At 41.5% G+C, this 72,089-nt stretch overlaps 1 protein-coding gene across 1 annotated transcript; it reads left to right on the top strand.

The window, feature by feature from the left end:
• Positions 1-52,768: 52,768 nt before the first annotated feature.
• Positions 52,769-65,095, top strand: LOC125359623 (sphingolipid delta(4)-desaturase DES1-like). The gene is made up of 3 exons (XM_048357426.1): positions 52,769-52,850; positions 61,260-62,002; positions 64,935-65,095. The coding sequence occupies exons 1-3, from the start codon at positions 52,769-52,771 to the stop codon at positions 65,079-65,081; spliced, it is 972 nt and encodes a 323-aa protein (XP_048213383.1). The 3' UTR covers positions 65,082-65,095.
• The last annotated feature ends 6,994 nt before the right edge of the window (positions 65,096-72,089 follow it).

Here is a 72,089-nt window from a genome sequence, read left to right as displayed (position 1 = left end):
AGTCCTGGGTCTTGAACTCAGGGCCTGAGCAATGTCCCTGGCTTCTTTTTGCTCAAGGCTATCACTCTACCACTTGAGCCACAGAGCCACTCTTGGCCATTTTTCTATATATATGGTGCTGAGTAATCGAACCCAAGGCTTCATGTATAGGAGACAAGTACTCTTGCCACTGGGCCATATTCCCAGACCCCCAACGGAGCTCTCTGCCCAGCAGTAACTGGGCGTCAGAGGCCCTCACCAGCAAGGCCATCTTCAAATAACCCTGAAGTCCCAGTCTCATTAAAACCTCTCCAAGCCTGGCATTGGCTCTTTTTTTCTTCTTTTTTTGCCAGTCCTAGGGCTTGGACTCAGGGCCTGAGCACTGCCCCTGTCTTCTTTTTGCTCAAGGCTAGCACTCTACCACTTGAGCCACAGTACCTACTTCCAGCTTTCTCTGTTTATGTGGTGCTGAGGAATCGAACTCAGGGCTTCATGCATGCTAGGCAAACACTCTACCACTAAGCCACATTCCTAGCCTTGGCTCTTTTTTTTTTTTTTAATTGCTTTTTGGGCTGGGGATATAGCCTAGTGGCAAGAGAGCTTGCCTCGTATACATGAGGCCCTGGGTTTGATTCCCCAGCACCACATATACAGAAAACGGCCAGAAGTGGCGCTGTGGCTCAAGTGGCAGAGTGCTAGCCTTGAGCAAAAAGAAGCCAGGGACAGTGCTCAGGCCCTGAGTCCAAGGCCCAGGACTGGCAAAAAAAAAAAAAAAAAAAATTGCTTTTTATTGCCTTATTTCTCTGGATAAGGTTTCAAGCACTGTATTGATAAAAGTGGAGAGTAGATATCCTTGTTCCATTCTTGGTTTTAAAGAAAATGTTTTCTCCCATTTAACAATGTTGGCTATACGTTTGACATATATAACTTTACTATTTTGAAGTATAATCCTTCTATTCTTAGTTTATTCCAGTTTTTATCATGATCAGATGTTGAATTTTGTCAAAGGCTTTTTCTGAATCTATTGAGATGACTGTGTAAATTTTGGCCCTAATTCTATTCATGTGTTGTTTTATGTTTATTGATTTATATGTGTTGGATCATCCTTGCCTCCCTCCAGTGAAACCAATTTGATTGTGGTGCATGACTTTTTAATGTGTTCTATTTGCAAGTATGCTACTGAGATATGTTGAATTGAGACCCCCCCTTGTATAACTACTTAAAGATAAAATAGCTGGGTGCCAGTGGCTGGTGCCAGTAATCCTAGCTATTCAGGAGGCTGAGATCTGAGGATTGCCATTTGAAGCCAACCCCAGGCAGAAAAGACTGTGAGACTTTTATACCCAATTAAATAGCAGAAAAATCAGAAGTAGAGTTGTGGCTCAAGTGATAGTGTGCTAGCCTTGAGCAAAAAAACTCAAGGACAGTGCCCAGGCCCTGAGTTCAAGCTCCAGGACCAGCAAGCACACTTGTGCACGCAATAATAATAAAAAATAAAAATAAATAAAAATAAAATAAAAATAATGTTACTGAGGATTTTTTTTTTGGCCAGGGCTAGAACTCAGGGTGTGAGCACTGTCCCTGGCTTCTCTTTGCTCAAGGCTAGCACTCTACCAACTTGAGCCACAGCCCCACTTCTGGCCATTTTCTATATATGTGATGCTGAGGAATCAAACCTAGGGCTTCATGTATACGAGACAAGCACTCTTGCCACTAGAACATATTCCCAGCCCCTTACTGAGGATTTTTGTACCACTTGAGTGATTCCCCAACTTGCCATATTCCAGCTCAGTTTAGGTTGTTTATATTCTCTTTGCTCAGTTTTGAGAGGTCACCGGTGTCTAGAAATTTATCCTTTTTTTCTTCAGATTTTCCAATTCATTGGGATATATGTTTTAAAAATACTCCTTAATTATCTTCTAGGTTCAGTGATGCCTGTTGAAATATCCTTCTTTTTTCTCCAGTTTTATTTACTTATTTAAATACTTAATTAGCATGTACAAATTGTACAAGCAGGGGGGAGGCTCATTGAGATATTTCCATACATGTTTATAATGTATCCCAATCAATCAATCTCATCTCCTTACTCAACAGAATCTTTTTTTTTTTTTTGGCCAGTCCTGGGCCTTGAACTCAGGGCCTGAGCACTGTCCCTGGCTTCTTTTAGCTCAAGGCTAGCACTCTGCCACTTGAGCCACAGCGCCACTTCTGGCCATTTTCTATATATGTGGTGCTAGGGAATCGAACCCAGGGCTTCATGTATATGAGGTAAGCGCTCTTGCCACTAGGCCACATTCCCAGCCCTCAACAGAATCTTAACTGGCCTCATTGTTGTATTTACATACATGAAAACAAACTAACACTTAGGCTATACATAAGAAGTAATTTATTTTTTTTTATTTTGACAGTACTAGGGTTAGAACTGGAGGTCTTGTGCTTTGTTAGGCAAGTGCTCTTCCACTTGAGACACTCTTTCAACAAGAAATAATTCCATTCAAAGGAAAAGACTGTGATGATTAAATCTCTGAAAGACAACTTATAATCTTGGTCTCTGTTTCATCAGAATGAAAAGGATCAAAAATAGTAATTGTAACTAGTCAATGGGACACAAGGATGTTCTTATAAAATAGAAACAAAATGAAATAGAAACCTTAAAAAAAATTTTGAGCCAGGATCTTATTATGCTGTTCCAGCTATCTTCAAACACACAATCCTCTCATTTTAGTCTTCTGAGTGCTGGAATTAACAGGTGTGTTACCACCACACTACCTACGGGGCAAGGTACACTGTTGTTTGTCCAGACTTATGAAAGACTAAGTCAGGTAAGTCTGATGCTTACCTTACTCCATTAGAAAAAGTCTTGTGTCTAAACAATAGCACAGTTGCCTGCCTAAAACAAGGACATACTATTTATTTTTATTTACTTTTTTGTTTGCCACAGGCTGGGAAAATCTCTTGGCTTTTTCCACTCAAGACTGGTGCTGTACCACTTGAGCCACAGCTCTACTTTCAACTTTTTATTGCTAATTGGAATTGAGAGCCTTATGGACTTTTCTCTTTGGGATGGCTTCAAATACTATGATCCTCAGATCTCAGCCTCTTGAGTAGCTAGGATTACAGGCATGAGCCACCAGCATCTGGCTTTGACCTACTGTTTATGGCAGTTAAAAGTGCTAAGGTTATCTGAACTAGGGAAGGGAAAGAAAAATGAGGGAGGGTGTAACAAATAAGACAAGAAATGCACTCATTACCTTATTATGTAACTGTACCCCTTCTGTACATCACCTTGTCAATAAAATTTAATTTAAAAAAAGTGCTAAGGTGAAGCCAGACACCAATATCTCATACTTGTAAATCCTGTCCACTCAAGATACTGAGATCTGAAGATCATTGTTCAAAGATAGCACAGGTAGGAAAGTCCATGAGACTCCTATCTCCATTTAATTACCAAAAAGCCTGGATAGAGATATGGCTCAAATGGTAGAGCACTAGCCTTGGGCAACAAAACTAAGGGACAGCTTCTAGGCCATGAAAATTTAAGCCCCAGGACTGGCACGCACGCACACACACACACACACACACACACACACGCTAAAGTGTCATGTAACAGAACATGTAGAGAGGCCATGGTTTGATGTAACCTAACATCTCATTTCATGCAACTTTTCTGGACTTTGATATAAAATTTTCAATCAATAATCTTAATGAGAGTAATTGCTTAACCAGGGTAATAAATGGCTGGTAACAGTCAATAAACAGGTTTTCTTGGCTAAGACACATTTTGGGAACAGTGAAACCTAAGAGAACAAAATATATCACAATTGTACCAAATTCAGACATTCCTAAAGGAGTGCCTTATTAAAAATGACATACCTAACACAGTAAGAAATAAATACACCCTGTGTTGTAGCCTCTTCTGGATTTTTGCTATTTAGTTGGAGATAAGAGTCTCATGGGGCTGGGGATATGGCCTAGTGGCAAGAGTGCTTGCCTCATACACATGAAGCCCTGGGTTCAATTCCCCAGCACCACGTATACAGAAAATGGCCAGAAGTGGCGCTGTGGCTCAAGTGGCAGAGTGCGCCTTGAGCAGGAGAAAAAAAAAAAAAAAAAAAAAGCCAGGGACAGTGCTCAGGGCCTGAGTCCAAGCCCCAGGAGTGGCAAAAAAAAAAAGTCTCAGATTTGTCCATCCAGGCTGGCTTTAAACTGTGATCCTCAGATCTCAGCCTTCTGAGTAGCTAGGATTACAGATGTGAATCACTGGCACCTGGCAATGCTGTTGTACGATAGAATGATTTTAAACTTTTTTTTCCTGCTTTATAGTGAATATAGTTTCATGTCTGTGCAATGCATGGAAAAACCTCCTCAGCTTAGTTTGGGTATAGTGTCGCTCCCAGCAGGTAAGGAACCATTAGTCAAAATGGGTGGGGTTGTTCAAATAATACTGTAATAAGACTGAAATTCTGAAGCTGTGGCAATAGAATGATTAGTCATTCTCTCTCTGAGTAAGTAGTGGCTTGAGAACATAGTAAGAGAGACTGTGCTCCAGACAACCACGGCACATGCCAAAAAACACTCTCCAAAGATCACTTTCTTGCTTATTTTCAAGACAAAATATGGCATGCAATTTCTTTCAGGAAGTAGAAGTGAATGGTACAGAAGACATAGTCAGAAAGATAGCCTCATGATTCATGAGTTCCTGTCTACTGGAGTCACTCCTGATCTCTTCTTTCTAGAATGAATGTGCCTTACCTTTACTGATATAGATGGCCTCACTCTCCAGAAAGTTCTTCAAAGTACATTATGACTGATCCTGAGGTCACCTGTAGAAAAAACTCACATGTGGAAGCATACTCGGATCAGTGGTGTCCACGAACTATGAGCTATAACTTATTTTCTCTCTAAGGTAATGAGTTCTATTTTGGAAGAGTATTAGGGCCAGATGTTACCTGCCCATTAGATTCTAACCCAGTACCATACAAGGAGAGTTATCCTTCATAAATGGAAAACCTTTTGTAGATCCTCTTGTTATTCATGTTATTTATGAAACAGAAACAAAATGGTTCCCTTTTAAGTAATTCAAATAAATTTAGTTGAGAATAGAAAGTAGCAGTCCATAGTATTTAAATATCACCACGCTGATTTAGATGGAGGTTATAATTGTGTGTGTGTGTGTGTGTGTGTGTGTGTGTGTGTACTAAGGCTTGAACTCACAGCCTTAAAGATAAGAGTCTCAAGAACTTTTCAAACCATCATCTTCAGATCTTAATATCCTCCTGAATAGCTCAGATTACTGGCATGATTCACCTGGCTAAAAGTTATAATTTTTCATTAGGTTAGACTATTGCATTAGCAAGCCAAATAGAATCGCTAAATGTTAAATATAGCTTAGTTGAGAGTATTAATGTGACAATTCACATTAGGACATTTATACTTAAAATAGTAAACTTTCTGCAAATACATTACGACTATGCATTTATCTAAGAAGAAAATATACCATTGAATATATCACATTTTGAATGATGTTCTTGATTTCAGTTTCAGTGAGATGTTAGTGCAAAGTTCCGAAAGGCTAGCAGGCTAGCTGACATTCCTGATAGTCAAGCAGGTATGTCAGAGTTTTTTAATACATGTACAGAGGACAATATCCACACAAAATTATCAGTAGCAGCTTCAATACATGTATAGGAGCGTCCTTCTTCTTAATTACTACCCCACGAGAATGACCAGATTCCACCCAAGTTGGATTACTGATTTTTTTTTTAATAAAACATGACAACTTTGCCTATGTATATATACCTATTTCCAAAAGGAATTGAATGTAGCTTATATGTTCAGATAATTGAATCTTAAAATCAATCAGTAAATTTTCCCAAGGAATTTATAATGATGATATATAGGTGATACCAAATCTAACTATCTGCAGATGTAACTACACAAATAAAATTTAGCTCTAGGATCCATAAAAGCCAAAGAACAATTGGGAAAAAAGCAATACAAATACAAAAGGACATCTTCTGGAATCTACTGAGAAAAAGGAGATTGCTACATACCTGAAGTTCCCGTGAGAGTACACAGACGAAGATAAAGTTGTTCTTATGAAGAAAGATGTTTTGCACACTGTAGAGACACCCATAAACTACAATTGGGCCAGCAATTGCTCCAGGAGGTAGGTGGAGCAAAGTATTCTTCTGTACTTAGTATGGTTCTAATTCAGGTTTCAAAGATACCTTTCTCATTCTCACACACAGGAACAGAAAATTCAGACATTGTCAAATGGTTTAAGGCTGTGAAGGTGGCCCCAAATTATAACAGAATGGAATAGAAGATGTTTACTTTTATCAGTGCTGGGGATGGAACCCAGGGCCTCAAGCATGCTAAATAAACACTCTGCTACTTAGCTACACCCCAGCCAAATGTTTTGTGTGCATTTTTGTTGTTATTTAGGTATCAGGGCTTGAATTTTCAGGCCCTGGACCTTGCCTACCTTCTTGCCAGTGGCTGGCACTCTACCACTTAAAGCATGTTTCCAACCTGGCTTTTTTTGCTGGTTATTTTGGAGTTACACTTTTCTGCCTGAGCTGTCTTCAGATCACAGTTCTTCAGACCTTAGCCTGCGGAGTAACTAGGACTGTAGGAGTGAGCCATCAGTGCCCAGCTACATTTGCATTTTGGGGCGGGGGGGGGGGGGGGGCGGCGGGAAAGCCTGGCTGGTAGCTCACATGTATAATCCTAGCTACTCAGGAGGCAGAGACCTGATGATCAAGGTCCGAAGACAGCCCAGGCAAGAAAGTTCATGAGACTCTTTTCTTCAATTAATCACTAAAAAAGCCAGCGGTAGAGATGTGACTCAAGTGATAGAGGGCTAGCTTTGAGCAAGAAAACAAAACTCAGGAACAACAGCCTGGCCTTTAGACAAACATTGAGGACTATCATAGACTCCAGAGCCCAGGCCCTGAGTTCAAGCTCCAGGACCTGCAAGCAGACCTGCACACACACACACACACACACACACACACACACACACACACACACACACACACCCAGAATATATGGGAAGTTACTATCGTTTTCCATGTGTGTTTCTAACCTACGCAAATTAGGTTGCCTTTTAACAGGAAAGTAGGTATTACCTTAGCAAAACGAAGGATGGTTTTCAAAATTGCTAAGTAAACTAATCCCATGATTAAGATGAGAATAGATAAGCCTCAGTCTAATCACTATGTAAGATAATAAAAGTGCTGCTTATTAGAGACTCTAGATAACATTGCTATTTTATTTCTGGAAAGAGAGGTTACTAATTCTACAGAATAGCTTGGAAACTTTATGATCGCAGAAAATAGTATAAAAGTGTTGTTTTCCAGGGAAGCATTAAATATCCAGAATGGCAAATCAGAATTAAGAGATTTCTATTCCCACTCTTTGGTCTTACATTTCCTGTCTCAGAGCACAGAGAGAAGTTTCTTGTACTAAAGTAGGAAGGTCTGTGCCCAGTAAAAACAAATAAAATTCTTATTCTCAGATACTGTAAAGTCCCAGAAAGGCAGTCTCTTTTTCCCTTCCTCCCTCTTTCTTTCCTCCCTCCATCTGTCTCTCTCTCTGTCTCTGTCTCTCTGTCTCCATCTCTGTCTTTCTGTCTCTCTGTCTCTGTCTCCATCTCCGTCTGTCTGTCTGTCTGTCTCCCTCTCTGTCTCTGTCTCTCTGTCTCTGTCTCTCTCTGTCTCTGTCTCTGTCTCTGTCTCTCTCTCTTTCTCTCTCTCTCTCTCTCTCTCTCGGTAGTATTGGAGTGTGAACTCAGGACCTTGGACTTAGACTCTACCACTTGATCCACATCCAGAGCCATTTTTGGCTTTATTTTTACAGAGTCTCATGCTTTTGTCCAGGCCATTATCCTACTGCCACTTTCTTCTTAGTATTTGTGATTATGTATAAAACCACAATGTCCAGCATATTTTTTTGATAACCTTACTATCTTTTTTTTTTTTTGGCCAGTCCTGGGCCTTGAACTCAGGGCCTGAGCACTGTCCCTGGCTTCTTTTTGCTCAAGGCTAGCAGTGTACTACTTGAGCCACAGAGCTACTTCTGGCCATTTTCTGTATATGTGGTACTAAGGAATTGAACCCAGGGCTTCATGTATTTGAGGCAAGCACTCTTGCCACTAGGCCATATTCCCAGCCCCTTACTATCTTTTTATTTGTCCTTAATTTTTGATAGTCTTACTATTTTTTTTGTCCAGACTGACTTCTGACTAAGATTCTCCTATTTTTTTCCTCCTGTATAATCAGGAGGTAATTTTCTATTATTACATATTAAACAATCAGTAAACTGAGGGACACTTGTTCCAGCCTGTAATCCCAAAACTTGGGCGGTACAGGAGGATCAATGCCAAGCCTCCAGCTACTTTTTACGACCCTGTCTCCAAAAAAATCATGAAAGAGACTCACTAAACAAACTGATTAGTCAGTTAAAGAAAGCATTTATCTTTCACTTGATTTTTAACCTTTAGGAGTTACGAGAGGAAATGAGGCAGTGAAAAACAGACATTTCCTTCCACATTACTATAGACACTAATGCTAATATAAAACATTCAGTCAGCAGAAAGAAATACATATTATTATTATTATTATTATTATTATTGTTAGTATTATCATTTAATTTTGATGGTACTTGGTTTGAGCTCTGGGTCTGAAACTTGCTAGACAGGTGCCCTATCACTTTAGCCACACTGCCGGCACTAGTAGTAGGGGCAGGAGGTTAATGATTTGAAGACAGCCTGGGCAAAGTTAGCTGAAGACTATCTGAAAAAGGAAACTAAAAGCAAAAGGCTGGTGATGCTGTTCAGGTGGTAGCTTAGCACCTAGCTAAGCTCAAGGCCCTGAGGTCAACCCTCACTACTACAAAAAAGAAGAAAGAGAGTCATATTTATTCCTTTAATTAATGTTAGCTCTAACATTGGTGTAGTCATCATAATCCAATGCTGACAGGAAGTTGAAGAATGCAGTAGTACAATGCTCCTCAAAGTATATTAAAACAGTGATACTAAAACTCAGAGTATTAGCCAGGCGCTAGTGGTTCATGCCTGTAATTCTAACTACTCAGGAGGTTGAGGTCTAGGATCTCAGTTTGAAGTCAGTGGGGCAGCAATGTCCTGGAGACTCTTATTGCCAATTAACCATCAAAAAGCCAGAAGTGGAGGTATGTCTCAAGTAGTAGAGCACCAGCCTGGAGAGGAAAAAGCTAAGGAATAGTGCCTAGACCCTGAGTTAAGCCTCAGTATTGGCACGCACATGTGTATACACACACACACACACACACACACACACACACACACACACCCCAAAAGCTGACTCATCAACTTTAACACTGTAGCCCCACCCTCCTTAGAAATGGATACTCTACTGGACTTGAGCTACAAAACTTCACCTCCAGTAACTTCTGCCATCAAAGCTGCTGTCACTATCAGAAATCTTTTCAGTTCTGGGCCTGGAAAACTTTATTTATTTATTTTTTCTAGTCCTGGGGCTTGAACTCAAGGCCTGAGCATTGTCCCTGGCTTCTTTTGCTCAAGGCTAGCACTCTACCACTTGCGCCACAGCGCCACTTCCGGCTTTTTCTATATATGTGGTGCTGAAGAATCGAACCCAGGGCTTCATGTATACAAGGTGAGTACTTTACCACTAGGCCATATTCCCAGCCTGGGCCTGGAAAACTTTAAACTTCACACATATACTTTTGCCTTTAGAGAAGTAAGGCCATGTAATTAAGACTGGTAAGGGTCAGGAGAAATGAACCTTTCTTCAAGCCAAGTGGGAGATTCAAGAGTACTTGCTTGCTCTGATCATCAATAATATGTATGTTGTATATATCCTTCTTTTTGTAGCAGATATGTTATGTAATAACTACTTTAAGAAGAAACATTGAATAAACATATTAAGGTTACATTAGTGTGAAAAATAGCTCTGCAGGGTACTCCCAGTGTGGGAGTCTTCCGTCTATCAGCCAACTTTTCCCTCACACTATACCCACACATCTCAACCTCTTATGGCCTGTTGAAAGCTGCAGAAACCTCAGCTCTGTGAACCACTGCCATTGGGGAAAAAGTGAAGCTTCATCTCACACATCGTCAGAAAGAATTTAATTTCCCCTTCAATCTACATTCACCTGGGAAACAAATTCTCCCTGTGCCTGAGAATAATCCTTGTGGTCTCCCCACTTAAGTATCTCTTAGCGTCAATGATTTTCAGTATAGTCTGGACAATGGCTAATCCAGAGCTGGGAAGGGAGGATTCATGGATGCTAACAAACAAAAAGGTAGCTTTTTGAAGATCTGGTAATGTTCTTTCTTGTATAAGTGTTTGTATTACTAGGGTTTGCACTCAGAGGCCTTGTGCTTGCTAAGTAAGAGGTGCTCTACCACTTGAGCCATGCTTCTAATTCTTTTGTTATTTTCATTATTCTTCAAATAAGGCCTACCCTGGACAATAATCCCCCTATTTATGCTTCACATGTGTAGCAGCATATCCAGCTCTTTATTGCTTGAGTTGGGGGGGGGGGGTCTCTCAAACTTTTTGCCCAAGGTGACTTCAAACCTTGATTCTCCCTGTCTCTACCTCTCAAGTAGCTAGATTACAAGCATAGATTACAGGCATAAGCCACTGTGCCCTGCTTCCCATTTGTTCATGTAAACTGTTGTAAAATACACAAAACATAAAGTCTACCATTTAAACTACTTGATGGTTGGAAACTATCACTGTTCTCAATTTCCACAATGTTTTTTGACTTCCCAAAATGAAATTTTGTGCTCATTATATGATAGTCTCCTGCTCTCATCCCATCTCCGACTCCTAACAACCTCCATTTTCCTGTCAGTCTCCATGAATTTGGCAGTGACCTCTTTCTTTTTTTTTATTTATTAATTGACAAGGTATTGTGCAAAAAGGGTACAGTTACATAGTAGGGCAGTGTGTACATTTCTTATGATATCATATGCCCTGTTTTTCTAGCCCTTCTCTAGGTCAGGTAGACATATATACAATATACAATGTATCAAGAACATATACAGTAGCCACGTGGCCACGCCCAAGAAAGTTCGCCTAGGGCTTTAAATGTAATGTCGATATTAGACCATATGTCGACAGTAGTCTTATATGAGCGTACATACATAGCTTTTGAGCTATTGTATTCCCCTGAGAGGTCAATTTTTAACCTTTATATGTTGAGTAATTGTTTGGTTTTCGTTACATACTGTTGGGTCGCTGCCCCAATCCTGTGGGGAATACTATTTGACAAGCAGTTTTTGGTTTCACAGACTTGATCTCTACTGTCTCTCCGTCTCCCTTTGTTAACAGTCATATATCAGGGAGATCATGCCCCTTTGTTTTCTGTGTTCTAGGCTTGTCTCGCTCCACATTATTAATTCGAGTTCTAACCATTTCCCTGTGAATAATAATATTTTACCATTCCTAATCGCTATGTAGTATTCCATTGTGTATAAGTACCATATTTTTTGGATCCATTCGTCTGTGGAGGGGCATCTGGATTGTTTCCATATTTTGGCTATTGTGAATTGTGCCGCGATAAACATGGAAGTACAAATGTCTTTTTTATATCTTGGGGTTTGCTGTTTAGGATAGATGCCTAGGAGTGGTATGGCTGGGTCATAGGGTAGGTCTATATTGAGCTTTTTTGAGAAACCTCCATACTGTTCTCCAAAGTGGTTGTACTAATTTGCACTCCCACCAACAATGGAGAGGGGTTCCTCTTTCCCTGCCCCCCTCCAGCATTTGTTGTTGCCTGAGTTCAGAGTATAGGACATTCTAACTGGGGTGAGGTGGTATCTCAGGGTTGTTTTTATTTGCATTTCCTTTACTAGCAGGGATGTTGAGCATTTCCTCATGTGTTTCTTTGCCATTTTTATATCTTCTCTTGTGAAGTCTCTCTTTAGCTCCTTTGCCCATTTCCTAATAGGTTTATTGGGCTTGGAGGGGCTTAGTTTTTTGAGTTCTCTGTAGATGACAGATATCAGGCCTTTGTCTGTTGCTGTGCTGGTAAATATCCTTTCCCATATCGTTGGCTGTCTTTCTATTTTGGTGGCTATGTCCTTAGCTGTGCAGAAACTTTTTAATTTGTAGTAGTCCCATTTGTCGAGTCTTTCCCCTATTTGTTGTGCCCCTGGGACTATATTCAGGAAGTTCCTTCCTGTGCCTATAAGTTCTAGCATCTTTCCTACTCTGTCCTTCAGTAGTTTCAAGGATTCAGGTCTGATATTGAGGTTCTTGATCCATTTTGAGTTGATCTTGGTGCATGGTAATAGGCTTGGGTCTACTTTGAGTTTTCTGCATATGTCTGCCCAGTTCTCCCAGCACCAGTAGTTGAAGAGGCTAAGTTTATTCCATTGTATGTCTTTAGCTCCTTTGTCGAATATCAGCTGACTGTAAGAGTGCGGTTTTATTTCTGGATCTTCAATTCCAATCTATTGGTCTTCCGATCTGTTTTTATACCAATACCATGCTGTTTTTGTTATGATGGCCTTGTAGTAGAGCTTGAAGTCTGGTATTGTGATACCTCCTGCACTGCTTTTTTTGCCTAGATTTGCTTTGGCTATTCTAGGTTTTTTGCTGTTCCATATGAATTTATGGATTGGTTTCTCTATTTCAGTGAAGAATGTGGCTGGGATTTTGATAGGTATTGCATTGAATTTGTATAACAATTTGGGCAATATGGCCATTTTCACTATATTGATTCTGCCTACCCATGAGCATGGGAGGTCTTTCCATCTCCTTGTGTCTTCTTTGATTTCCCTTATTAGATTTTTATAGTTTTCATTAAATAGGTCTGTCACGTCCTTGGTTAAGTTGATCCCTAGGTACTTTATTCTTTTTTTGGCTACTGTAAATGGAATTGTTTCCATAATTTCCTTTTCTGCTTGTATATTGATGGTGTACAGAAAAACTGCTGACTTTTGTGGATTTATTTTGTATCCTGCTACTTTGCCAAATTGATTTATTAGGTGTAGGAGTTTGGGTACTGAGTTTTTTGGGTCCTTCAGATATAAGATCATGTCGTCTGCGAATAGGGATAACTTGATTTCTTCTTTGCCGATGTGGATCCCTTTGATATCCCCCTCTTGCCTTATTGCTATGGCTAGGGATTCCAGCACTATGTTGAAAAGAAGGGGGGAGAGTGGGCATCCTTGTCTTGTTCCTGAGTTTAGGGGGAATGATTTAATTTTCTCTCCATTTAATATGATATTAGCAGTTGGTCTGTTGTATATGGCTTTTATTGTTTTGAGGAATGTTCCATCTATTCCTGTTCTCTCCAAAGCTTTTAATAGGTATGGATGTTGTATTTTGTCAAAGGCTTTTTGGGCATCGACTGAGATAACAATGTAATTCTTAATTTTAGATCTGTTTATGTGGTGAATTATGTTGATTGATTTATGGATGTTGAACCATCCTTGTGACTGTGGGATGAAGCCTACTTGGTCATGATGTATGATTTTCTTGATCAGTTTCTGGATCCTGTTAGCTAATATTTTATTGAGGAGCTTTGCATCTGTGTTCATTAGTGATATTGGTCTGTAGTTCTCTTTTTTTGTTGGGTCTTTGCCTGGTTTGGGAATGAGTATGATATTAGCTTCGTAGAATGAGTTTGGGATTTCTCCCTCTGTTTCTATTTCACGGAAGAGTTTGAGGAGTATTGGTATTAGCTTATCACTAAAGGTTTTGTAGAATTCGTTGGAATCCATCTGGGCCTGGGCTTTTCTTTGTTGGGAGGTTCTTGATTATCTCCTGTATCTCACGGTAAGTTATTGGTTTATTTAGTTGATTTATTTCTTCTTGGATCAGTTTGGGCAGTTTGTACTTCTCTAAGAATTGATCCATTTCTGTAAAATTATCGTTTTTTTGCTGAGTAGAAGTTTTGCAAATAACTCCTTATGATTGTTTGAATATCGTGTGTACTTGTTGTAATTTTTCTGGTAGAGTCCTTGATTTTACGTATATGAGTCTCTTCTCTTCTTTTTTTTTGTAAGTCTTGCGAGGGGTCTGTCAATTTTGTTTATTTTCTCAAAGAACCAGCTTTTAGTCTTATTTATTTGTTGAATGGTCTTTCTATTTTCAATCAGATTTATCTCTTCTTTAATCTTTGTGATCTCTCCCCTCCTAGTTGTTTTAGATTCTGTCATTTCGTGTTTCTCCAGTTGTTTTAGTTTCATCGTGAGGTTTTTCACCTGCTCTGCTTCCATTCTTTTAATGTGAGTGCTGAGGGCAATGATCTTGCCCCTCACTACTGCCTTAGCTGTGTCCCATAGGTTTCTTTGTGATGTGTTTTCATTGTCATTGTGGCTTATGAATTCGTTGATTTCATCTTTAATTTGGTCTGTGGCCCAAGTGTTGGATAGCAGTGTGGGGTTTAGCCTCCAAGAGTGTGTATAGCCTCTGTGGTTTCCTTTGTTGTTGAGGGTTACCTTTACTCCACTGTGATCAGATATAATACATGGGATGACGTCAATACTTTTGTATTTGCTGAGGTTCTTTGTGTGGGCTATGACGTGGTCTATTTTGGAATATGATCCATGGGCTGCTGAAAAGAAGGTGTATTGGGTCTCTGTAGGGTGGAAGATTCTGTATAGGTCTGTCAGATCCATTTGGGATATGGTGTTACTTAGGTCCTCAGCTCCCTTGCTAATCCTCTGGGTGTTGGATCTGTCTCTTGGAGAGAGTGGGGTATTAAGGTCACCCACTATGATTGTGTTTGCATCTATCTTGTTCTGTAATTCTGTGAGAATTTGCTTGAGATATGTAGGGCCTCTTTTGTTTGGTGAGTATACGTTTATCACCATGATGTCTTGATTCTGGATTTTTCCTTGTATTAATATGTAGTGTCCTTCTTTGTCTTTTTGAGTTGATTTTAATGAAAAGTCCAGCTTGTCTGAGATCAGGATGGCTACACCTGCTGTTTTGGTAGGTGCATTTGCTTGGTAGATCTTGCTCCATCCTTTCATTCGGAGCCTGTTTTTGTCTCTTGCTGTAAGGTGGGTCTCTTGTAGGCAGCAGATGTCAACTTTTTGTTTGCGGATCCATCCTGCCAGTCTGCTCCTCTTTATCGGAGAGTTTAAACCATTTATATTTAAAGAGATCAAGGATAAGGGTGTTTTTTTCTCCTTCCATTTTCTTGTTGGGCTGTTTTTTCCTCTTTTTTTTTTTCTTGTCTTTAGTGAGCTGTTCTTTCTGTTGGACTTTGGCATTGTAGTTTCTTTCTGATTCTGTCTGTGTGTCTTGTACGATCTCTGTTGGGTGGGGCTCCCCTCTTAGAATTCGCTGTAGAGCTGGTTTTTTATTTACATACTCCTTTAGCTCCTCTTTGGTGTGGAAAGGTCTGGTTTTCCCTTCGAAGCGACCTCTTTCTTGACAGGGAGGCTTTGCTTGTAATGGTTCACAAAGCTGAACACATAATGGTCTGTCCATTTTCTGTGTGTGTACCACACCACAATGAAAAGAGAAAAAAGTAGAAATAATACTGGAACAGGCATTAGGAAATCTTAAGTTAAAGACGGTTCAAATTTTATTCATCTGAGTTAATTTTTAAATGTTTGGGTGCTGGGTTAGAGAATCTCATGCTATATTTGGGAGAGAAGTGGGAGAAACTTGCTTGCCTGGGGCTGATGAACACCCCACAGAGACTTACTATAAAGGAGGAAGGCTGGAAATTCCCAGCTCTTTCATGCTGGATCACTGCCATGTTGGGTGATTCCATCCATTACTGGAAGAGGGCTAGTGGAGTGGGGTTACCCCAATAGGTAGGTACTATTATGAGGGCTTTTGTGCTCATAAGACCCTACCAGGGGGCTGGGAATATGGCCTACTGGCAAGAGTGCTTGCCTCATATACATGAAGCCCTGGGTTTGATTCCCCAGCACCACATATATAGCAAAGGCCAGAAGTGGCGCTGTGGCTCAAGTGGCAGAGTGCTAGCCTTGAGCAAAAAGAAACCAGGGACAGTGCTCAGGCCCTGCGTTCAAGCCCCAGGAGTGGCAAAAAAAGGACCTATCATCTTCACAGTGACTGTCACATAACATACAAATACCCTACATACTCGTAGAACTTTTTACTTCATAGCCTCTACCCTCTTAATAAAAAATTCAATCATTAGAATTGAATTCACAAGAGACTAACTGGGGACAATTCTTTTATACTTTTCAATCCCTAAATTCTACTCTTGGGTTGGACTAGACTTTTGTTGTTTGTTTGCTTAGTGGTGCTGGTTTTGAATTCAGGGCCTCTCGCTTACTAGGCAGGTGCTCTACACTTGAGCCATGCCCCATCCTCTGTTGTGCTTTAGTTATATTTGGATAGCTTCACATACTTTTGCCCTGACTGGCTCAAACATCATTTCTACTTATGTCTCCTATCTAGGTGGGATCTCAGATATATATCGCCATGCTCAGCTTGTTGTGGTGTAGTCTAATTTTTTTACCTGGCTGGCTTCAAATTGTGATCCTCCTGATCTCTGCCTCCGCAGTAGCTGGGACTGGACTTAGATAGAATCTTGTGTCTACCCAGAGTGAACTTCTCTTATCTTTCATAAGATTGCTCTTAATGAACTGATATTCACATATATCCTCAAGCTTACGGATGAGAATGGCTTGCCTCATTATGGCCACACTGAGAGATGTCTTACTGTGTTTATGACAGGAATATTGCTGAATGCATTACATTTTCATCACATGCTTGTGTGCTTTTCATGAGGACCCAGAGAAGGGCTTTATCTTACATTTGCAGATGGAGGCAAACATCAGCTTTCTGGACCCAGGATACACCTTGTTTAAGTGAAATCTTTTGCAGAAGGAAACTCAATGAATACATGGAAATCAGGCATTGACTCCTATAGAAAATTTTATTAACACTCTAATAATTAAAATACAAACAGATTTTTTTGTTTTTAAAATACTGATCCTTTAGGAAAAATAAATAATTTAGAGGATACTCTGATTTAAAGCAACAACTACCCTCCTTGTGGGGGAGGCATGAGATGTGATTACATAGGATACCAACAAGTTTCAGTGACAATATTACTTTGAAAATAAGTAGGAAAAATTTGATAAATCTTTATACTATTATATTTGTATCTACTTATCCATTCATTTTTTTATTTCTGGGACTTGAACTCAGGGCCTCATGCTTCCTAAGCTGGTGCTCTACCACATAGCCATGTCTCCAGACCTGCTTTTTACTCGTAAACTTGGAGATGGAGTCCTGCAAACTTTTCTGCCTGGATTGGCTTCAAATCATGATCCTCCAATCTCAGCCTCCTGAGGATTTTATAGACATGAGCCATTGGCACTTGGCTTGTTTTTAGTTTTTAGGTTTGTATTTTGCTTTGTTTTAGGCTTTGCTTTAACACAAGGTTTCTCTGTATACCCTATGCTGACCTCAATCCTCCTGTTGCAGGCCCCTGAGTGGTGGATTACAGGCATATGCTACCTACCTTGTAGAATTAAAAAAAAAAATAGATTCAGAGATTCCATTTGGGTATAGGAGAAAGGTTGATGGTTGCACAACACTTAGATATAGTTCTAAATACATACTGTATACTTTAAAATGGTAAATTGTATATATGTGTCTTTTGCATAATTAACAAAAACGAAGTGATGACCAATTTGGACTCTCTCCTATAATTCTGTTGCAGAATTTTATGTCACAGAACACTCAGCTCAAAAGGTAATTCAAAGATGGGGGTGGGTGTGGTTCAAGTAGAAGAACACGTGTCTAGTAATCAAGAGGCCCAGAGTTCAATCCCCAGTACTGCCAAAAAGTAATTCAAGGTACAGCACTACTCTTGTTTTAACAATGATTTTAATTTGGTCACACAAATCTATTCTTAGTTATATAAATTCTGTTATCAGCAACATTGTGTGTGTGTGTGTGTGTGTGTGTGTGTGTGTGTGTGTGTGTGTGTGTGTGTGTTCCATCCTGGGGCTTGAACTCAGAGTGTAAGTGCTGTCCCTGAGCTTCTTCAATCAATGCTCCTACTCTACCACTCTGAGCCACAGCTCTACTCTGTGTTTTGGGGATTTTTTGGGGGGAGGGGTTAATTGGAGACAAGTCTTGTGGACTTTCCTGCCCAGGCTGTCTTTGAACCACATTCCTCAGTTCTCAGCTTCCTGCGTAGCTAGTATTATAGGAGTCAGCCACTGACACCCAGCTGAAAATTTTGCTTTATACTTGACTTATGTAGAGCTGGGAATGAAACTCAGTGCCTCCCACATACTAGGCAAAGTGCACACCTATACGGCTGCAAAAAATTAAAGAAGAAAAAGTGAACAAATAGTGCCATTATAATAGGGTAATTATGAGGTTGCAATTACTCGGTAGCCTGTGAGCATATATATGAATGTGTGTGTGTGTGTGTGTGTGTATGCACACACATATAAGTATTCCTGAAGATACTGAGAAGTTGCTCCCATCCACAAATCTTCCCACACTTTTAAGACCAAGACTGTTGAAATTTTCCTCTAGTTTCCCATACCATTTCAAATATCAGTAGAAGAAGGAAATGATGTAAAACAACATGGAGAATTAAAGTGAAAAACCAGTAAGCTCTGAAACAAAAAAGGACATACACTGGAAATGTCAATGTTTCTCACTTTCTGTAGAGCTATAAGGAATCTGGACAGAAGAGAGACACATGGACTGTCCTTTGACATGGAGCGAAACCTCGACTATCTGGACCCTGCTACCACTGATTCTTGAACTGAAGGCCTCCTTGTTCTTTCTTGGCTTTTTGTCCCCAGGTTGGCACCCTACCACTTGAGCTATAGCCACACTTCCAGTTGATGATTAATTGGAGAGAAAAGTTTCTCTTTCTTTCTTTCTTTCTTTCTTTCTTTCTTTCTTTCTTTCTTTCTTTCTTTCTTTCTTTCTTTCTTTCTTTCTTTCTCTCTTTCTTTCTTTCTTCCTTCCTTCCTTCCTTCCTTCCTTCCTTCCTTCCTTCCTTTCTCTCTCTCTCTCTCTCTCTTTCTTTCTTTCTTCCTTCCTTCCTTTCTTTCTTTCTTTTTTTGCCAGTCCTGGAGCTTGAACTCAGGGCCTGAGCACAGTCCTTGGCTTCTTTTTGCTCAAGGCTAAAACTCACCACTTGAACCACAGCGCCACTTCTGGCTTTTTCTGTTTATGTAGTGCTGAGGAATTGAACCCAGGGCTTCATGTATGCTAGGCAAGCACTCTACCATTAATCCACTTTCCCTGCCCCGAGAAGAGTTTCTTGGATTTATCTGCCCAAGCTGCCTTTGAACGAGGATCCTCAGATCTCAAGTCTCCCAAGTAGCTAGGATTACAGATGTGAGCCGCCAGCACCTGGCTCAATAACATTCTTTAAACAAAAGCACCCATGGCTTTGAAGGGAAAAGAGAAAGTTCAGAACCAGCATTTCTCTTTCAGAGGAGCCAGGTGGATGAGTGAGGCACAAGGATAGGCTGGGTGGGGAGCCCATTCCTTGTGAGCAAGTCTGTACAGGAAGAAGGTACAATGAGGTCCTAGCTACAGTGAGTTCCTTGGGAGCAGCTGTGCACAGCAAGCAGGTACAGTGAGGTCCCAGGTACAAGGAGCTCCTTGGGAGCAGCTGTGCACAGCAAGCAGGTACAGTGAGGTCCCAGGTACAAGGAGCTCCTTGGGAGCAGCTGTGCACAGCAAGCAGGTACAGTGAGGTCCCAGGTACAGGGAGCTCCCAAGTCTGAGAACAAAGAGCACCCAGAATTTAGGCACACAAAGATTTAAAGAACTGATGATAATCTCAACCCCAATCCTACTTTTTATCTTTTTACAAAAAAGCTTTTAGTGATTTTTCCTTCTGTCCACATTCACATTATTAGGCTTGGAGACATTTCTATGCAAGCTAGGCTCTTCTCTCTTACCCTCCACATTTATACCAGAAAAGCATTGTTTAAAATAAATGAAATCTGTATACAAAGGCTGAGATAGAATGGAGAAAGAATAACCTGGGACCCCAGGAACTGTCCTGACAGAATCTGGTAGCCTCTGCTGTGGCTCTAAGAGGCTGGGTCATAGGTAGGTTTGCTGTTCTCCTGCTGCATAGAAGTAATTACACCCATCAGGAATCACTCCAGCCCCTAAGGGGCCAGGAAAGATCAAAAGAACAACACCACTCAAGGTTAAAGTCTAAACATGGCTGGTCTGAAACTACAATCCTCAGATGTCAACCTCCTGAGTAGCTAGGATTATAGGCGGAAGCCATTGACACCCAACTGTGCCTTTCTCCTTCACAGTAACATCTAGTAGGTCAGTGAAGCATAGAAGGACACCTGATTTTGGACAGCAATTTGGGGAAAGGCCCTTTAGGAAACCCTTCTCATCTTAACACAAACTCTAATGATTTAAGTCCTTTCAGACACTCTCTTTTTGAGACACTCTCTCCCCAGCTCTCTTGGGCACATTGTCCCTCTCTGCAGAGTATCAGACTCAACTTGTCCAACCTGTGTGTTGCCCACATTACTCGATTTTAAGGTTGTACAGCTTAACTGCTCTACCCCAAACCTTAGACACCAAAATGACTGGAAGGAAATGGGTTTATTGAAGGGAGGCCCTGGAGAAAATTAGAGAGACATAGTTTTTTAAAAAAATTTCCACCTGGAGTGGGGGCTTGTGTCAGGGGTGCAAAGGGCTTTTAAAGAACACAAAGGGGTTCCATGAGGCAGTAGGAAGGAAATCCACTAGGGTGAGCAGAGGTGGTAGGGGAGGGGTCTTTCCTTTTAGTGTCTTTATTTCTTTTGGAATGACAACCTTGATGTCCTGAGTCCTCTACTCCCATTTTCTTGTCAAACACATTACATTTTTGGAAGTCAGTTCCTAGGAAAAGGCTTACAGAGGCCTTTGTTTAGAATTTAATGTACAGTACAAAAAAGCATGGATGCTTAAAGGATTAGCGAAAAGAGGGGGTAGAGAAGGCAAAAATAACAGTTTCCACCTGCTCTGTTAAAATGATGCTCTTTGGTTGGAATTCATTGACAGTAATCCCACTTAAGGACAAGCATTGGTAATATTTGGGCATATTTTCTTGACATTTTTCTCTTTGGATTTCTTCATTAAAAAATCTTAAGTTATTGTTCAAAGGGGTTTCAATCCAACATGTCAATTAATGAGTACAGTGCATCAGCATTAATGTTGTCATCCTCGTTCTTCCCACCACCAGGATTTCTTCATAAAGGTGAAATCTCTAAGCTACTCAGTCACTTGAATTTACATAATGTATTTGTTGTTGTTTTATAAATTCTGTATTATTTTCTTACTTAAAACATAAACAAAAATAAAGAACTAGGATCAGGATTTACTTCAATGTAGAGTGCTTCCCTGACATGAACACATCTTGGGGCAAAAGAAAAGGAAAACATAAAGGCAAGCTCATCACAGGTGAGGACTAAGTTTCAGGTTTCTTATTTTCCACATAGTGTAGATAAAATCAAGGATATATACATATATATACACACATCATATACATACATATATGTGCACACACATACATAAATATATGCCCTATAAGTCCCACCTAATTGAAACCAAGACAAGAGAATTTTCAGTTGGAGTCCAGTCTATATAAAATTTGTGAGATCCTACTTCAAAGCAAACAGAAAGCAAAAGAGTTAGGGGATACTGCTTAACAAACAAACAAATGACATGCATTGAATCAATGAAAGATCACTCATTTTAGGCAATTCCTCTTTTGTCTTATGTTTTTCATTATTTTACCCTTGAAGTAAACACTTGGAACTTTCACCACTTGGTCTATGGATTAACAATTTTGGCCAGTAGCACTAAAATTTCAGGTGAAGGCAGTGAGAAGTTGTTCCATAGCGCAAGTACAAATCAGTGAACAAACTGATGTCTGGAAGAATGAGCCCAACATTTGTGTGGCCCAAATTTTTTAGGCTCAGAAAACTACCTGCCTCCTGTCTGGCACATGAAGTGGTTAGAATCCCAGAGATTCTCTTTGAATTGTAATATTCCCCAGGAAGGTGAAAGAATTATCATTTTGTCATGATGACAACAAGAAACTCATAGATACACACTGGCACCATTCATGCGTGCAGGCACGCAAGCGTGCGTGCGTGCGTGTGTGTATGTATGTGTATGTGTGTGCTTACTTGTGTGTATATCTATCTATAGATTAGATAGATAAATGAATACAGAAACATACATGAACCAAAGCAAACAGGATCACAGTAGTATCACTTCTCTTTTGTTGTTGTTTGTTGTGGGGCTTGAATTCAGGGCCTGGGCTCTGTCTCTGAGATCTTTTGCTCAAGACTAGCACTCTACTACTTTGAGCCTCAGCTCCACTTCCAGTTTTCTGGTGTCTAATTGGAGATAAGAGTCTCATGATCTTCCCTACCCAGGCAGGCTATGAATTGTGATCATCAGATCTTAGCCTATTGAGTAGCTAGGATTATAGTCCTGAGACACCAGCACCAAGCCTGCTGTCAACTCTTCTGAGGAGGCCTGAACTTATTTTCTTCTGTCTGACACCTCAGGAACTGGACCTGCCCTGTCCCTCTTATTCCCATGGGGCTGTACCCCAATACTGAACAGCTCACTAGGACAAGGCCCATCTTGGAATTTCCTCTTTATTCTGCTGAAACAACTTTATGGTTTATCTTTAAAGCCTTCTAGGAATAGCTTCTCCTGAGGCAGCTTCTTTCCAGGTTGGAATGTAAATGGATGTTCACAAACTTGCCTTTGTGCTCCATGTTCCTTCACAGCCATGAAGACCCATTGTCAGCTTCCCCAGAATTTTTACCTTTCTTTGCACCTTTTTCATCATTTACAACATATAGTTTTACCCAATTATTAGTTTCTAGAAGTGAATGTTTAAATTCTTTATTTTGCCTAATAATTTTCTAGGTTGGCAAAGAAAGAGTCTGTGACTCACATTTACTGAACCACTGTCACAGTTCATATAGCATTACTCCAACAGGGGAGAACAGAAGGTCCACTCTGTGTGTGAAAAGGATGGCAGTGACGGCACTGCAGAAGATGGCAGGATGGACAGAGAAGCTAAAAGCCATAACACGAAGCATGCCACAATTAAGGCTGTATGAGGGGTGAGCAAAGGGAACTCCGAGGTGAGCTCTTCAAAACTTTTAATTAGTAGGACACTGGACTAATCATAGAGGTAGGAGGTAAAGAAGAACATGGGTGAATTCTTCATCTTGAACTACAGAATACAGGGTGGTATCCACTAGTATAAAGAACCTGAGAGATGAGCTATTTCACTTTCAGCTGCATGGGCCTTATCCAAGTGGAGACTTCTAAGAGGAAGCTGCCTCCCTTGGTGGGAGCACAGGAGAGTCCTCTGGATGGATTATACCTTTGCCTGTCATCAGCACATAGTATATGAAAGCCATAGAGCCATGTTGCTTTACTTCGGTGATTTGGTGGAAGGCACTGTTACTACCACCCACCCCTACAGCAAGGAACATGTTGCAATGCTAGAGACACTTGTTTGTCCTCAGGCAGGGGAGTGATGATGCTGTACTCGAAGACAGAAATATGAGAAAAAAATGCCAAGGTTAAGAAACCCTGATTTACTTGTACATACTTGTTTCTGTGTCAAGCAAGCTTGATGCAAGTCATGCATCATGGCGCTCCCTATCCCACTTGCTTGGCTCTGTCAAGAGATGATGGTATCGCTAAAATATGGAACCACTCCAGATACCCCTCAGTAGATGAGTGGATAAGAAAATGTGGTACACATACACAGTAGAATTCTATGCCTCTATCAGAAAGAATGACATTGCTCCATTTGTAAGGAAATGGAAGGACTTGGAAAAAATCATACTGTTAAGTGAGCCAGACCCAAAGAAACATAGGCTCTGTGTTTTCCCTCATTGAGAATAATTAGTACATGTTTCAGACAGTCCTAGCAGAGGATTACGATAGCTCAGTAGCTTTGTCCATATGAACACATTAAGATGATGCCAAGCAAAATGAACTCCAAGTTATGGAAACAAGTTGTTTATCATTGTTGTTACTTTCAACAAACCATGTGAAATTATGTTCTTTTTCTTTTGTCTTTCTTTCCTGTGGTTTTACCCCTGATATCACTGTAACTGATTTTGGTACCCTGGATATTATAGATACGTGTATTGGAACTAGGGGAGGGAAAGGGAATACCAAAATGGAGAGACAAAGGATAAAAAGACAAACTAAAGCAACAGCAGTACTTACAACAGCATATGGTGTAAACCAACTGTACAACTCATGGGGGAGGTGGAAAGTGGGGAGGGGGGCAGGAGAAAAATGAGGGAGGAGGTAACAAGTTGGATAAGAAATGCACTCACTGCCTTATATATGAAACTGTAACCCCTCTGTATATAACTTTAACAATAAAGAATTGAAAAAAAAGGAGATGATAGTATGCTGGAGGCTGCAGGCTCATGGCTGTCATCTTAGATACTCAGAAGGCTAAGATCTCAGAAGGTTCAAAGCCAGATTGGACAAGAAATTCTATGACATTCTTCTTTCTAATTAACACGCCCCCCAAATTGGAAATGGAGCTGTGGCTCAAATAAAAGAGTGCTAAAAAAGTTCAGAGGCAGCATCCAGGCCCTGTGTTGATACCTCAGGACTGTTCCCCACCCCACCCCTGCCCTCATGAAGGGGTTAATAGCAGCTGAGCCCCGTTCATGTCCTAAGGCTGTAAAAATGAGGAAAAAATTTTAGTTAGCCGAGATTCAAATTGTCATGAGTGAACAATAGGAAAACTTTTCTCAGGCAGAATGAGGAATAAATTCAAGAATGCATTCACACTATGTTGGGGCAAGGAGAAGGTATGCATGGAATATTCACCACAATTAAAAAGGGGGGAGCTGGGCATGAATGCTGATACCTAGAATTGCAGGTACTTGGAGGCGGAGGCAAGATTCTCAGTTGGAGACCTGCTTAGGCTACCTGACAAGATACAGCTCACTGGCAGAGTACTTGCCCAGCAGACATAGATCCTGACTTCTGTTCTTAGAACTGCAAAAACAGATAAATAAGACAAAATACAAAGAAGAAGGAGAAGAAAATGATGAAAAGAATAAAGCATGGCAAGGGAAGGGAAAAAATGATGGAAGGAAGCTTTAAGCTCATCCCAGTGGATGCAAGAGAAATAAAAATTTAAAGACATTAGACAAGTAGTCCAGAATGCTAAGATGACCTAATAGAAGGAAAACTGGTAATTCCAGCTACTTAGGAAGTTGAGATAGGAGGATTGTAGATCAAGGCCAGCTGAAAGTATACAGTTGGGACAGCAAAGACTTCTCTTGAAGAACAAGCTGAACATGGTGGTTCATATATGTAATCCCAGCTAGATTGGAGGGGTAAAAAGAAGCATTGTAGTCTAAGGCTGAGGTATTTTTGTTTCTCCTTTCTTTCCAGTTTACTTTATTGCCTCACCTTATGCAACTTCAGTTATAACTCTTGTTAGCATAGTTGATATTCTATATTTTCATTAAAAATCTTGCTCTAGGGGCTGGGGATATGGCCTAGTGGCAAGAGTGCTTGCCTTGTATACATGAGGCCCTGGGTTCGATTCCCCAGCACCACATATACAGAAAACAGCCAGAAGTGGCGCTGTGGCTCAAGTGGCAGAGTGCTAGCCTTGAGCAAAAAGAATTCAGGGACAGTGCTCAGGCCCTGAGTTCAAGGCCCAGGACTGGCCAAAAAAAAAAAAATCTTGCTCTAAGCTGAAATAGCAACAATATCAGCTGCTTGTGCAGGTCAGTTTATAATGGTCTTTGCTCTCTATTAGTATAAAGAATTTAAATTTGATTTCAGTCATTTCCAAGAGAAATATCATAATATTGTTCTAAAATATAACCAGCCCCTGGGAATTCTGGTTACACAGAAATAATTTTAAATCCTTAATTTCCCAAAAGCATTTTTTAGGCTAAACACAACTTTTGTAAGACAAACAAGGTAATTTGAGTTTTTATTTCAGTAAAACATAAGTTTGTGCTGATGTGGCATTGATATTTCACCTGGGCCATTTGACAGGTACACTTGAATCCAGTGGCAAAGGGTAGGAAGTTTTCCTTGGGAAACACATCAAACCTGAGTTTGAACCTGTAACTTTGCCTCTGAGGGGGAAGGGAGGAGGCTGTGAGCCAAGTAAATTGTATACAAATTTTATGAACATGTTATTTGTTCACAACAGGAATTTGATTACAATATAAATGAGAAATCTTGCTTAGCATTAGGAACAAATTGTTCCAGTCAGCAATGAAATATCTGAAGTCACACTTCGTTTTATTTCTCCAGATTACTAAGTACTTAAACCTGCTCCCTGTTTACAGTTCCTTTCACATCTTTCCTTCCAATTTGTTAGAAACTTTCAGTTGCAGAATGGGTGGATCCTTAGGAAATATAAAGACTTGCTTTTTGTTTTGTTTGGAAGCAAGCATCCATCTGCTTCCTTTCTGGCCTGTCGCTCTATAGCAGGTGGTCTCAATTCACCCCTCCCCCTCTCAGATTCATTTCTCCTCTTTGGAGTTATTGAAGACGTCAAGAACTTGCCTTAGAAAAACTCTAGAAATGGCCAGAACATACAGCACAAATTCTAGTTAACTGTTTGAACAATGATGTAATGGCAATATTGTCATGGTGCTTTTAGAAAGTTCTGCAGGATACTTGTGAGAGTAAATGAAAAAGTTAACTGACTTCTTAGCATTATGACAATATTTGGGTTTTGAAAACCTCCTAGAGGTACCCAGAGCATTCTTTGGGAACTATTGCTATGGACTTGTATTACTATGTTTTGGCCTTCTATCCTCCTGGTTCTCACCAAAACTTCACCCCTGTCCTTATGGAAAAGTGCAGGACTGTAGGTGTCAGAAGGATACTGTTGGTCCACTAGCCTGATAATAGCTTAGCATGCTCCTCTCCTAAGCAATGCTAGGCCCATTTAGCAAGGACATTAATAATATCCTCCACACACACACACCCTTTACCTCAGATGGCACTCCTTGGATGGAAGCTACAACCATATAAGGCAATAAGACACCCTCAGAGTGACCTTCAGGCCTGGGCAGCTGCAAGATCCCTTATGTACTACTTGGGCAGCAGACATAAACTCTAGCCTGCCATGATAAAGCCCCTGGTCCACACACCAAAGACACTGTCTTCAAGATCTTCTAGGTTATATAGATGGCACTTCTTGTCACTTCGCCATGAGAAGGGGTCTTGCTAGTCCCTTTCCTGGCGATAAACCTTTTCTTTGTTCTTGTACCTGGATGTCTGCGTAGTTTTCTGGCAAAGTCTAATTTACTCTAACAGATACCCCTACCATAAATCCCCAACAGGACAGACAAAGAGCTCAATACATCTGTATATCCTCTGGAGCAGAGCTCCTGAGGCTAAACCACAGGCTGCATCTGCAATTCAAAACGTGTCCCCTCTCTCCTTTAGGCTTTTCAGAGAGCAGGGTGAAAGGCCCCCACTACCCAACAAGTGCCGGACCAGCAGTGAGAACAAGGCCATGTTACTTAGATTCATTCTCCTTATTTCAAGAAAAAGAATGTTTATTACATGACGGCCATAGGAAGGCTGCACTTAAGTACATCTTCAGCTGCCTTCAGGGGTGCACACACTGGCTTCAGATGAAATAGGGAGCGTTAGAAGCAGGTTGAAAAAGGTATGCAGAGTTAAAATAGTTCCTGGTCACAGCTGTGGCCTGGTTGAGTGTTATCCCAGTCCCTGTCTTTGGAGGAATTTGGAGCAGTTGTTTCACTTTATTACCAGAACAGAACCTGAATACAAGCTCCTGAATTGTGGGCGGCTTGCCTTAAGATGGACACAGCTTGTCTGAGCACAGTTTGCCTTCCAAAGAATACAATTTTTTTTTTTTTGGCCAATCCTGGGCCTTGGACTCAGGGCCTGAGCACTGTCCTTGGCTTCCTTTTTGCTCAAGGCTAGCACTCTGCCACTTGAGCCACAGCGCCACTTCTGGCCGTTTTCTGTATATGTGGTGCTGGGGAATTGAACCCAGGGCCTCATGTATACGAGGCAAGCTCTTTTGCCACAGGCCATATCCCCAGCCCCACAGTTTGCCTTCCATACAAGATGCTGATGGGTGAATCTTTTCTTTCTCTCTGGAAACAAGGTTATTGCAGAGGGACTGCAATAGAGAATAGCTCAGGAACTGGTGCTGTGGCTGAAAGTGGTAGAGGAGTAGTCTTGAGCAGAAAAGCTTAGGGATAGTGCCTAGACCCTGAGTTCAAGCCCTATGATAGACAAAAAACAAAACAACAACAACAAAAAAGGAGAGTGAATAGCTCAGAACAAAAGGTGCAGATTCAAACTTGGGGAACTTTTAGTTAATTCACAGGTCACAACAAAAGTCTCTTTAAAATTGCCTCTGAAAACAAATCTCCTCACAGACTGTTAATCTTTCTAGTGAGTACTTAAGTACAAGTAAGAATTTATAATGATCTGGGACAACGCATTCTTTCTGCTATCCCACAAAGAAAAGCAAACTTATAAAGCACCAGACTAAGACATGCACAGAACAGAAACACAGCAGTGTTGAGGTTATCCAGAGCCTACTTCAAGGTAATGAATTTTTGTCTCAGCTTCTCCAGGGGAAAGAAAAAGACAAAAAGTAATGAAGAAATTGGGAGAGTGACTTAGAGGAATTACATGAGCTTGAATTTAGAAAAGTTCTTTTTTTTTTCATTTCTTCCCCTCCCTCTCTCCCTCCCTCCCTTTCCTTCCTTCCTTCCTTCCTTCCTTCCTTCCTTCCTTCCTTCCTTCCTTCCTTCCTTCCTTCCTTCCTTCCTTCCTTCTTTCCTTTTTTGGTGGTTAACTAAAGAGTCTTACAATCTTCCCTGCTCGGGCTGGCCTCAACTGTAACCCTCAGATCTCAGCCACTGGCACACCTAGGATTACAAGCATGGGCCACAGGTGCCTGGTAGAAGTGTAAAGTTTTGAGTGTCCTTAATCATTTCCCCCTTATGCCTCAACACTTTTTATCTCACAAGTCAGTGATGTGTAAGAAACTTCTTTTGAAACCCTCCACAGCTTGACATCTTTGGTGAAAGAGAACAAATAAGAGCTTTGAAAAGAAGACTTTTGGGGCTGGGAATATGGCCTAGTGGCAAGAGTGCTTGCCTCATATACACGAAGCTCTGGGTTTGATTCCCCAGCACCACATATATAGAACATGGCCAGAAGTGGCGGTGTGGCTCAAGTGGCAGAGTGCTAGCCTTGAGCAAAAAGAAGGGACAGTGCTCAGGCCCTGAGTTGAAGGCCCAGGACTGGGCAAAAATAAAATAAAATGAAGGACTTTTATGTCATTAACATCTCATAATAGAGACTGAGTCTGTCTGCATAACTCTCTGCTCCAGTCTGGATCTTGAGCTCAAGGTCTCCATCTTGGAACCATAACAAGGGCCTAGATCTTAGGTCACTGGAGCACGCCTCCAAGGGGATTATGGCAACCCACACTCTTAGTCTCCCCTGTTTTGTTCCCTCACCATGGGGCGAATAGTTTTGCTCTGACAAACACTCCTACCTGCTTTCTCCTACTAACAGACCTACTAACAGACCTAAAGACAATAGGTCTACCCAATTATGAACTCCAACCTCCAAACCTGAAACTCATGGGAGCCCAAATAACACATTGCTTTCATCATCTCAGGTGTTTGTTACAGTGCCATAAAACTGGATAACACACTCAGAGCAACACCAAGTGGTATGGAATCTTACAATATCGAAGTAGGCATTACAATAAAATGATGGCCTATGCACAGCTTTTTGAGACTAGGAGCCAGTAAAACATTATATAGACATACCTTCTAAGCACCTCCTTCTAGCATCTTGCACATACAATCTGAATGAAATAAGCATCTAGCTGGTTATTTTCTCAAACATCTGGGCCTATCTGAACATATCTCAAGTTGGAAGCTTCAGTAAAGGCTTTCATGAATCTCCTAGGAAATTTACACACCTCATATTTCTAAACTGTTGCAGGAGTAATGTAGTGCTTACTATATTGGGATTGTTCTTGGCAAAGATACTTTTTACTTTGTTTCAGTTTCATGAAGCCACAGACATATGCCTTCATCATGAATCCTTAGGTCCTTACATAACCTGACATACTCTCATGGTCTGTTGAACAAATGAAACAGTTTTAAGACACTGAACTGTTTCTGTTAACCCAGAGAAAACAGGTACCATTGTGAAATCAAAGGGTTTCCTGTATAAATTACAATAGTGCTGAAAAACCACTGCTTATTGTTTACCTCCAACATAGATTATATAATTTTTAAATGTTCATACTTTTAAGTCCATGTGGTTAACACTTTGTGCAATTATTTTAAGGGAAAAGTAACAGAATAAAAACAATTATGGGAATAAAAATTGATAAGGTGATCTGGTAGCATATTATGAAGAACCAGGCCATTTTCATACCACATCAGCTTCCTGTTCTTCCCTTCGTTCCTTCGTTCCTTCGTTCCTTCGTTCCTTCGTTCCTTCGTTCCTTCGTTCCTTCGTTCCTTCCTTCCTTCCTTCCTTCCTTCCTTCCTTCCTTCCTTCCTTCCTCCCTCCCTCCCTCCCTCCCTCCCTCCCTTGCTTCCTTCCTTCCCTTACTATACTCTAGCCTTGCTCTGGGAACTGGACCTAGCACTCAATGGTTAGAAAACCACCTACTATAGACCTCTCCTTTGACCTAGGGAGTGTTTACTAAAAGTTGCAGACTCTTTTTTCATACAAAAAATGCTTGTAGAAAATTATCTGTTTCTTATAGATATTCCAAGTTATTTGAATGTAAATGTTTAAAGTGTTCCATCATGGGTATCCCTCATGCACTTTCTGATTGTACTACTTGGGTCTCTCTCCTTCTTTGGTTAGATTGACTAAGGGTCTATTACCTTTACAAAGAACCAACTTACAAAATATTATTAAATAGTTGTGCACAGCGGTTACAATTACATAGAACCAACTTTTGGGGTTTTTGATTGATTCTTTGTAGTTTTGAGTGTCTGTCTCATTAATTTCTTCCCTAATCTTTATTCTTTATTTTCATTTGATAATTCTGGTTTGGCTTATTCTTGTTTTCTAGGATTTTAAAATTTACTATAAGATTATTTATTTCAGATCTTTCTCTCCACCTCATCTGTCCCCCACTTGCACTGCCTCTGTATCTTTGCTGTTGTTAAATAAATTTGCTGTTGTCAAATAAATTCTGAAGTTTCTTTGCTGATTTTTGCTTGAATGACCTGAGAGTGAGGTTTAAAAGTCTCCCATTATTATCATATTTGTTTGTAAGTCTAATACTACTTGTTTAATGAAGTTTGGTTGCTTCATGTATATATGTTGATACTTGTTATCTTTCCTAAACAGATTGTTCCACAGTTGTTATCTTTATTACTAGGAGGTGGCCTTTCCATTACAATGTATAGTTTGATGTTAAGTCTGTTTATTTCTATATGTCCTCCTGCTTGTTTTGGGAGTTCATTGTTTTCAATTTTTTTCTATCCTTTTACCCAAACCATTATTTATATTTGTCAGTGAGTTTTGTTTCTTGAATGCAACAAATGGTCCTGGCTTGCTTTTAACTCATTTTATATCTTTTGATTGGAGAATTGAGACTACTAACACTCATTGTATTTCCTGTCATTTTGTTGTTTTTGTGATAATTGATTTTTTTCTAAACCTGATTTGGTACTCTGCATACCTAGTGTAATTTCTTGGTTTTGTTTTTCTTCCTCTTTTGTGTATAGTATTCATTCAAACATCTTCTGCAATGCTGGTTTAGTGGTCAAGAATTTCTTTAGTTTTTGTTTCTTATGGGAAGTAGTTTGCTTTTCTCCTTCAATCATGAAGGATAGTTTTGCTGGGTACACCAATCCAGGGATGATCATTATATAGAGATTGGAATGTATCATTTCATGCCCTTCTTGCTTTTAGAATTTGTCCTTGCCTTTGTATGTGATCACCTCTCTTGTAGATTTCAATGTTCTCTGTCATGTATAGGTAATGCTTTCATTGTAACATGTCTAAAGGTGTGTCTTTTCTAATCTTGCCTGTTTGGTATTATAAAGGCTTCTACTTATATACCTCTCTCCTTTTTTATATTAATGAAATTGTCTGCTATTATACTGTGAATACTTTTTCTACCCCTTTTACCTCTATTTCTTTTCCTTTTTTTTTTTTTTTTTCTTTCTTTTTTGCCAGTCCTGGGGCTTGGTCTCAGGGCCTGAGTACTGTCCCTGTGTTCTTTTTGCTCAAGACTACCACTCTGCCACTTGAGCCACAGCGCCGCTTCTGGCCGTTTTCTGTATATGTGGTGCTGGGGAATTGAACCCAGGGCTTTATGTACCCAAGGCAAGCACTCTTGCAGCCCCCTATATTTCTTTTCCTTTTGTACACCTATGATTCATCCATTTGGATTTTTCATGGTGTGCCATGATCCATTCATGGTTTTGGTTTTAAATTTGTCCTTATCTACATTTGTACTTCCATGTTTATCGCGGCACAATTCACAATAGCCAAAATTTGGAAACAACCCAGATGCCCCTCCACAGACGAATGGATCCAAAAAATATGGTACTTATACACAATGGAATACTACATAGCGATTAGGAATGGTGAAATATTGTTATTTGCAGGGAAATGGTCAGAACTCGAACAAATAATGTTGAGTGAGACAAGCCTAGAACACAGAAAACAAAGGGGCATGATCTCCCTGATATATGACTGTTAACAAAGGGAGACGGAGAGACAGTAGAGACCAAGTCTGTGAACACTGTATATGTGCTTGATACATTGTATATTGCATAATGGGTCTACCTGACCTAGACAAGGGATGGAAAAACAGGTTGTAAGATATCACAAGAAATGTACACACTGCCCTACTATGTAACTGCACCCTCTTTGCACAACACCTTGTAAAAAAATTTATGTTCAATTAATAATAAAAAAAAGAAAAGAAAAAAATTTGTCCTTATCTGAGTGATCTACTTCCTCTCCTTGGTAGCCTGTATTCAATTTGTACCATTCTATTAGTAAGGCAATTGAGGTTTTTATTTGGGTTATTGGGATATCCATTGACAGTATTTAATTTTTCAGGATTTTTATACCTGTATTAAAATTCTTCCTGAAATGCTGTCCTCTTTCTTTCTTTCTTTTATTAATTAAATTTTGTTGACAAGGTGTTGTGCAAAAGGGGTACAATTACATAATAGGGCATTGAGTACATTTCTTGTGATTTCTTACACCCTTGTTTTTCTTTCCCTTCCCTAGATCAGGTAGGCATATATACAATACCCAGTGTACCAAAAACATACAGTAGCCACGTGGCCTACGCCAAAGGAAATTCACCTAGAACTTTAAATATAATGTCAACAATAGAGTTTGCTTATCCTTGTCTTATATGATCATACATATATAGCTTTTGAGCTATTGTGATCCACTAAGAAGTCTATTTTAGACCTTTTTATGTTTAGTAGTTGTTTGGTTTTAGTTACATAATGTAAGGTTGCTGTCCCACACCTGTGGGAAATACCATTTGACAAGAAGTTTTTTTGTTTCGCAGACCTGATCTCTAGTGTCCCCCCCCCCCCACCACCTTAACAGTCATATATCAAGGAGATCATGCCCCTTTGTTTTCTGTGTTCTAGGCTTGCCTCCCTCAACATTAATTGTTCAACTTCTGACCATTTCCCTGTGAGTACCAATATTTTATCATGTCTAATCGCTATGTAGTATTCCATTGTGTATAGGTACCACATTTTTTGGATCCATTCATCTGTAGAGGGGTATCTGGGTTGTTTCCATATTTGGGCTATTGTGAATTGTGCAGTGATAAACAGGGATATGCAGATGTCTTTTTGATATCCTGAGACCTATTGTTCAGGATAGATGCCTAGGAGTGGTATGGCTAGGTCATAGGGTAGGTCTATATTGAGTTTTTGAGGAACCGCCATACTGTTCTCCAAAGTGGTTGTACTAATTTGCACTCCCACCAACAATGGAGAAGGGTTCCTCTTTCCCCACAGCCCCTCCAGCATTTGTTGTTTCCTGAGTTCAGAGTATAGGCCATTCTAACTGGGGTGAGGTGGTATCTCAGGGTTGTTTTTATTTGCATTTCCTTTACTAGCAGGGATGTTGAGCATTTCCTCATGTGTTTCTTTGCCATTTTTATATCTTCTCTTGTGAAGTCTCTCTTTAGCTCTTTTGCCCATTTCCTAATAGGTTTATTGGGCTTGGAGGGGCTTAGTTTTTTGAGTTCTCTGTAGATGACAGATATCAGGCCTTTGTCTGTTGCTGTGCTGGTGAAGATCCATTTCCATATGGTTGGCTGTCTTTCTAGTTTGGTGGCTATGTCTTTAGCTGTGCAGAAACTTTTTATTTTGTGGTAGTCCCATTTGTCGAGACTCTCCCCTATCTGTTGTGCCCCTGGGACTCTATTCAGGAAGTTCCTTCCTGAGCCTATACGTTCTAGTGTCTTTCCTACTCTGTCTTTCAGTAGTTTCAAAGATTCAGGTCTGATGTTGAGATCCTTGATCCATTTTGAGTTGATCTTGGTGCATGGTGATAGACTAGGGTCTACTTTGAGTTTTCTACATATGGCTGCCCAGTTTTCCCAGCACCAGTAGTTGAAGAGGCTATGTTTCTTCCATTGTATATCTTTAACTCCTTTGTTGAATATCAGCTGACTGTAAGAATGCAGCTTTATTTCTGGGTCTTCTATTCTATTCCATTGGTCTTCAGGTCTGTTTTTATACCAATACCAGGGCTGTTTTTGTTGTGATGGCTCTATAATAGAGCTTGAAATCTGGTATTGTGATACCTCCTGCACTGCTTTTTATTTTGCCTAGAATTGCTTTGGCTATTCTAGGTCTTTTGCTGTTCCATATGAATTTATGGGTTGCTTTCTCTATTTCAGTGAAGAATGTAGCTGGGATCTTGATGAGGATTGCATTGAATTTGTATAACAATTTGGGCAATATGGCCATTTTCACTATATTGATTCTGCCTACCCATGAGCATGGGAGGTCTTTCCATCTCCTTGTGTCCTCTTTGATTTCCCTTTTTAGATTTTTATAGTTCTCATTAAATAGGTCATTCACGTCTTTAGTTAGGTTAATCCCTAGGTAATTTATTCTTTTTCTAGCTATTGTAAATGGTATTATTTCCATAATTTCCTTTTCTGCTTGTACATTGCAGCAGAAAAGCTGCTGACTTTTGTGGGTTGATTTTGTATTCTGCTACTTTGCTAAAATGGTTTATTAGGTGTAGGAGTTTGAGGACTGAATTTTTTGGGTCCTTCAGATCATGTCATCTGCGAATAGGGATAGTTTGATTTCTTCCTTGCCGATGTGGATCCCTTTGATGTCCTCCTCTTGCCTTATTGCTATGGCTAGAAATTCCAGCACTATGTTGAAAAGAAGTGGGGAGAGTGGGCATTCTTGTCTTGTTCCTGAGTTTAGGGGGAATGGTTTTAGTTTCTTCCCATTTAATATGATATTAGCAGTTGGTCTGTTGTATATGGCTTTTATTGTTTTAAAGAATGTTTCCTCTATTCCTGTTCTCTCCAGGGCTTTTAACATGTATGGATGTTGTATTTTGTCAAAGGCTTTTTGGGCATCGACTGAGATGACGATGTGATTCTTGGTCTTAGCTCTGTTTATGTGGTGAATTACATTTATCGATTTATGGATGTTGAACCATCCTGTGTCTGTGGGATGAAGCCTACTTGGTCATGATGTATAATTTTCTTGATCAGTTTCTGGATCCTGTTAGCTAATATTTTATTGAGGAGCTTTGCATCTGTGTTCATTAGTGATATTGGTCTGTAGTTCTCTTTTTTTGTTGGGTCTTTGCCTGGTTTGGGGATGAGTATAATATTACCTTCATAGAATGAGTTTGGGATTTCTCCCTCTGTTTCTATTTTGCGGAAGAGTTTGAGGAGTGCTGGTATTAGCTCCTCACTAAAGGTTTTATAGAATTCATTGGTGAATCCATCCGGCCCTGGGCTTTTCTTTGTTGGGAGGCTCTTGATTACCCCCTGTATCTCGCTGTAAGTTATTGGTTTATTTAGTTGATTTATTTCTTCTTGATTCAGTTTGGGCAGTTTATACTTCTCTAAGAATTGATCCACTTCTGTAAAATTATTGTTCTTTAGTGAGTAGAGGTTCTGGAAATAGTTCCTTATGATTGTTTGAATATTGTGTGTATTTGTTGTAAATTTTCCAGTGGAGTCCCTCATCTTACGGATATAAGTCTCTTCTCTTCTTTTTTTGTAAGTCTTGCAAGGGGTCTGTCAATTTTACTTATTTTCTCAAAGCACCAGCTTTTAGTTTTATTTATTTGTTGAATGGTCTTCCTATTTTCAATCAGATTTATCTCTTCTTTAATCTTTGTGGTCTCTCTCCTCCTAGTCATTTTAGATTCAATTATTTCTTGTTTCTCTAAATGTTTTAGTTTCATTGTGAGGTTATTCACCTGCTCTGATTCCATTCTTTTAATGTGTGTGCTGAGGGCAATGATCTTGCCCCTCAGCACTGCCTTAGCTGTACCCCATAGGTTTCTTTGTGATGTATTTTCATTGTCGTTGTGGCTTATGAATTCATTAATTTCATCCTTAATTTGCTCTGTGACCCAAGTGTTAGATAACAGTGAAGGGTTTATCCTCCAAGCATTTGTGTATCCTCTGTGGTATCCTTTGTTATTGAGGGTTACCTTGATTCCACTATGATCAGATATAATACATGGGATGATGTCAATACTCTTGTATTTGCTGAGGTTCTTTGTGTATTGGGTCTCTGTAGGGTGAAAAATTTGGTACAGATCTCTCAGATCCATTTGGGATATGGTGTTACTTAGGTCTTCGGCTCCCTTGCTAATCCTCTGTGTGTTGGATCTGTCTCTTGTAGAGAGTAGAGTATTAAAGTCTCCCAGTATGATTGTATTTGGGTCTATATTGTTCTGTAGTTCTGTGACAATTTGTTTGACATATTTAGGGCCTCTTTTGTTCGGCGAGTATAAATTTATCTTGATTCTGGATTTTTCCTTGTATCAAAATGTAGTGCCCTTCTTTATCTTTTTGAGCTGATTTTAATGAGAAGTCCAGCTTGTCTAAAATGGCTACCCCTGCCATTTTGGTAGATACATTTGCTTAGAAGATCTTGCTCCATCCTTTCATTCGGAGCCTGTTTTTGTCCCTTGCTGTAAGATGGGTCTCTTGAAGACAACAGATAGCAATTTTTTGTTTATGGATCCACTCTGTCAGTCTGCTCCTCTTTTTCAGAGAGTTTATACCATTTATATTCAAAGAGATCATGGATAAGTGTGTTTTTTTCCCTTCCATTTTCCTGTTAGGCTGTTTTTCCTTTCCCTTCTTTCTTGTCTTTATTGAGCTGCTCTTCCTGTTGGGCTCTGGCTATTGTAGTTTCTTTCTGTTTCTGTCTGGGGGTCCTGTATGTTTTCTGTTGGGTGGGGTTCCCCTCTTAGAATTTGCTGTAGAGGCTGGTTTTCTATTCACATAATCCTTTAGATCCTCTTTGCTATGGAAAGATCTGGTTTTTCCCTCGAAGGTGAATTCTAATTTTGCTGGATATCTAATTCTGGGTTGGCAGTTGTTGGCCTGGAGGACTTGGATTGTCTTCTTCCAGTCTCTTCATGCATTGTAAGTTTGTGAGGAGAGGTCTGCCGTGATTCTAATCTTTTTTTCCATTGTAATATAGCTCTTCCTTCATTTTGGCTGCGTTCAAAATTTGCTCTTTATTCTTGAGATCTGAGGTCTTGATAATTATGTGCCTAGGTGAGGATTTTCTAGGGTCTGGTCTGCCAGGTGTCCTAGAAGCTTCTGTTATTTGGGTGAGGTTATCCCTTGTGAGATTGGGGAAGTTTTCTGCAATAACTCTTTTGAATATGTGTTGTATACCTCTGCTGTGGTCCTCCTCTCCTTCGTCTATTCTGATTATATGCAGATTATATCCCTTCTCCCTGTCTACTATCTCCTGGATTAGTGTGCCCTGGAGTTTGACAGTTTTTTGGAGTGTGGTAATCTTCTGGTCCTTATAAGCTGCATCGTCATCCAAAAGAGAGATTCGAGATTCAATATGGTCAATTCTTTGTGATGTGGCTTTGAGTGTGGTTTGCAATGAGGTGAGTGAGATGTGTATGCTTGCCAAATCAGCTCTCATTGTGATAATTTCTTCTTTTAATGAGTTGTGTTTTGAATCTATTTTTTCATGCATTTCGTTTCTCAGGATGTTAAGGTCTTCTTTAACAGAGGAGTAGACTGTATCCATTTTTGCTTCCATTTCTTTCTTGACTTCCTGAAGGTCCTTTGAGACTTCCATTCTAAACTTCTGGAACTGTTTTCTGAATTCTGTCCTGAGGTTTTTGATCATTTCTTCTATCTTAGTGTCAGTTGTTTTTTTATTCTCCGTCTCCTACTCAGTCATACTACTTTTTGGAGCTGGTGAGTTGGCGTGACCTTTCATGAAAATTGTAATATTTCTTTGTGATTTATGCATCTGGAGATCTGCACCTGTAGGTGGTGACCTTGGCTTGGCTTTGTGCTGCTTCCCTCTGGTCCATCAGTGGGGAGTTGTTTGTGTCTTGGCTCTGGGTTTGCGTTTGGCTGTTGAACCTTACTGCCCTATGGGTGAGTGTGACTGTCTCGGTTGTTGCTGAGGCGGTCACCCTCACCACAGTTAGGGGTAGGTAGGTTCTGTGTCTTTCTCTGCAGGACCGTGCTCTGCTGCTGTGTTGTGCTGACCCTTGTGGGCCCCTGTTGGAGGTTCTCAGGTCGATGATTCAATGTGGTGTGAAGACTTTTCCCTTCTTTGATTCTTTGCCCTCTAGTTGTTGTGGGTCAAGAGAGCTCACCTCTCAGATTGAGAATTGCCGCTGAGGGGCGGCTCGCCCACCTGTGCGGAGGGTTCCTGTCAGAGCAGGTGTTGCTGCTGGGGGGCCCTGCCCACCTGTGCGGAGTGCATCTATCAGAGCGGGCATTGCTGCTGAGGGGGCAGCTTGCCCACTTGTGCGCTCTCATGGGGGGGGTGGGCGCGAGATCCTCCTGCTGGAGGGCTAGAGCTGACCCACATTGGCCCTCTGTGGAGTGCATGCGTGTGCGCTCTTGTGATTCTTTTGGGGGCGCGCTGCCCCGGATTGTTGGAGGGTGCTTGTACCCTCTTGCGAATCTACTGTGGGGGCGGTATGCGTGGTCCCCAGCAGGTTCCAGTGTCTGGGCGTGGGTTGGTGCCCACAGGCTCTCTGCACTGCCGCTGTGGGGTGGGGGGGCGAGTGTTCGGGCCCAGGTATCCCTGCTGGGCTGGTATTGCACACCAGCAAGCCTGTGACTGTTGTTCCAAAAGTCAGCACAGACCAGGGCGCCTCAGGTGGCATTCAAATGCCTACCAGTCCCCGGGTCCCTGCTGGGTGGGGAGGGGGGCTGGTGCAGACAGATTCAGGCTCCCCAGCTGGGGCTTTGGGGGCTGCTGGCCTAAGGTGACTCCCAGTCACTTTGTTGGGCGCTGCTCCACCCATTGCTAGCTCCTGTGTCCTCCCAGGAGCTGTAGGGTCCTAGAGTTGCTCCCTCAGGGTAGGGAGGGGGAGGGAGGGAGCTCTAGCTTCTTTGTCCCCTTGTGATGAGCTCTACATCAGGTTTTGGGTCTCTGCTAGAGCTGATCTCACGTGGGGGGGGGAGGGCAATGGGGAACTTACTGGTCTTGGATTGTGTGTGTGTCCCGCTCTGCTGTGGGCTTTTCTGGGCTGGGGTGTAGTGATCAATCGTTTGGCGGTGGTGGTCCCAGCTCTCCCCATTTGTGCTGCCCAGTTCCCCTGCTGTTGTTGTCTGGTCCTGGCCATTGGGTCCCATGCTTCCACTGTGTGTCTTGGTCCAATCTTCGCGCAGTCTGGGCCCCATGGAGCTCCTGCTGTCTGGACTCTACATTCGCGGCGGGACTTTTTGGCTGTTGCTTCTCTGGTCACTGACAGTCTGCGGTTCCTTTTACCGGTGCCAGCGCCGCTTTCCCAGCCTGGCCCTGTTCCAGCCGGAGTCGGCTGGGGAGGGGAGTACCCTGGAGATTTTCCAGCTCTGTGTAGGTTATAGCCTTGTCTTTCTTTGTTCTTTTTCATTTCCTGTATTTCTCTGTTCTGGTTGTTGGGTTTGCTGGTCTCTTGATGGGGCGTTGGGTGTTGGAGTTTCCAGCTCACTATTTGGTTGGAGCGAGTTGGGGTGCCTCCCTATTGTGATAGCGCCATCTTCCCTCCTGTTCTTTCTTATTTCCCACAGTTGTTTTGAATTCTTTTTATTTCATTAAGCTCCTCATTTCTATCCTCTTTTATTTCATTATTATGCTTATATGTTCTTTTTAATTTTGTTCAGCATTTTGCCTTTTTTCTTTCAGTTCATTGGAATTTCATTTTATTTTAGTATAATTCAAGTTCTTTTTGTGGACTTGCTAAAGAGGTGTGTTGCATTGTTTTTGATCTATTCCTTGCTTTCCTACATTGAGAGTTGTATATATGAGGCCAAGTCATTGGTTGGACGTTTTAATCATCTATATTCCTTTTGCTGTACAGGTCATAATGTTCAAGAAATACAATGCAGGGGCTGGGTTGGGGTGTTATTCCTCACTCCTCCACTAGGAGGTGCATACAGCTCAGTGGCCAGGACTTCACCCAGTACTCAAGGTGCCAAGACTGATCCTTAGAACTATCCTGACTGAGGAAAGCTACCTGGATTCTCTTGTGAGCAAGTCAGTTGCCTGTTTGGGGTTGCTACCACTACAGAGCCTTCCCTTTTTTGTTGGTTGTTACAGGTTGTGCCCCAGAAAGCCATTCACTGTTTCTGTACCCCTGCCTCCTGGTTTGTGCCCTCAGAGGCAGCAAGCTTCCAAAACTTTACTTGCCCTCTGCATGACACAGAGTGGAAAAATAAACAGTACTGAGTTCTGCACAGGCTGAGGGACCTAGTCACGTTGTGTGCTGATCTCAGTGTCCACAGAGCCATCAGTAGGTCACTTCTCTGCTCAGAAGAAAAGGCTATGGAAGTTATATGGATTCATAAAGTCTTTATTCCTATCAATATGCCCACCAATATGCAGTTTCCAAGGGAAGATTCTCCATTTCTCTCTCTATCTGTGTGTGTGTGTGTGTGTGTGTGTGTGTGTGTGTGTGTGTGTGTGTCCTGGGGCTTGAACACTGGGTTGGACACTGTCTATGAGCTTTTTTTGTTTTGCTAGCAGTCTGAAACTTGAGCCATAGCTCCACTTCTGGCTTTTTTGGCGGCTGTTTAATTGGAAATAAGAGTCTCATGGACTTTTCCTAAAGAGCCAGGATCACAATTCTGAGCCACTGACATCTGGAAGATTCTCCATTCATTGGGTCTTTGTCCAGCTGTTCTCAGTGTGGTATAAGAAATGACATGACTCCTGTACATGTGCTTAGATGGGTCAGGGAATTAGGGTTCTGATCCACCAAGCAGTTAGCACAGGCTGTCAGAAGGCAGGCTCTGAAGGTTGGATACCTAGTTAACCATAGACTCTTAGCTTGGTTATTCCTCAGGCCTCAGACAAGGAGAGATGACCCTAGATAGAAAGAATGAGACCTCTGACAATTGCCTAGTCGCTGCCATGACTTCCAAACTTGCTGCCACTGCTGCCGGGCCCCAATCATCAGGGAGTTTCTCCACCAGTGTCCAAGCTTCTGCGGCAATGCTATTGATACCCCAAAACTGTGATGCCCCCCCAACTCCCAGTTTCAGGCACCTCACCTGCAGCTGTGGTACTCTGTTACTGCTGGCACTCTATACTTCCAGTGTCAAGCTGTCAGCGCAGGTCTCCACAGGATCCCTTTGGACGCTTTCCCTCTCCTCGACCTCCACAGGTGACTGTCTTCCACACAAACTTTGTGACAGTATAGTAATACACTCCAAGCCACGAGCATTGCTTCTTTCTGGTCTTCAGAATAGCTTAGTCCCAAATAATAGGCCCTGTCCTAAGATGGTGTCTGAGCATTGTGGCCCTTTGCACGAGGTAGCCTTCCAGAGCACTCAGTTCCTCAGGAATCCCCACAGGAGGATTGGGGCTTGTGGAGTGTGTGGCGCTCTCTTGCAGATAGAATTGGCAACTTCTCACCATGGCAGTCGGTTCATCTTGTGATGCTGTCTTTCAGCTCCCTCTCCCTCTCCTGGGAAACTGAAGAAACTTGTGGTGGGGCAAAGTCCCATGGAGAGAGTTGCTTTTTCACCAGAGCAAGAACTGAAAGAAACAAAAAACCCAATTATATATGAGTTTAGTGGGAGACTGTAAAACTTTAAGCAAAGAGTAAAACACGTGTGTTTTTGATCAAGCCAGTCAAAAATACTGTATTTATCTACCTCTGAATTCCTACCTCTTTTCTCCATATCTTAGGTTCCCTGTTAGATCCTACCTCCATTTCTCATTCCACATTAAAACCATGATATACCTTGAACTAATTTCCATGTGTAATAACAAGGTTGCTTCATTTCATTTGAAAAATGTTCCTCTTCTCCACCAATTATGTATTTATATATGGATCTTCTATCCTGCCCCATTATTGAGTTCTTTCTATCCATATTATAAATATGTTATCTACTATACATGAAACTGTCATGACCAAGCAATTAAAGTGCAGAAATCTAGTCTAGAATGATGGTATTTTGAGATTAGTTTCCTGGGAAGTGATTGTTCCCATGAAAGTGCGGACCTTGTATATGGAATTTATGCCCTTATAAAAAGAGATACTCAGAGAGCTTCTTTGTTTCTACCTCATAAGGACACAGTGAAATATTGCATCTCTTAAACAGGAAGAGAATCTTTACCAGGAACCATACTGTCATAGCCTTTACAGAGGACTGATCAGTCTCTAGAAGTGGAAGATGAAGCAATTTCTTATAAGCCTACCAGTCACTGGTAATTTATTGACACATCATTAATAGACTACACACCATTGTCACTCTGTTTTAAAGATGTATAAGAACTGTTGATGTCTAGTAAAAGTAAGTCTGCAATTAGTTTTTCTCTAGATTTGTGCAAGCTGTTCTTGATTCCTTACTCTCCCATATACTTTACTTTTTCAGAGCCAAGGACAGCTCACGTCCTTGCATGGCATGTGTTCTTCCACAAAACAAAATTCCCAACCCCAGCTCCTATAAATGTAAAAATTAGCATATCTATCTACACCAAACACCCCTTTCAGACATTGAGCAGAATAGCTAGGCTTTGTAGATCCATCCTGGAAACTGAAATTGTTATGACATGTAATCTTTCAATCTGTGGACCTAGTCTCTTTCATGATTTACTTAAGTCTTCAATGTTTACGTGGTCGTGAAGATGGCTTTCAGTGACTGCATCTCTGTGGTGTATTTCAAATGTTCCTCTTTCCTACCTGGCTTCTATGCATTGACTAGTTTGAATTATGACATCACTAGATTTGTTTCTCTTGAAGTGTAGGTGTGGGGATGGTGTGTGTATTGTGTATATGTGTATGCACAATGTGTTCTTTTGTTAGAAGACATACCATGTCTAAGTTTTCTTTCCTTAATCTTCTTTGAAATTTAATTTTATTATCAAGGTGATGTACAGAGGGGTTACAATTACATACCTAAGGTAGTGAGTGTATTTCTTTTCAAACATGTTGCTTCCTACCTCATTTTCCTCCCACCTTCCCTCTCTCCTTAATCTTAATGCTGCTTTTGTTGAGGCAGGCACTACTTTTGACACAAAGTATCTTCTGTCTCAAGAAGAGATACATAGATGCAAAGTCAAACAATCTTCTGCGTAAGAGTCATGATAACATTAAAATGAACAATGCTATCTCCCTCTTGGGAAAATATTTTCTTAGTATTATTTGGTTTTCCCCTCATATAATCAGCCCTTAATGGTAGCCAGTAGAGTCAGGATCACCTTGTCCAATGCAGCCCAGATTTGGGTAGAGAACCCAAGCCAGTGACCCAGAGGCTTCCTGGACAGGACCATTTCTTATCTGTTCAACTCTTTTGTCCTAGTAAACCTAAGGATAATTCAAGAATAACCCATTTCTACCACATATCTCACTTACACTAGCTTTTTGTGGAGGCCATGGGATTCGCACCCATGACCTCAGACTTGATAGGCTGAGACTATCACTTGAGCCAGTATCCCTGACTTTATTAGTCATTTTGGTCCTTACATAGAGTCTGTCCTCCACCACTTCTAGCTCTTCATTACCTTCGATAGGCCACAATGTTTATAGCAGCTCCTTAGAGGTACAGCAGGGGAAGGAGAGGAGGGGCCTGGCCAAGGTCTTTTGATGTGTACCTTACTTTAGCTCTTTGATAAGTTTCAAAGAAGACACTCTTAACTCCCGTCTTTCCTCTAAATAAAATGTCCAAGTCTGTCAGCATGACGTTTTCGAATCATCTTTGTGGCAGCTTCAAGTTCTTGTACAGGGGGACAGACCAAGACTCAAAACCTAGGTCTGCTGCGGAGAGGCCATGTTGACCTTGGGCAAGCAATCTCACTTCTCTAGTGTTCCAGCTGCTATTTTCTAAGCCAGGAGTGATAATGATGATGACTAAGGTTTGGGGTTCTTTAGTAAATTTTTCCCAGACCTGGGGCTTGAACTCGGGGTATGGGCACTGTCCCTGAGCCACTTTGTGTTCAAGGTGAGCACTCTTCCACTTGAGCCACTGTTCCACTTCCAGATTTTTCTGTTTATGTGGTACTGAGGAATCCAACCCAGGACTTCATGGACTCCACCAATAAGCCACAACCCCGATCCAGAGTTTTTGTTTTGTTTTGTTTTAAGATTAGATTAGAATGAGGAAAGAAGCACTTAATTCATTCCCAGACAGACACGGAGATATCATTCAGTACTTTATACAAAGGCTAGATTTATTTATTAATCTTAGATACTACTGACAGGTGACAATTTCTGACCTTGTCACCCAATTGTGAAAGGCCATAACTTGCTGTAATCAAATGTTCATTTTGGTGTGGTGAAGGGCAGGGGTCTCTTTCATTTTCCAGAGACTCCCATGGTTCAACCACCCGTGCAGACTGGGCCCTTGACTGACCTTGAAGATCCCCTCTTTGCTCACTACCTTCAGCATGCATGGGGAATGTTAAGAAAATATTGCTTATACAATCCCCAAGGAAACTCATTTTGTATTTGCTGATGGCCTCAAATCATGTATTGATGAATCTCTGCAAAAAGGCCTCAGTGTGTGAGTATTTGTGCTGCCCCAGGCCCTAGTATATGGAGGGGAAGGAGTCCTCAACCTCATGGTGCCCCCTCTGACTCTGTGTCAAGAGAGCTGTGATATACCAGCCCTGGCCAGTGGACAGACAGGAAAGGGAATGAAGACAGGCATCTAAATGATATGATTGCCATTTTAATTGGACCCCTTGGCTAACCCATGGTTAATTTGTGCAAATACCAACTCATTATTCTAGTCCTCTTCCTCACATGTGGCTCCCGTTCCCTAACTTTATAACCTGAATTATTCAGACTAGAATGAAAGGTATTCACTTCTTACATTCCAATGACTTGAGTTGTGTGCTAGAGGGAAGAATGAAGCAGGCATAATAACCCCTGCCTGGTAACTATGTTCAGGGTGGCTGGGGGAGGCTGTCCACTGAAATGTGGATTTCAGGCAAAATGGTGGAGCTATCTGGACTGGTAAGAGAAACCCCACAAGGTAGTTGTTGAAACTGCATACCTGGCCTAGAGTTGATGTCACCCCAGCCTGACCTTTGCCTTTCCAATTAATTACCAGATTGTTCTGTGCGTGTGACCAGCTTGTATAAAACCCAGAGTCTCCCCTTCCTCAGGATCCAAACTGACTGTGGGGCTCACCTGGTTGAAGTCACTGGCAATAAACTCCTTTATCCTCCCTGAAAAGTGCTGTTGATCTTTGTCTGGTGAAGTTGCTGTAGCAGAAGGGTGGCAGTGTGAGGGTGGGAGCACTGCTTCTCATGCTTCTCAGAGAACAAAGCCAAGCATGGACCTAGGTGGTGAGCCCACGCTGCTATGCCCTGAGACAGGAAAGCGGGTGTCAGGTAGGGAGGGCCTAGGGCAACAAGGAAGACACAGTCCTGACCCTGGATTCACAGCCCAATGTGTGGCTCCTTCCAGCAATTTCTAACCTCCTCCAAAAGGCCCTCAGGCCCCTACCCGAATAGTCCAGACCATCTCATAGGCAGATGTTTGACTTCATGGGGGAGACAGTATTGCAGGCAATCTTTTCTGTGAAGAGACATAGATGAGATGCCAAACAAGTGATATGGTCCAGGCTGCCACTATCCCCTCCCAGAAGGCCTCAGCCTTCAAACACAGGAGAGGTAGGCATTAAGGGGGGCAGAAGAGGAATGGAGATCTTCTTAAGACAGTTCAACTGGTCTCACCCACCACTGACTTCCCTGACCTGAGTGAACACTTGGCTGTCTGTCCCAAGGTAGCCACTAGGTGGCAGAAGAAGCCCAAACGCTCAGAATCCACCGACTTCCACCCCCTGGAAAGCTTGGTTTGCCTGGAAGAGCTTCATCTCCCTTCCTCTCCACCTTCTCCAGCAAAGGCCTGGAGAGCATTGAAGAAGCCTGTGAGCACTGACCCCTGCTTCCCAGCTCCCTCTCTGTCTCTGACTCTCTGTCTCTGTCTCTGTGTCTCTGTGTCTGTCTCTCTGTTTCTCTGTCTCTGTCTCTCTCTCTGTCTCTCTCCTCATTTCTTCAACTCCATTAGTCTGTCATGCTGTTCCAGGTTGTAGATAGCAACAATGAAGGCTGTTGAATCTTATTTCTTCATATATTTATTAACTTTTTGTGCTCCTGTGAGTCAATGTACTTCTATCTAGCCAATTAATTTACCTATTTTATATTTGCTCTGCTGTTTACATTTTTTACCTCTTTTATATATTCTGAATATTAACCCTTTGTCCAATGAATAGCTTGCAAACATTTTCTGTCATTCTGTAGAGAATCTCTTGATTCTGGACTCTTTTCCTTCAGATACAATCTCAATCTCATTTGTCAATTCTTACTCTTTATTCATGAGCAACTGGAGTCTTATTTAGAAAGCAATGGCATATACCTTTACAGAAGCCCTAATGTTGTTCAGAGGAGATTTGAAAAAAGTTCATATTGAAGAAAAAATGTTCATTACTGAGCAGTACTGCTGTTCCAGGCCCAGGAGTCCAAGTCCCCCTCCTGCCCCTCTAATGGTTCCTGTGCGCTGTGGGAGGGCCACGTCTGCAGAGCAGCCCTCTGTGGATGGAGAGTGTCCTATGCTGTCCACAAGCTCACCGGATCAGCCCCCTGGAGGGCCCAGCTGCTGCTGCCCATTTAACCCTGGGCACCTGTGAGGGATGAGTAGAGGTCGCAAGTGCGCATTCATGTTCCCTCAGCTCCCTCTTGCTCTAGACTGCCTCCTGCAAGGTGGCAGGAGGGTCCTCAGGCTGGGGCCTCCTTCCACTCACCCACCTTTCCAGTAGGTTCTGTCTAGGAGTAGGAGCCCACCCTGGGCCTTCAGAGAGGGAAGGTTTCTGTTTGGCGTGGTTCACATTGCATTGTGGGTCACATCGTGTTCATGACCTTGTAGCTCATGTTGAAAATTAGTTTTTGGCTTTTCTAAAACAAAGTTCAAATTTTACTACTTGATAACATAGCAGAGATACAGTAGCAAATAGAACTGGTTGACCTGTCTTCAAGATGGTTGTAATTTTAGGATTCCTGGAACTGGCTCAAGGTGATAAAGTGCTTGTCTAGTGTACGCAGAGTCCTGAGTTCAATCCATAGTACTCTCCTCACCCAAATTGTTATAATTGTAGGGTAATGGAGTAATAAGGCTATGCTGGGTTTTGTTTTGTTTGACAAATGTTTGAGAAGACAGCTTTATAAATGTTCAGAAGTGACTGGATTGATAGTTTTCTATATAGTAATAACTTCAGAGCTAATGAATACTTCCCTAGAGCACAAAAATGAGTATAATGGGGCTAGGAATATAGCTCAATGGTAGATTATGTGTCATGCATCAGACACTTGGTTCAATCCCCAGTGCAGAAACAAAAGGGAAGAATAAGTTTATTGTGGCATATTTACATTAAAGCTTTGGTATGCTAGTGGGTAGGGACAGCAGGGGAAAGTGAAGAAGTGACATCATCCATGAAACATTGTGTTCATAACCTGACTAATGGAATTGTAACCCTTTTGTATGACTCCTTAATAAAGACAATTAAAAAAACTTTTGTATTCAACATACTTAAATTTTAGCACAGTCTAAGAGGCTAAGAACACGGACTTAGCATGCATAAGGCTACGTGCTTGATCATCAGTACCAAAAAATCCTAAAGCCCCAAACCTTCCAGAATGTCTCTCTTCCTGAATGCAGTGTACATTCAGATGAGATCTGGGAGCCCTGGAGATGTGTAACCAGAGAAAAGAGAGGAATGAGGAGAATATTCAATATGAGAAAAAACAGGCAAATCCTACATTCCCCTTTCCAATTGCCAGGCATTTCATAGGATCTTGAAAACCAGGACAAAAAACATTTCAAGGAGTTTCACACACAAAAGGGAAACTCACAAAGTGGAATTTCACATTGTTTCTTTAGCACAGTAGGCAGAAGGAGAAAAGGTAAAGAGGAGCACTTCTGGACACCCAGGAGGTGTGGGGTGGTATGTGGTTCTTGTTTCGGCATTTATCCCTACCCTTTATGCTGGAAGTTTCCACGGGAGCCCTCATCTAGACATATGATTTCATTCCTGTTTTGTTATTACTCATACACGGAAAAAAATGGGCCTAGGATGAATCCTATTGTTGCTCAAAATATGGGGATAAGGGGCCAAGAGTGGGACTGTTCATAGCCCAACCATGGACACACTGTGTAGAGTAACCTTTAGGCATTTCTTTGTGGTAGGATAATCCTACGAAACTGTCTTTCTGATTGAATCTTCTTACTCATTCACACATATTGCAACTCCATTCATAACTAAACAATGGGAGAGTGGTAGGAGATATACTTGTTGCTCTTAGGAATTTTCAGCTTTACTTTCTGTTTGTATTAATACTTTATATTCATATTGATATACAGCACACACACACACACACACACACACACACACACACACACTTCTGATGACCTTATCTATCTATTCTGACTCAGAGGAACTCAAAGGTCATTTTGCTATTTGGACATTGCTGACAAAGTTTCCCTTAACATTGCTGAAATTAACAACTAGTAAAGTGCGAATGCTATGTTATTCTTGTTTCCATAGGTAACTTATATTGACAGTCTTTTCTATATTCTGTGTCCTTTCTTAGGTTTCTTTAAATGACATTTATTTGGGGAGATAATATTGTTTCCTAGAATTTTATTTGAAACATGCCTAGTATAACTTATTTTCCTCATTTGACCTACACGTGCTTTTGTACGATATTATTAAAATGTGACTAGCTAAAAATGTTAGTTTCTCATTCTTAGGCCTGTTTTTTCATTTTTGTGCCAGTCCTGAGGCTTGAATTCAGGGCTTGGACACTGTCCCTTGAGCTTTTTTTTTTTTTTTTTTTTGCTCAAAGCTAGTACTCTACCACTCGAGCCACAGATCCACTTCCAGCTTTTTTGAGTACTTTATTGGACTCTCAATAATTGGGATGGATGCATGGTGCTACTTATCCAGCAATCAAAACATACCCAGCATTTTGTATGCATTATTTCACTTGCTCATACAGGAGTCCAGTAATAATGCTCTCTTCTTGTTAACCAGGGGAAATAGTAAAGGTCAACATTGCACAATCCATGGGTTGGAGAGTTTGGGCTCCCACTTGTGTTGGCTACACAGTGCTGGGCATCCCAGGAATGCTAGCAAGTAGAGAGAGGCATGAACAGGAGGCCATGGAAGCAAGAAATGTGCCTGAGAAGTTCCCATTGTCCTTACCACCTGTCTCCCCTCTCCCCACTGAGATGTAGAGGGTGGTAGATATGCAAGGGTTGATTCAGTGATTCCAACCAAGAGCCTCAACCCTGATGAGAAACACAGTACCCAGTAGCCTTTCCTCAAGCTCCACAATGCATGCTGGATTCTACCCTCAACAGATGTGCTGAAAATAATGCCCAGGCCAATATGGTGGCCCCATTCAGGCCCCACAGTGATTCCAGCCCAGAGGACAATTCCCAACAGCCCTCTCCACAAACCCAACTCACTATAGTGTTGTAAAAGAATGGACTTACTCTGTCGGAGAATGGTTAATTTGGTTTTTCTGACAGTGGAGAGGTACTACTTGCCAGAAACAAGTTAAACCACAACTTCCAAAAAGTCTTACTATAACAAATGGCATTAGTTCACAGTTGGCGGGGGACGAGGGGGGTAATCTTTTGTTGCAAAGAGCTCTGAGTTAATACTAAATAATTTCTATTATAATCTGCCCACTTGACTCAACATTTTAATAAAGGAGCTGAGGTTCTGTCAAGGTAATAGGCAAGAAAAGGAAAACAAGTACTGGGTGGCAGTGGCTCACCCCTGTAATCCTAGCTACTCAGCAGGCTGAGATCTGAGGATCCTGGTTCAAAGCCAGCCCTGGCAGGAAAGTCCATGAGACTCTTTTCTCCAATTAGCTACCAGAAAACGGGAAGTGGCACTGTGGCACAAAATGGTAGAACACTAGCCTTTAGCGAGAGAGCCCAGGGATAGCGCCCATGCCCAGAGTTCAACAAAAAAAGAAAGACAGGGCTGGGGATATAGCCTAGTGGCAAGAGTACCTGCCTCGGATACACGAGGCCCTACGTTCGATTCCCCAGCACCACATATACAGAAAACGGCCAGAAGCGGCGCTGTGGCTCAAGTGGCAGAGTGCTAGCCTTGAGCGGGAACAAGCCAGGGACAGTGCTCAGGCCCTGAGTCCAAGGCCCAGGACTGGCCAAAAAAAAAAAAAAGAAAGACAAACAACCATAACAAAAAAAATGTGTCTGAGTGGGAGCAGAAATGCATACAACTTTCATGTGGAATGATTTGAACATGTAAGGAACTATCTTACAATTTTCCTGCCATTAAAGACAGCTTGTTCTGTCACTAAGTAACAGAATGAAGTGGAATCCCGCTGGATTCTATGACCAAGTGGACTTGACATTAGGAGCACAGAGGGGAGGAGGCCTTGTTTTCTAACCTCTAGAGTAGCTCAGTCTTAAACAGTAGGCTTTATTCATCTCAAGATGCCACCAGTCACCATTCTTTTAGATAGGTGGGGTGAACAAACTATTTTCTACCCCAAAGCTGACTTTGCTCAACAGAGATTGACTCACCAAATCCCCACCGGGGGGCTGGGGATATGGCCTAGTGGCGAGAGAGCTCGCCTCGTATACATGAGGCCCTGGGTTCAATTCCCCAGCACCACATATACGGAAAACGGCCAGAAGTGGCGCTGTGGCTCAAGTGGCAGAGTGCTAGCCTTGAGCAAAAAGGAAGCCAGGGACAGTGCTCAGGCCCTGAGTCCAAGGCCCAGGACTGGCCAAAACAAAACAAAACAAAACAAAACAAATCCCCAACCGGGGCTAAGTCTTGTGAAAGGTGTGAGATTGCTTTCCAGGTAGATAGCCAGTCTGTCACTGGAGCCCCCTGCTATCAGCTTCCCCTCCTGCACCTAGAAACTCAATTGCAACTGTGAACTCTTTCCTGCCTTTCTCTGTCATCACACTTCTTCTTTTTTCTGTCCTCAGAATATAGTCTCTCCTCTGTTACGTGATCCTTCTCATCTGTGGAGTAAGAACCACAGATGTCTCCAATCTGTCATCTTGTTCCAACCTACATAGAGGCATGCCTTTGAAGGAATTATTAGGTCTCCAGCCCCATCTCTCTCTCCCTTTGCTGGCTGCCTCAACAGAAAAAAGCTTCCTCACCTCTACTCCCATTGCCTAAGGCAACAAAGCCTCACAAGCACAAAGTGAAACCCATGGAACCAGTAGCTGATAGGAAGTTTCCTTTTTAGAAGCTAATTCAGGGGCTGGGACTGTGGTTGAGTGGTAGAGTGCTTGCCTAGGAGGTGCCTCATCTCAGATATTTGTTATAAGAACAGAAATACAACTTATACAATGAGTAATAAAGAGACATCTGCACCAATAACTCTGAGATTCTTTGAACCCTCAGCTACCTGCCACTGTGCCCCCTGCCCTTTGAACCCTGGAGCTCCCTGTGACCCTGCCCCCCTAACCATCAAGCCCTGCCTCCATACTGCCATTAAGCCATGCCTCCTGTCTCCTGACTCTCCTCAGGTCACCAGGGCATTTCTCCTCAACTTTCCACTAAACTTGCCTTGATCTGTTGAGTTTGTTTTCTGCTCTTTCTTTATTCTTATGCTCTATGGACTCAATTTCCTAATATCCCTAAACGAAATACTTGTGTCTACAGCCATTCATCATCACCAAGGGACCCCATGATTAGGTGTGTGGGGTTACATCGGGGTACTCCACTCTCAGGAGACCTTTCCTCCTTCTCCAAGTTTTCTTGGGATCCAGCAGTGGTCTTGCACCTGCAGGTGGGAGGAAACTGGCACTTGGCGGTACCCCAGGAGCCAGGAAAAGAGGGCAAGCTCATCAACAGTGCACCACGCGGAAGAGTTGCCAAAAAACACTGGGGCGGGGCTGCTGGTTGTGCCTTTATCTGCACCAACTCAGTGTCTTGCCAATACCTGTGCAGCCAAGTAGGTGGAGCAAGAACATCAGGGCATCAAAGCGCTGTAAGCAGGGAGCCTGCTGCCGTTGCTGCCACCAGGCCACTCGCTGCCGCCACCATGGGGCACCCTGTCTCCCAGAAAGACTTCCACTGGGTCTACACTGAGCAGCCTCACACCCACAGGCGCAAGGAAATCCTGGGTAAGGCATGGTGTATGCGACCTGGGGGGACTAGATCTTGGCTCCCCTGAGATCTAAGATCAGAGGGACTAAAGGCTATGTCTTCTTGATTTCCCCTTGGGCACCAACGGAAGCTGGAGGGGAGGCAGAGGGAGGGAGGCCTTGGGAGACAACCCAAACCTAGAGGCTGGCTCTCTGGTCCTCAGCAGGGGGGATTCTGCAGCATTGTGGGGGCACACTGGTGGCACTTGCATCTCGGTGCCTCTACATTCCCTGAGCAGTCTACATGTGTTCCTGTGACCCCAGGAACTTCCCGGCAGGAAGGTGATCTCAGTTCTCTTGTCCTGGGCACCTTTAGATCAGCCTGAGCCAAGGAACACACCTACCCATCTTAGTGGTAAGGATGATGACTGAAATAAACAAGGAGCTTTGTGGGTAGTCGACGGGGTCTCCAGGCCACAACTATGGCGGGGGATGTGGGTGGACCAGGGACTTGGAACTGCTGTTGTACCCGGAGCTGCTCTCCCAGGAGTTCCTTCTCCTCACCCTAGAGCAGGAGTAACACTGTAGATGTGTTAAGGAAAAAAGCCCTTATTGTGTTTGATGGAAACTCAACAACAAGTGAAAAGGACAGAGAATGGAGACAATTACCGACTCAAGCCTCCCTCTCAGGCAAGCTTTCCCAGTAATGCCTTTCAAATATTACCAAATTCCTCTTCAGCTGTTCCACCCCTGATTTTGTCTTCCAATTTGCCTACAAATGATAAGCCAGAATACAATAATAATGACACTAAACCAAACCATGACTTAACGCATAGGAAAAGTCTTTTGGGTTCCATGAAGTTACCTCCTTTGTCCCCTGTTGGAACTACACCTATGAAGTTGAAGAGAGCTGCTACTAAAGAAGAAGCAGAGTCTGTGACTATCCTGAAGCCCCCAGAAGCAAAGAGGAAGATACAGCATGTTACATGGCCATGAAGGGATATTTCCAAAAATGTAAATATAACTGTAACAAGTTTTTCAAACGAGTTCACATACATTTGAAAGTATTGAAAGAGATTCTGGTTAGTGCATAATTTTCTTAAGAGGTTTAAAATAGATGAAAAAGATAAGGTCTTTTCTCCCTGAAAAAAATTCTTGCCTTTTACATCTTGATTAGGAATTTCTTTTTAAAATAATGGTTTCATATACATCATTCAAATTGGTCCTGCTCAATTCATTAACTACAGATCTGGCATAAAACATTTAACCAACTTTAGCAATTACTCTTACTAGTCTCCTTCAAAGTACTTGAGGAAATTTGAGATTTTTTTTTAAATTTTAGTAGTTTACTGCCATTTCTGTTAATTTACTTTCCTAAGCAGAAGTATAATAATAGTTCATTGTAGCATTTTAGTAAATATTCCGTATGCGTCCTCAAAGGCTCACCAAAGAAAGCATCTTGATAAATACTGATGGAAAATGATTGCAAATATGCAGATATAATTGCTTCCTTCAGTGGCTTATGTCACTTCTTCATATAAAAAGCAAAAGGAAAGGCAGTGCTCCTCCCTTGAGATCATACCAAAGGATTGGCTGTGAGCTGTCTGAAGCATCTCTTATCTTGTAGCAGTCCTGCCTACTCTGTGAGTAGCCTGTGATCTCATTCTGTGAGTTTAACTCTTATTCCCTCCTAGGAGCTTAATCTCTTAAAAATAAAGTTGATTTAAAAATGTTCAGGCTGAATAATCATGTTAGAGATGGTACTGCATAGCAGAAAGTTTAGAGACGTGGTGGGAGGCATAGAATACTATTTAGGAGAGCGAGTACAGGAAGTATGGTAGTGAGGGGCCAGAGGTCTTCTCTGATGTATGCAGTAGAGGGGCTACTGGAATTGGAATTCACTGCATGGTGCTGCAGAAGAGAGTGGACCTCAGGTAGACTGAGGCCTACTGCAGTGTGTCACATCCAACTTCCCACACAACTGTCCATGCAGTAAAGAGGGTTTTTTCATTTGTGTGTGTGTGTGTGTGTGTGTGTGTGTGTGTGTGTGTGTGTGGCTGACACTTCTAGTATAATGGAGGGCAATGAGGAAATAGTATTCACATTATATTTAAGAGTTCTAGTGTCCAGTTTTCTGCTATGTATTTCTTTCTTTTTTTCTTTCTTACCTTTTTTTTTTTTTTTTGCCAGTCCTGGGCCTTTGACTCAGGGCCTGAGCACCATCCCTGGCTTCTTCCCACTCAAGGCTAGCACTCTGCCACCTGAGCCACAGCACCCTTTCTGGCCGTTTTCCATGTATGTGGTGCTGGGGAATTGAACCAAGAGCCTCATGTGTAGGAGGCAAGCACTCTTGCCACTAGGCCATATTCCCAGCCCCTCTGCTATGTATTTCTAACCAAGAGCAAAAGATACTTTGTACTTTTTTTTCATGTATCTTCAAATTGAGGTTTACCCTTTTCCAGTAACTTTTAGAGGAATGTCATTCCTCTTTCAAGTTGTTAAAGCTAGTCAGTAGCCTTACAAAAACTAATTCAGCTTTACAGGTAAGTACTAACCCTATAGTTTTTAATCAGCTCTGTCATTATTCCAGACTAAATCTATACCACATAAAACAAAATTGATGTGCATATTAGTGTTGCATAAACTAATGATGTTATAGTAAGTTTTACTATATTATTAACTTCAGGGCTGGTGCATATTGTGGATGGGAACTGTGATTCTCTCCATAAATATTAAGGAAGATTAAAAAGTTTAAGTTTTAGGTAGAATGACAAATTATATTTTGCATTCAGTTATCCCTCAGCTTCTACCTGTATTTTTCTCTTAATTAGGAGAGAGTTAACAACTTGACGATTTTAAGTCAGTGAGAACTTTTAGTTACTCTGAAATTAATTTTTAATTTGTATATTTAACTTACATAGTAGTTTGATAATAACAGCTGAACTGTGTAACATTGTTGCTTCAAATTGAAGTTTATATTATGAATATCAGAGTCAGTGCTTTTCTAGCAGCATACTACTGAACTGCTTTGAATTTGAAAGGTGGGAAGTATTGCAGTGCACAGTTTCACATACCCCCCATCCCAATCCCAGAGCGAGCTCCATGCCTTTAGCATGTGGAAACCACTCATCCCCCCCATCCTAGAGCGAGTGCCATGCCTTCTGCAGCATGTGGAAACCACTCAACACCCTCCCCCCATCCTAGATCCAGTGCCATGCTTTCTGCAGCACATGGAAACCGCTCATCTGGCACTGGCTTTCTGAGAGTGAAGCAGGCCTAGTGCTGCAAACCTGGGGCACAGCACTGGGAGGCCTAGCTTTTAAGCTGTATTTTCCTCGGATGTTTAGAAAACGTTTAGGGAAGATGTGATGTGAATGGTGAACCGCTTTGGAATGATCTTTGTGTTGCTCTTGGTTCTGTATTCCAATAGAGCCGGTTACTTTATGACTAGGTTAGGCAGTGAATAACATTAAAGTCAACGGGTGGCTTGTGGGGTACCACAACTGCTATTAGCAAGTGGGATTTTTTTTTTCATTCTTCTCTCCCTTTTCCTGTTGTGTCTTCTCCTCCCCCCCCATTATATTTTTTTCCCCTTCTTTTATTCCTCCTCGATTTGCTAGATTCTAAGCATCAGTCTGAGATTTGCAAGTCTTATTGTTGGCCCTGCACATTCAGTGAAGGGTAGAGATAGACTGATGTCCAGTCCTCTGAAACTACAGGGATCACAATCGGCTGTGTGGTTTATGCAGTCTCAGGACCTGCAGCCCAGGCACTAAATTGCTTCCCACAGCAGTACAGTTTTCCAAGATAACCTTCTTCCTCTAAATAGCTAACAACCACTTGGGAAAGCTGGTTTACTGCTACCACGAGGCTATGCTATATTTGCTAGTGTTAAACTTCTTCAGAATTGGAATTTTTGTTTGAAATATTTTGGTTGACTTACATTTTGAGAGACGATTCAAAAACTGATCTAGAGACTCATTGAATAGCAATGATTTTTTTAAACTTACATTAAGTAAAACTGCCAGTAGATTAAATTATAAGTGTATATAACAGCTTCCTCTACTATTATGGAACTTCAGTCATTTTTAGAGGCTAAAAAATGGTCAAATGTTTTGAAGTGTGCTCTTTTATTAAATGCTTGTTCAAGTATTGTAACTTAGTACACAAAAGTTTGAACTTGTTACGTACATTTTTTGTATGTAAAAGTCTTTTAAGTAGTCTTATCCTTATGTAAACTGAATACAATTATCTTGAGTAGGTCTGTCATTCATAAAAAAATAAAATGGAAAAGTATTCCATAAAAAAGAAAAAAGAAGAAAAAAAAAGAGAAATAAACAAGACTTGCCAAATGGGGAAGATATTCAGGTAGACATCTGGTCTTCTGACTGCCATTTTAGGCCTTTTAGGCCAGACTAACTAGGCCTAACTTTGCAGAGTATTTGCACCATCCATGTAGTTGAGAATTCATCCATTGTTCCCAGGCTGTTCTGAATGAAATGCTAGGCATTGGGCGAATGCTTTACAAACATCCAATTTCATCCTCCCTCCTCAGGACTGGGACCAGGTAGGCCTTTCAAATATGAGGTAGGGCTGTGCCAGTGGTTTCCACCTGTAATCCTAGCCACCTGGGATGGGGAAGGACATAGGATTGCAATCCCAGACAGGCAATACACAAAGGGAGACTCTATTGGAAAAATAAGGAAAGGAAAAGAGGCTAGAGGTGGTGCTCTGGAGACAGCATGGGAAGTCCTGGGTTCAAATCCCAGAAGCACCACCAGAAAAAACTAACAAAAAGATGAGATAAGGGGGAGGGGGGAATGAGGGAGGAGGTAACAAACAGTACAAGAAATGTACCCAAGGCCTAATGTATGAAACTGTAACCTCTCTGTACATCACTTTGACAATAAATAAGAAAATTTAAAAAAAGATGAGATAAGGAAAGGGTGAATGCTGAGAAGAGGGTGCTAATCTGTGAGTGACTGCTTTCGAAGAATATGATTTTAGTTTCTGTGATTCTTTTTTTTTTTAACTGCACATAGTCCAAAGTTTATTAGAAGAAATGACAGGTAACAGTACAAAACAGGCCACAGAGAACCCCTGCTCAGGTTGCTCTAGAGTCTTTAGCCACAATTTCCACAAAAGGTTCTCTTGACAAATGCAACAAACTGTGAAGACATAATTATTAAGCTTATAGTCAGTAAGCCAATTATAATCCTTCAAAATAGGGCCAGATACAGTAGAGATACATATCTGTAATTCTAGCCACTCAGGAGATACAAGCAGGAAGCTCTTGATTCAAGGACAGCCCAAGCAAAGTTACTTACAGACCTTATCTCAAGTAAGACAAGGTGGTGGTATGTGTTTATGGCCCCAGGTAGCTAGGTAAAAGAGAAGAGAATCAAGGTGTGATGCTGGCCCAGGCAAAACCAAAAGGCCTTGGTATATGGTTACATGGTGGAGAACTGGCCTAACATGCCTGAGTTCAAGTCTCAGCACCACAAAAGAAAAAAACATCTCCAAAATAAATTTCAGACCTGATTCTAGCCCTGAGAGCCATTCTGACAGGTATGGGATGTACAGTTCTCCGGATCTTATGCCTTGATAACAAGGGAATACCTCCCAAATATTCACTTATGGTTCACATATATTAAATACTGATTTCAACTACAAAAGCCACTATATAAAATCTTCAGGACCAATACAAATAACTTCCAAAGTGCTTATGGAAGCTTCTCTGGGAGTGTGCCCTTCTGATTAAATGTGAGCTAACCAAGAATGTGAATTCACAATTGCAAAAAGAAAATAGCTAATGGGAAAGTAAACTTCATGAAGGCAAGGATTTTTGTTTGGTTAATACTATGTCCAAAATGCCTGGACAGAAGTGACAGATCCAATATCAGCCGAATGAGTTCACAGCACATACTCTGCTAAATGATCTGTTACAGGTATTGTATAGTTATTTTGGCTAGAAGCATACTAAAGATACAAATAAAGGCCAGGCCCAGGTGACTCTCACTTAGAATCCTAGCTACTCTGGAGCCTGAGATCTGGGGACTGAGCTTCAAAGCCAACTCCTGGCAGGAAAGTTAAGGAGACTCTTATCTCCAATAAACTACTTAAAAAACAGAAGTGGAAGTGTTGTTCAAGTGGTAGAGAGCCTTGAGCAAAAGAAGCTCAGGGATAGCGCTTAGACTCTAAATTCAGGCCCAGGGACCAGGAAAAAAAAATTTTAAGGTTAAAATAGGCTAGAAACCCTCGATGCTATTTTAGGAAGTTTAAAGGAAGAGATGGGAGTGCAGTACTAGGATATGCTCCATGGCTTTCCACTACTGTGTATCTTCTTACTTTCTCAATGACTATATCTCACTGTCAACCATGATTGTTTTAGTCTCAATGTCAGAGATCATAGAGCCAACACAGGGTGACTTCTATTTTCAGTTAGCCTTTGTGCATTTTTGTGTATAGCTAGCTAGAAGTTATACATAAATTTCTAGGCAACCTACAAATACTGGTTTCTTATCTCCAAATACTTCTATTGCAATTTACTTTTAAATATTTCAACAACTCATTCCATTATACATCATATTATTTACACCACAGTAAGCGCTAATCAACCTTTAAAAAGTTAAAGGAAAGACATGACTGCATTTTTTAATGAATATACTAAACTTTTAAGTACAAATATTTTTAAACTTAGCGCCTTGGAAAGACATCAGATATTTAAAGAGTTTTTAAAACATGAACCAATGGGTCTAATTTTAAGAATGTAGCTGTGAAAAAGTCTTGACACTACTCATTTGACGGTTTTCCAAATGAGTGAACAGAACGCATACAAGGTCCCTCAGAGTGTGAAATCTTGCTGTAATGAAATCCTTCTTCATGCAAGAAGTTTTCAGAATTCACTAGACTTCTTTTTTTTTTATTTTTTTTTTGGCCAGTCCTGGGGCTTGGACTCAGGGCCTGAGCACTGTCCCTGGCTTCTTTTTGCTCAAGGCTAGCACTCTGCCACTTGAGCCATAGCGCTACTTCTGGCCATTTTCTGTATATGTGGTGCTGGGGAATCGAACCCAGGGCCTCATGTATATGAGGCTGGCACTCTTGCCACTAGGCCATATCCCCAGCCCACACTAGACTTCTTGAAACGTCTTGATGAAACGAGATCGAAGAACACGAACAGCATCACGTCCAGGAGGATGAACAGCCAGAGGTCTGGCCAGTAGGAGTGCTTCGGGACCCCGCTGGGCCCGGCCAGGAGTCGCTCCAGGTGGTTCGGCCCCAGAGCCCTGGCCGCCGAACCCCGGCCAGCCTCTCTGCTCCCGGGCGCCTCCCGGGCCCTCCGCCACCGCCACCGACGCCTCCGCCGCTGCTGAACCCCGCTCCATCGCGTAGGGTCCCTGCACCGCGTCTGCTATCAACCCCCGCTGGCACCTGCCACCCACGCCGCCAGCGGAAGTGGGCGTGGCCGGGCGTTGAGTCGCTTGTGAGTCCAGGAGACCCCAGCCCCGCCATCGTGACCTTCGGAAGGCCTCGCAGGCCCAGAAGAGTTTCTGTGATTTCTTAAATATCAAGCAAGGGGCTGGGATTGTGGTATAGAGGTACAAGGCTTGCCTAGCATGCATGAAACTCTGGGTTCGGATCCCCAGCACCACATAAACAGAAAGAAAGCCTAAGCGGTGGTGCAGCCCAAGTGGTAGAGTGCTAGCCTTGAGCAAAAAGAGGCCAGGGACAGTGCTCAGGCCCTGAGTTCACGCCCCAGGACTGGCAAAAACAAAACAAAAAACAAACAAACAAGGAAACTACTGGGAAGTGGTGGCTCATGCCTATAATCCCAGCTACTCAGAAGGCTGAGATAGGAAGATCATCGTTTGAACCAACCCTAGGTCAGAAAATCCTTGAGACTTTTATCTCCATTGACCACCCAAAAGCTAGAAGAAAGATGGGGTGGAGAGAAGAAAGGAGGGAAGTAGAATAAAGGAAAGATTTTTAGAAACCTAACCATAGTTCTGGACATTACAAAATCAGGAAGAATCTGCAGCCAAAATCAAAAGAATGAAAGCACAGAGATCAGAGTAGATGTAAATAACATGGATTCTAAAAAAAAACAATAAAATTAGAAACGGAAAAGGGATGTATTACAATTGATAAATGTAGGACCATTATAGTTTTTTTTTAATGAAAATACTAGGCATACAAAGTAGATAAACTAGGAAAAATATTGAAAACATTTCTGGTCACCTATGAGCTATGAAGGCTAAATTGTAGTGTCAGAGTGCTTTATAACTTTGTTATCAGAATATATTCCTTCCAGATACATAGTTGGGAAAGTGTTGAATAGGAAGAATACAATGTATTGGTAGTGAAATTTGTAACTCATGATTGAGGAAAACTACTGGTGATGAACTATGCTATTCTTTCTCCATTCCTAATTTTTGTTTTTTCTTACAGCCAAGTATCCAGAGATAAAATCCTTGATGAAACCTGATTACAACTTGATATGGATTATAATAATGATGGTTCTCACCCAGTTGGTTTCATTTTATTTTGTAAAAGACTTGGACTGGAAATGGGTTATATTTGGGGCCTGTGTCTTTGGCAATTGCATCAATCACTCAATGATTCTGGCGATTCATGAACTGTGCCATAATTTTCCCTTTGGCCACCACAAGTCACGGTGGAGTTGCTGGTTCGGAATGTTTGCTAATCTCCCTATAGGGCTTCCATTTGCAATTGCCTTTAAAAGGTTTCACATGGATCATCACCAATACCTGGGAGTTGATGGCATGGATATAGGTATTCCTTCTGATTTTGAGGGATGGTTCTTCTGTACCCCTTTCAGAAAGTTTATATGGGTTATTTTTCAGCATATCATTTGGATTTTTCGATCTCAGCTCATGACTCGCAAACCAGTTTCTTATCTAGAAATCATCAACATTATGTTTCAGATTTCTTTTGACATTATCGTTTACTACATGTTGGGAATCAAGTCTTTAGTCTACATGTTGGTATCCTTCCTACTTTGTCTGGGTTTGAGCCCACTTTCTGCAAATTTTGTTGCTGATCATCACATGTTCATTAAAGTACAAGATACTTATTCCTATTATGGGCCTTTGAATTTACTCACCTTCAATGTGGGTTATCATAATGAACATCACGACTTCCCAAACATTCCTGGAAAAAATCTTCCATTGGTAAGTAAAAGATTTAAACTTCTGATGTTCATATAATCAAGATGTGTCTCTACTTGACGATATTATGTATTTGTTTGTTTGTTTGTTTTTATGCATGGTTTGAACTCAGGGCCTGGGTGCTGTCCTTAAGGTTTGTATTCAAGGCTAGTTTGCCACTTGATCCACAGCTCCAGTTGTGGCTTTTTTTGTTAGTTTATTGTAGATAAGAGTCTCACAGACTTTCCAGCCTGGGCGAGCTTTGGGCCATGATCTTCAGATCTCAGCTTCCTGAGTAGCTATGGTTACAGATGTGAGCCACTGGAGCCCAGCTTTCCCTTGCTGATTTTAAAAATCATCTATTGTATTTGTTAAGCTACGATGTGCATCAACAGTTTTTAAAGGATGAACATATATATTCCATACCAACCAGCCTTAAGGGGGTTGCTTTCTTCTCTTTACACTCAGTGGCTATACTAAGGGTTCAAATGTGTTGGGGGATGTGCATATTTAGTTATCTGGGAAAGTAATTTAGAAATTAAAAAAAAACCCAAATCTGTCTATGAGGTAAGAGCCATTTCATGGAATGGCATCACTATTCATCTGGTGAGATGGGCTAAGATGTAAGCTTTCTTACTAGCAAATACAGATAACCTGTATAATTGATCTACAAATTAAATGAATGCCAATTACCGTTTCTATAATTTTCCCCAGGCCAGTTCTAATTCTTTTCCTTGACAACTACCCTTTTTTGCTGTTGTTGGTCCTGGGCATTGTCCCTGAGCACTTTAGCTCAAGGCCAGTGCTCTACCACTTTAGCCACAATGAAACTTCTGGTTTTCTGATGGTCAATTGGAGACAAGAGTCTCCTGGACTTTCCTGCTAGGGCTGTCTTTGAACCATGATTCTCAGATCTCAGCATTGTGAGTAGCTAGGATTGCAGGTGTGAGCCAGGGGCGCTCACCTGTCAACCATAGTACAGTGGGATAATCTACTGCTACTATAATAGAACAATGGTTTGGAAAAAGAGTGTCCTTTGGAGATACAAGTTGAAATGCGTAGAATTGAAAAGTTAGGAGTAAGCTGTCACATAGTATCTGTTCCTACTCTTAGAATGTTCAACAAGGAGAACAAACTAAGTGAATGAATTTTAAAGGACAAGATACCTGTCCTTTAGGTGAATAAGTGGGTGTAAAGCAACTAAGGAACCATAGCCCAAGGCCAACTATCAGTAAGACCGGTGAAGGGCATATCATATTGATTTAACTATTCTTTTACCTTTTCAGTAGGCTGCACATTTTCTGAATGAAATCTATTACAATGAATCACTCACCACACACCTGTCCAAAGAAAACCTTGAACCTGCAGTACAATGCACTGGGAGCCTTCAGCTCCTCAATGCGCTTCAGTGTGCAGCATTCACTTTTGTTTGCCTCTTCTGTGATGGAGAAGTGAATTTTTATTATAGTATGAGGAATGTGGCTTAGAGAGAAGCCAGTAACTCTTTGAACAAAAGTTTTCTGAACTTGAGCCACATACTGCTACCTGGATTTCCCTAACCCAGTCTGATACTAAAAACAGTTTACCTCAGACATCACTTTACTTCAGGAGTATGCTACGCCAGGGAACATTCAGTTCTCCATTTCCCATCATGGCTTCTTATTCCTTAGCCAAATTAACAAAGATTCTTGAAATTCCCTAGTCTTCACTTTCTCTGTTCATTCTAAGGTGTGTGTGGAAGAACATCTTGTCATTTTTCAATAACTACCTGTTATTTATTGCAGAAAGTAGTTACATTGCAGGTGCCAATTGCATTATCATTAGGTGTGGAATAATAAAGTTTTTTTTGTTGTTGTTTGGGGCTTTCCACAGCCTCATTTGTACTAATCAAGTGCCCTACCACTAGACCATATCCCCAGTCCTTATACAGTATTGTTTTTACAACTGCATTGAAACATGACTCATGTACAAAGCCACAACTTACAGTGCACAATTCAGTGCATTTTTGTATATTCAGAATGCTGTGTAGCTAAACAACTATGAAGTATTCTTATCGCAGAATGCTTTAAATTTAATAAATTTGTTTCATATCTTCTTTTCCCTTATTTCTATTCATCATTGCTGTTCACAAAACACTTTTTGAGTGTGTGTGTGTGTGTGTGTGTGTGTGTGTGTGTGTGTGTGTGTGTGTGTTTTGCCATCCTGGGAGCTTGGACTCAGGGCCTGAGCACTGTCCCTGGCTTATTTTTGCTCAAGGCCAGCACCCTACCTCTTGAGCCACAGTGCCACTTCTGGCTTTTTCTGTTTTGTGGTGCTGAGGAATCGAACCCAGGGCTTTGTGCATGCTAGGCAAGCACTCTGCCACTGAGCAACATTCTCAGCCCTGTTTGCGTGTGTTTTCCATTTGCTCACAACATTGTAAAGTCCATGGATGGAAAACCAGGAATTTATTTGGTCAACATTTGAGTTGAATTAGGAAGATAAGAAAGAGTCCCTGAGATTTTCTAAATATGAAGGAATTCAATGGTTTTTCCCTTGGTTCTTTAAAACCTGTACAAATTATCACCTTTTCCATCCTTACCAAGACTATTAATGAATTTTTAGCCTTCAACAATGTCAAGTGCTTACTCTAGGATCTAAAACATGGTGTGTTACTTTATGTTTGTGGAAAGCTGATGTGTTTCTATCCTAGCTGCTAAAACTATAGCAGTGCTACTACCTTCGACATAGGCTCAGTGGAGATGAGAATGAGATATCTGTGCGTGTGTGTGTGTGTGTGTGTGTGTGTGTGTGTGTGTTCTGAACAACTGCTTTACTCATGAAAGATTTGTAGAACAATGGAAGATTGTGATCAAAATTATGGGCCTTTGGGATGGCTTGGTGTTTTGTCCCTCTCTGTTGTCACCTTCGAGAGGCCTCAGGGACAGTCTTCACCTTGCTGTCTGTTCACTTCTAGGTGAGGAAAATTGCAGCTGAATACTATGACAACCTTCCCCACTACAACTCCTGGCTGAAAGTCCTGTATGATTTTGTGATGGATGATACTCTAAGTCCCTACTCAAGGATGAAGAGGCCTCCAAAAGGCCATGAGTCTCTGGACTAAATATCCTCCCAGACAAGTGATTCTCTTCAGGGGAGGCAGGAGTGATAGAAATGAGGGAGGAGGTAACAAAAGTGTACAAGAAATGTACCCACTGCCTTGAGTATGAAACTGTAACCCCTCTGTACATCACTTTGACAATAAATAGTAATTATTCAGAAAAAAAGAGATTCTCTTCAAAGCTTTAAAAATGTAGCCTCTAAAGTGAAGTGTTTTGCATTATTAAGCTTAAGACCACTGATGCTTAGAAGTGGCTCTGTCTCAATTTCAAACTCTGATCTCAGTGGCGTGAAGACACAGGTCTGGCTTGAAAGAGCAGCCTGAATTTCATGCTCACTTTCTTGCTCCTGTGTACTCATCCCTGAGGTCGTCCTCCCCATCTTGAAGCTCTTCTGTCAAAGGAAAAGCCAACTTATTCTACCTGATTATTTGCACTTCATAGTTTTACTGAATCTAGACAGCTAATAAACTGAGTTGTTAATCTTGATATGTTTAGTATTCATTGCAGTTTTGTATTTCACTGACTTGACACCATGCAATATGGTTACCTTGATAGTGGGGAGAGAGAGCTTTCGTTCCAGAGCTTCTTTTAATTGGGAGTGTCTTGATTACCACTTCAATCCCATTGCTTGTTTCAGGTGTCTTTTAGGGGTTTATATCCTCTTGCATAAGTTTATGTAGATACCAAATGCATATGGAAAGTAATCTACTTCTTCTAGATGTTCCAATTTGTGTGAATATGCCTGTTTAACGTGTTCCCTCATGGGTATTTGTTAGGACACCTACTTTTAATTATACTACTTTGGATCTTTTGTCTCCTTTGGATCAGATTAAGGGTCCCTTATCTTTACAAAGAACCAAGTTACAAAATATTATGTGGTTATACAGAGGTTACAATTACAAAGCACCAACTTTCTGGTTTATTGATTTAGTCTTTGTGCTCTTTGGTCTCCATTTCATTAATTTCTTCCCTAAGCATTGTATTCTCTGAGATGGGAACCAACCTGACTCAGGCCCCTGGCAAAGCAGAAGAGCAGAGAGCTGCTGCTTGGGAGTGAATGGCCTGTGGGGGGGGGCGGTGATGCTTGTCTGAGAGCTCTGAAGTGGTCCACACTGATATTTGCAGGACCTCTCACAAATAGAATTTGGGACAACTTAGGCTTGAGAAATGGAGTAGGGTTTTAAACATGGCCCCTAGGTCAACACAAACAAGTACTTTGAAAGCTCTTCTTCAAGAAGTACTGTTCTTCTACATCATAGTTTTTGCTAAGTTCCCTCTGAACTGGCAGATAACTCAGACGGCCAACACATGGGATCCACCAAGGAGAATTGCTGAGGAATGAATGTGTAACAAGGACAGATACATACATACATACATACATACATACATACATACATACATACATACATAGATGAATAGAGAAAAACATATCAACCAACGCAAACAAGATCACATTAACATCACCTCTTTTGTTGGTCTTGCTTTTTCTTTTGGGACTTGAACTCAGGGTCTTAGCCCTGTCTTTGAGCTCTTTTGCTCCAGGCTAGTGCTCTACTACTTTGAGCTTCAGCTCCATTTTCAGTTTTTTGGTGGTTTTGGAAATAAGAATCTCATTAAATTACTGCCCTGCCTGGCTTTGAACTGCGATCCTCAGATCTCAGCCTCCTGAATAGCTAGGATTACAACCATGAGCTACTAGCATCAAGCCTGCTGTCAACTCTTCTGAGGAGGCCTGAACTTATTTTCTTCTGTCTGACACCTCAGGAACTGGACCTGCCCTGTCCCTCTTATTCCCATGGGGCTGTACCCCAATACCAAACAGCTCACTAGGACAAGGAATTTCCTCTTTATTCTGTTGGAACACCTTGATGATTTATCTTTAAAGCCTTCTAGGGATAGCTTCTCCTTGGGCTGCTTCTTTCCAGGTTGGAATGTAAATGGATGTTCACAAACTTGTGTTTGTACTCCTGTTATGCCCAGATTTGGGGTCCCCCAAAACCACCAAGGAGCCGATTCTGCTGCAGACACACAGAATCTTTATAGTAAGCTCGAGCTTGGTCTCACAACCATCACCAATGCAGCGGATCTGGATTGAGAGCCCTGAACCTTCAGTTAGCAGGGTTTATAAAGTCAAAAGCATAGCACAGATGTAGCGGCTTGACGCCATAGGTAGAGTAAGCAACAAACAAGCAAGCCATGTACAGAAGCAGAATTTTGGGGTCAGGTTGACCTAATAATCAAGATGGAGTCAGCTCTATTTCCCCAAACATTTCCTACCATGTTTCCCGAATCAAGATGGAGTCAGCTCTACAACACTCCATGTTCCTTCACAGCCATGAAGACCAACTACCAGCTTCCCCAGAGTTTCTACCTTCCTTTGCACGCCTTTCATCGTTTGCAACATGTAGTTTCACCTAAATGTTAGTTACTAGTAGTAAATGTTTAAAATACTTTATTTGGTCTGGTATTTTTTTCTAGGTTGGCAAAGAAAGATTCTGTGACTCACATTTACTGAGCCACTGTCACAGTTCATACAGCATTACTCCAACAGGGGAGAACAGAAGGTCCACTCTGTGTGTGAAAAGGATGGCAGTGACGGCAGGATGGATGGAGAAGCTAAAAGCCATAACACGAAGCATGCCACAATTAAGGTTCTATGAGGGGTGAGCAAAGGGAACTTCAAGGTGAGGTCTTCAGAATTTTCTTTTCCCTCAGTTCTGGGGCTTGAAATCAGGGCCTGATTACTGTCCCTGGCTTGTTTTTGCTCAAGGCTACAACTCTACCACTTGAGCCACTGCGCCACTTCTGGCTTTTTCTATATACACGGTACTGAAGAATCAAACCCTGGGCTTCATGTATGGGAGGCAAGCACTTCCCCAGTGGGCCATATTCCCAGCCCCTCTTCAAAACGTGTAATTAGTAGGACACTGGACTAGTCATAGAGGTAGGAGGTAAAGAAGAGCATGGGTGAATTCTTCACCTTGAACTACAGAATACAGCGAGTTATCCACAAGGATAAAGAACCTGAAAGATGAGCTATTTCACTTTCAGCTGCATGGGCCTTATCCAAGTGGAGACTTCTAAGAGGAAGCCGAGGGAGCACAGGAGAGTCCTCTGGATGGATTATACCTTTGCCTGTCATCAGCACATACTGATATGAAAGCAGAGCCATGTTGCTTTACTGCAGTGATTTGGTGGAAGGCAATGTTACCACCATCCACCCCTACAGCAAGGAACATGTGGCAATGTCTAGAGATACTTATTTGTGCTCAGGCAGGGGAGTGATGATGCTGTACCAGATGACAGAAATACGAGAAAAATCTGCCCAGGTAAAGAAACCCTGCTTTACTTGTACAATCTTGTTCTGTGTCAAGCAAGCTTGATGCAAGTAACGCGTCATGGCGCTCCCCATCCCACTTGCTTGGATGTGTCAAGAGATGATGGTAAGCTGGGGGCTGTAAGCTCAGGTCTGTAATCTTAGCCACTCAGCAGGCTGAGACCTGAGGATGAAGGTTCAAGCCAGATTGGACAGGAAGGGCTGTGATTTACTTCTCCTTAATTAACCCACTCAAACTGGAAATGGAGCTGTGGCTCAAATGGGAAAGTGTTAAGCTTGAGCAAAAAAAGTTCAGAGACTGTATCCAGGCCCTTTGATTAAACCTCAGGATTGACACACACACACACACACACACACACACACACACACACACACACACACACACACACACGAAGGGGATTTATAGTAACTGAGCCCCAGTCCTGCCCCAACATGGTGAAATGGGGAAATAGTTGTATTTATCCAGGACTCTAATTGGCATAAGTGAGGGAAACTAGTCTCAGCAGAGTGAAGAGTAAATTCAAGGACTAAATCACACTATATTTGAACAAAGGGAAGGAATGGATGGAATATTCAATAAAATAAAAAAATGGCTGGAGCTGGGCATGAATGCTGGTACATAGAATTTCGGGTACCTGGGGGCTGACGCAAGAAGATTCCCAATTTGAGACCTGCCTGGGCTACCTGACAAGAGCCTGCTCAAAAGAAGAAACAGAAATTGCTGGGGATATAGTACAGTACTTGCCTAACATATATAGGTCCTGACTTCTGTTTCCAGTTCTGCAAAAACAAATAAATTAGAAAACAAAGATAAGAAGGAGAAGAAAATGATGCAAAGAATGAATCATGGCATGGAAGGAAAAAATGATGGAAGGAAGCTTTAAGCTCATCCCAGTGGGTTCAGGAGAAACAAAAATTTAAAGACATTGGACAAGTAGTCCAGAATGCTAAGATGACCTAATAGAAGGAAAAGTGGTAATTCCAGCTACTTAGCAAGTCGAGATAGGAGGATTATAGATCAAGGCCAGCTGAAAATTTACAGCTGGGACAGCAAAGACTTCTTTCAAAGAACCAGCTGAGCATGGTGGTTCACAGCTGTAATCCCAGCTACACTGGAGGGGTAAGCGGGAGGATTGTGGTCCAAGGCTGAGGTGTCTTGGATTTTGTTGTTCCTTTCTTGCTAGTTTTCTTTCTTGCCTCACCCTATACAACCTCACTCATAAGGCTTGTAAGCAAAATCGGTATTTCACATTTTCAATAAGAAGAATTTTGTTCTAAGCTAAAATAGCAACAATATCAGTTATTTGTGCAGATCAGTTGATAATAGTCTTTGCTGCCTATGAACTTGAAGAATTGAAATTTGATTTCAGTTCAGTGGTTTCCAAGGGAAAAACAGAATGCCTTAGTAAATTGTCCCTTTCTGACATAATATTGTTCCAAAGTATAACCAGACCCTGGTTACACAGAAATAATTTTAAATCCTTAATTCCACAAAAGCATATTTTTGGCTAACCACAACTTTTGAAAGAAAACCATGTAATTTGAGTTGTGGGAGGGAGGAAGGAAGGAAAGCAAGGGAGAAAGCAGGAAAGGAAGGAAGGAAGAAAGAGAATAGCGCAGAACAAAGGGTACAGAATCAAAGTTGGGGAACTTTTAGTTAATTCACAGGACCCAGCCAAAGTCTCTTTAAAGTTACCTCTGAGAACACATCTCCTCACAGATTGTTAATCTTACTAGTGAGTACAAAAGGACAGGTAATAAATTATAATCTCCTGGGGACAATCATTTTTTCAACTATGCTGCAAAGAAAAGCTGACTTACAAAGCACCAGACTTATACATGAGCAGAACAGAAACACAGTAGTGTTGAGCTTATTACTTCAAGGTAATGAATTTTTGTCTCAGCTTTTCAGTGGGAAAAGAAAAGGACAAAAAGTAATGGAGAAATTGGAAGAAGTGACTTAGAGGCATTACATGAGCTTGAATTTAGAAAACGAAAATTGTTCTTCTTTTTTTTTTTTAGCTTTTCCTTCCTTCCTTCCTTCCTTCCTTCCTTCCTTCCTTCCTTCCTTCCTTCCTTCCTTCCATCCTCCCTCCCTCCCTTCCTTCTTTCCTTCCCTCCTTCCATCTTTTTTCTTCCTTCATTTTCTTTTTTGGTGGTTAACTAGAATTAAGAGTCTTACAGTCTTCTCTGCCCAGGCTGACCTCCACTGCAACCCTCAGATTTCAGCCACTGGCACACCTAGGATTACAAGCATTGGCCACTGGTGCCTGGTAGAAATGTTAAGTTTTAAATGTCCTTAATCATTTCCCCCTTATGCTTCAACATATTTTATTCCACAAGGCAGTGAGGTATAAGAAACTGCTTTGAAATCTTCCACCGCTTGACAGCGTTCGGTGAAAGAGAATAAGAGCTTTAAAAAGAAGACTTTAATGTCATTATCATTTCATAAAAGAGACTAAGTCTATCTGAATTACTCTCTGCTCCAGTCTCTATTTTGAGCTCAAGGTCTCCATCTTGGAGGGCCTAGATCTTAGATCACTGGAGCACGCCTCCAAGGGGATTATGGGGATTATTAGTCTTCCCTGTTTTGTTCCCTCACCATGGGGTGAATAATTTTGCTCTGACACACACTCCTACCTGCTTTCTCCCACTAACAGACCTAAAGACAATAGGTCTACCCAATTATGAACTCCAACCTCCAAACAACCTGAAACTCATGGGAGCCAAAATAATATATTGCTTCCATCAACTCAAGTGTTTGTTCCAGTACCATAAAACTGGTTAACAAACTCAGAGCAACACCAAGTGGTATAGAATCTTTCAATAGGGAAGAAGGCATTACAATAAAATGATGGCCTAAGCAGCATAATTTTTGAGACTAGGAGCCAGTAAAAACATTCGATAGACATACCTTCTAAGCACCTCCTCTAGCATCTTGCACATATAATCTGAATGAAATAAGCGTCCAGCTGGTTAGTTTCTGAAACATCTGGGGCCTATCTAAACACAACTCAAGTTGGAAGCCTCAGTAAAGGCTTTCATGAATCTCCTAGGAAATTTACACACCTACTATTTCTACTCTGTTGCAGGAGTAATGTAGTATTTGCTATACTGGGATTATTCTTGATAAATATACTTTCTACTTTGTTTCAGTTTCATGAAGCCACAGACATATGCCTTCATCATGAATCCTTAGGTCCTTACAAAGCCTGCCATATACTCTAGGTGCTCAGGGTCTGTTGAACAAATGAAACAGTTCTTAAGACATTGAGCTGTTTCTGTTAAACCAGAGAAAACAGATGCCATCATGAAATCAAAGGGCCTTCTGTATAAATTACAATAGTGCTGAAAAACCACTACTTATTGTTTAGCTCTTACCTCGTTTATATACTTCCAAAATGTTCAGATTTTTAAGTCCATGTCGTTAACATCTTGTGAGATTATTTTTAGAAAAATTAACAGAAGCCAAAATAAGGTGATTTGGTAGCATATAATGAATAAGCAGGCCATTTTTATACCACATCAGGCTTTCTGTTCTTTCCTTTCTTTTTTCCTCTCTATTGTTTGTTTCTTCCTTCCTTCCTCCCTCCCTCGCTCCCTTTCTTCCTTCCTTCCTTCCTTCCTTCCCTTGCTGTAACTAGCATATAGTAGAAAAAGAACCTTCTGCTCT

This window comes from Perognathus longimembris, chromosome 11 (assembly GCF_023159225.1).
Source record: "Perognathus longimembris pacificus isolate PPM17 chromosome 11, ASM2315922v1, whole genome shotgun sequence".
Lineage (NCBI taxonomy): Eukaryota > Metazoa > Chordata > Mammalia > Rodentia > Heteromyidae > Perognathus > Perognathus longimembris.
The sequence above is the reverse complement of the archived record's forward strand: the minus strand, read 5'-3'. Positions and strand labels throughout refer to the sequence as shown.

What these genes read in the sequence shown, in the direction of transcription:
- LOC125359623 (XM_048357426.1), top strand. Translation starts at nt 52,769, where the DNA reads ATGGGGCACCCTGTCTCCCAGAAAGACTTCCACTGGGTCTACACTGAG. An exon ending in CAGGCGCAAGGAAATCCTGG is followed by an intron (nt 52,851 to 61,259) that starts GTAAGGCATGGT and finishes TTTTTCTTACAG; the next exon opens with CCAAGTATCCAGAGATAAAA. An exon ending in CTGGAAAAAATCTTCCATTG is followed by an intron (nt 62,003 to 64,934) that starts GTAAGTAAAAGA and finishes GTTCACTTCTAG; the next exon opens with GTGAGGAAAATTGCAGCTGA.